This window comes from Alligator mississippiensis, chromosome 3 (genome assembly GCF_030867095.1).
Source record: "Alligator mississippiensis isolate rAllMis1 chromosome 3, rAllMis1, whole genome shotgun sequence".
Lineage (NCBI taxonomy): Eukaryota > Metazoa > Chordata > Crocodylia > Alligatoridae > Alligator > Alligator mississippiensis.
This window is the reverse complement of record NC_081826.1, coordinates 3,123,745-3,192,953: the sequence shown is the minus strand read 5'-3', so window position 1 is coordinate 3,192,953 and position 69,209 is coordinate 3,123,745. Positions and strand designations below refer to the sequence as shown.

The following is a 69,209-nucleotide window of genomic DNA, read 5'->3' as shown; positions in this document are numbered from 1 at the left end:
CCCTCCGTCTTCTCTCCTCCAGACCCAATCAGCCCAGGTCCCTCAGCCTCTCCTCACCAGTCCTGTCCCCAGCCCCACAACCATTTCATTGCCCTCCACTGGACTCTCTCCAATGTGTCCACATCCTTCTGTAGTGGGGGCCACAGCTGGACACAGGACTCCAGATGTGGCCTCCCCGGTGCTGAATAGAGGGGAAGAATTGCTGCCCTCGATCTGCTGGCAATGCTCCTACCAATGCAGCCCAGGATGCCGGTCACCTTCCTGGCACCAAGGGCGCACTGCTGGCTCCTGTCCAGCTTCTCGTCCCCTGTCCCCCCAGGTCCTTTTCTGCAGAGCTGCTGCCCGGGCCGTTGGCCCCAGCCCAGAGGGGTTTCTATGCAGACCTCCGGCTAAAAGCCAGATTAACCGATATAAAGGACTTTGTACAATCACGTAGCTCATGCACCCCCACTCCCCCAGCACATACCTTCATATATTGAAAGGTCAGTAGTGACCTATGTGATTATCCAGTCTACCTACCCCAGATCCTCCTGAATGAACTCCTATGTGAACCACAGCAGTGGCTTTCAAACTAAGGTGTGGATATCCCTGGGGGTACACAGAGATTCACCAAGGGGTATGTGCCTAAATTTGAATAATGGTGGCAGAGCTTCTGATGGGTCAACCTTGATTTTAAAATTGCCCTCGATACAGTTTCCACTCTTGCTCTGCACAAGTTCCTCCTAGGATCGGTCACTCTTGCTGTTTAGAAAATGTGCCGATTTTTTCTCCACTGAATTCGCCTGACTTCAGCTTCCAGCAACCAGTTTCTTGGTTGCGTCAGGTCATAACAGCAGGTTTTCCAGCCATTCTCAGTCCTCACTCGCTTCCCATCGTCCTCCCTGAATTGCGGGGAATGTGTCCATCCTCCCTACCCTGGCCACTTTCCTGCTTCCTACTCTTCCTCCTTCCCCTCCAGCTTTTTCCCCTTCCCTCCTTACATTCAGCTTTTTTGCACACTTACTGCCGCACTTTCAATGCCCCATCAGTGCCATTCCTCCAGTGGGAAACACAGGTACAGACCAGGGGATGCCTCAACCTCAGATTAGCTCTGGAGCCAAGGGTTTGAGGGGCTATATTACCCCTCAGAAGTCAGAGAGGTGCAGGCAACTAAAGATGCATCTACGCATGCACTTGAATGTGCATTGGCCTATTTTAATGTGCATTAAAAACCATGCACATTCACTAATGCACATTAAAATAGGCTAATGTGCACTAAAGCATCACTAAAAACCATGCACTTCTGCTAAGGTGCATTAAGACAGGCTAATGTGCATCTTTCTAGTACCTCACAATGGAGATACTGGATTTAACGTGCATTAACTAAAGCGCGTTAATGCATGTGTAGATGTGCCCTAAGAGTGGAAGAAGCCATGGATTGGGGAACCCGTCTTGACTCCCTGATAGATGAGAAGGAGAATACAAAATTGTATTTTGAAAGTGGAGGAGTTTGGTTGTTTTTGTCACTGCTTTAGCTGTTCTAGCTGCTTACCCAGGATGTTTAGTGATTATTGTGGCATTATACACTGAAAAGAGAACTGGAAACATCACACGCTCTGACGTGACTCAGGTGTGGGAGGGTGATGAGGGTTTTGTGCTGAAGTGAATAAGGTAGGCTTTCAAGTCTGTGAATTTAGGGGCAGTGTTTCCAAAGCGCCTAGGAGACCGATTATCAAATGTGACTTACACCCTTTGGGGAGACTGTCCCAGGTAGTTAGGCTCCTACAGAAAGGAAAAGAAAAGGAAGTGATGGTTCAAAGCTGCAGAGGTGCCATTGAAAGGCCCACTCATCTGGCTGCATAGCACTGCTTTGTGAGTGGATTAATTATTTTATTTCACCATTGAGTCTCTATATGGGATGGGTGTGTGGCTTTTTTTCCTGACCCATCACGGTCCAGATCGGAGGATATAAATAAAGCTGGCCAAAGTCCCTAAGGAGAGTATCACATAGCTGTTTCTTGTGCTGCTGTCTCCGCTCGCGTTGCATAATGGCTCATCGCAGCAAAAAACTCTGGTGCTTGTTCTGTTTTGTTTTGTGCTCATTTCTGGACACTCTTGAGAGCACATCTTGGTGGTGATGTATTTAGGCCGCTTGCGATCTATACCAGGAAAGGGGAGAAACAGAAAAAATCATTGCTAGAAAGTATCCTTCAACACCGAGAACCATTCATATCAGAGACAGAATAGTACTAAAGAAGCCCAGAAAATACGACCAGCAAAGGCATCATTTCTTAATGACCAACTGGAGAGATGGTCATTACTTCAGCCAGTCTTTATTAACCAGAATATCTACAGACCATGGGCAGGTTAATACTTGAGGCGGTGCTCACTCTTGAGCACTAATATTTAAGGCCGCTAGATCATAGCTTCTAGCATGCCTCATTTCCTGAATGACCACTGGGACCAACTGGGACGACCAATCCAGGAAAAATGGGACGGCCACTGAAACATCAAGGGAGATTATATAGGAACCTAGAGAAATAGGACAAGCCCAAATAAAGTGAACCACAGACAATCCATCCCATATCCTACGTCAGATCCAACATGTGTGAGGATGTAGCTTTGAAACTGCAAAAGTTCCCTCGGGATAATACGAGTGAAAGCCATCTATTGAATTAATCTATCGAATTAATTGTGATATTGTGTCTTGAGGTTGCCCCGTGCTATGAGACAGCAGGGAAGCAGTACAGGCAGCAGGACTTCTCTCTGAGGGTGCCCTAGGGTCATCTTTCCAAAGGGACGGGGGGATCAAGCTGAACTTCAGCCAGAGTTAGAGGCTTGACAAGGGAGGAAGAAGCAATACGGTGCCCCAGACAGCATGGCGTGTGTTAAGCCACAAGTATTGCAAGTCAACTCGAGGATGGTCTTTCCTGGTTGTGTAAATTAGTTTTGCATGGGTCCCACTCCCTCGAGACAGCCTCCTGAGCAAATATCACCACTTGCTGTTGGGCAACTCACTACTCAGTCATCATTTCCTCAAGAAGAAGAGGAAAAAGCAATGATGGCTTGGGAGACTGGCCTAGGAGAAGACCCAGGTGACCTCCTGCATCATGCCACAATTTAGACCATGAACTCCTTGGGGCATGTTTCTAATTGCATGTGTGTCTGATCCCTGGCTGGTGCCCCCAGGTGCCAGAACAGTAAGAAACGGCAAGGAGAGATGATCCCCAAACTTACAAGTTCCTATGTTTTTACGGAGGATCACACAATATCTGTCATTGTCGTTGCATGTAGTGATAGTTGACAGGCAGTTCTTCCGGTACCTCTCGCTATCACATGTGTAACATATCAGAGAGGAAGCTGAAAAGGGAACAGAAAACAGGGTTTAGGAAGGGATAGAGAAAGCAGTCTTCACTCTCTGGGGATCCCGATGCCATGCATGTGACTTTCTCCTCGTGGTGGATTGATGTCTCTTCCAGTAACGACAGGGCTATCCATTGCTTTCCATGTGCTTTGCTGGCGGGACAGGAGTGCATTGCAGAGAGGAGAGGGTCTGGACTTTGCAACCGAGCAATTGCTCCCCAATCTGAATAGCTCTCTCACAGACAGTGCTTGCCCCATGGGTATATGCAGCCCACTTGGAAGCAATATGAGCTGACATGGGATCAGGATGTTTATGATGGCATACCTCTGTCTCATGCCACCTGGAGATTGCAATCAAATACCTTTCCCAGTGTCTGGGTGATGCTGGGCCCTGTCAGCGCTGAGAAAACGATGCTGAGTTGAGGAAATGAAGTAAAAAACTGATCAATCTTGTATCAGCTGTGTACAACCCACATTTGTGATCAAAGTCGGCCTCCTCCACTGTGGGCCAGATTCCCACCAGCTGCTAAATGATGGGACAGGACTCACGACCAAGATCTCTCTCTCTTTCATATGCTATGGGGCAGGAGGCTGGGAGCTTTTACTTCTTCCAGCTCTATTTTGGGCTACTAAAATGTGCTTTATGCAAAATTATACCTTCCATCTTTTCAGAAGCTGATGCCAAAGAGGACAGACTGCGAGGGGAACAGAGCATCTCCGCGTGCTCTAGAGTCATAGGAAATGAGGGTGTGAAAGGACCTCAGGAAGTCGCATCCACTGCAACCCCCTGCTCCAAGCAGGACCAGCCCCAACTCCATCATCCCAGCCAAGGCTGTGTCTACCTGAGTCTTAAAAACCTCCAAGGATGGAGATGGCACCACCTCTCTGGATAACTCATTCCAGTGCTTCACCACCCTCCTAGTGAGAAAGTTTTTCCTAATATCCAACCTCAACTTCCCTTGCTGCAGCTTGAGCCCATTGCTCCTTGTCCTGCCATCTGCCCCCACTGAGACCAGCCCAGCTCCATCCTCTTTGCAGCCCCCCTGCAGGGAGGTGAAGCTGCTATTCAATCCCCCTCGGTCTTCTCTTCTGCAGACTCAATCAGCCCATTTCCCTCAGCCTCTCCAACCCCTGAACTATTTTCATTGCCCTCCCGCTGGACTCTCTCCAATGTGTCCACATCCTTTCTGTAGTGGGGGCCCACAGCTGGACACAGGACTCCAGATGTGGCCTCCCCAGTGCTGAATAGAGGGGAAGAATCACTGCCCTCCATCTGCTGGTAATGCTCTCCCAGCTTTTCAGTTGCATTCTTGATGCAATTGAAGATATTGGCTTTGTTGCCAGCCTTGACCAGCCTCAGGTGATGTAGGTTGAGCTGCACAAAAAATGGCCAAACCCATCGGCCCTAAAGCCTTTCTTTAATTGCTGAGAACAAAACACTGGGAGGCATTACAACTGGCCTGGCCAGCAAAGTAAAGGGAGCACTTAACACATCCAGAGAAACTGTAGCATCTTCTTCCCTGGAGGTTTTCAAGACGAGGCTGGATAGTATCCGTCTAGGATGGTTTAAAAACAGCTTACTCTGCTTTCATGCAGGAAGTTGGAGTAAATGTCTCCTAAACTCAATGACGCACATAGAGAAGTAGGGCTGCAAGGGGCTTCCAGCGGTCATGTAGTCCAACCCCCAAGTCCCTTCCAAGGTCCAGCTAAATCAGCAGCGAGACCAAATGTAACCGAGAGAAACCTCTTGCAAGAAACATCATGCAGGGAGGCCAAACTTAATATATTCTACGTTAGCTTAAGGATGATAGCCGCAGGGACTGCGGGAACCACGTGCACCAGATGCCGTTGTGCTGCGATAGAGGGGTGGCTGTTAAGTTTTTTCAAGAGAGCTTGTAAAAACAAAACTAGCTTTTCCAGAGAAGACCATTAATTAAAATGCAAAGGAAACAGTGGGGGCACTTAGGAAACAGGGGAAGTGGCATTTTGAGAGGCAGAAAGCAGAGATAAGCCATGCATCCTTCCGAAAAAGCCTGTGGTCTTTACCAGGCCGCTGTTTTCAGCTAATGGACACCTCCCAGGGCCACGCAACACCTGTTCAGTCTCATCCTCAGAAAGACACTTGAATAAGCAAATGGAGGAGGTGTGTTAGAGTGAATCATGCATTTAAAAACCAGGAGATGGACCTCAAGGGGAAATAGGAGACCGCCGTGGATTTACAAACATCCATCGGTTTGTGACCCATCCTCCTCCAGCCCCTTGGGTCTCTCCAGGCAATATAGGGGAGACCCGATACTGCCCTGTCAGGCAGAGGGATGCTCAGATAAGTGTGTACGTCTGTGTGTTTGGGGTGTAGATGATAAAACGTTGTCATTGTATCTGGAGCTGACTTTCCAATGCACCGGGGATCCAGGTCCCAGCCTGGACCAGTGGAGCCTCATGCGGTCTGCCATCTTCCTACTGCAAAGACCACCTCTCTCTCCACTTTGCCGTCAAGCTGGATGACGTTAGTATAAGAAGAGGAAGGGGGCTGTGATCCTAGTGCTCTGCATGGGGTCCCCTTGGTCCTGGACTCATCTCCCCACCCCAGTCTGGGGTTGCCCAAAGCTGCTGCCCTGCAACAGGAGGTTGCAGAGCTCATTACCGAGAGCATTAGGAGTTTGAGGAATGAGTGCTTCATGGAGTCAGAGAGAATCAGTGCCCCCCCCCCCCCAATCTTAACAAACTTTCTGGCAAGGAAGAGGTGTAGGGAAGGCTGATGTTTTGAAGCCGGTTGCTGCATGTGAGTCAGAAAGCAGCAAAACATGCGTGTGAGTAAGAGAATGCAAATCTCCAGCACCTACAATCAACTCCACAGCTTTGTTCAGCGAGAAATACATTGGGAATCCAGCCAGCTGCCACTGGTGTGGTAAGAGGCATCTCAGACACTACATCAGACCCCGATCCAGTCTGCAGGACTGGGTAATTGCTCTCACGTGTTCCTACATTTCTGTTTCTCCCTCTCCAGGAATAGACCGGTACACAAATACCCAGAGCAAAGATGGTGAAACCTGAGGAGCGAGATCCATTTTCCTTCGACGATCTTGGATATCTGTACTCTGCATCTGTCAGATCTCCGAGCCCAAGGGAAAGCCAGTGTCCCATGCAATCCAGTACCATTCAAAGCCATTTAATGGAGCGGCTCCCCTTGAATAGGTTTGCACGCTCGGTGAAATGCTTTTATTTCAGCCACGGCTGAAAACTCAAAGGCAGCGAACGTGCCGTCTGCAACTAGATGCATGCAACACCCCACTTGTATCTTCACCTGGAAGTCAACAGCAACTCCCCGCCACCTGGCAGCCCATCCTGGGGCTTCCCATCATCTATATAATCTTGGTCTGACCGAGGAGAAGCGTTAGAGTCTCACCTCGCTCAACGCACAGGATGGCAGCCAACAAGACGACGAGAAATGTCTTCATCTTTCTCCAGAGCCTCTCGATCTGGGCAAATGCTCCAAGAGCAAATTATATATAATCATTGGAGGCAGCAGCATGACAGGTTTCAGGTGACACACGGGCAGATGCAGATCAAGGGAAGGGTGTGTAGCATGCACGTGGGAGGTTTCCAGGCATGAGTCCATTTGGTGTGTGCTTGCACCCATGTGGAGTCCTTCTGCAGCTCTGGGGTTTTCCCAGGTGCTGAGTAGAGAAGGCCTTGTTTTTCTTGGCAGGATTTCTCAGCAGAAGCAGCACTATTATTGGAAACCCAAGGTCCAAAACAACCCGGGCTTGTGTCCACCCACCTCTTTCTCCCATCTTAGCGTTAATGTCTGAGGTTCTCAGCTGGAGCACGCCGGCTTAGCCCCGTGGACGCCGATGGAAGTCAGGCTGGTTTCCACAGGGTCCTCTTCATAGGAGGTCTTCCTCATATTTCAGTAACTTTTTCCTCCTTTGACACCCACTTCCTGCTCAAACTGTGTGATCCTCTTCCTTGTAGGCCATTAGCTCTGTCCACACATGCATGACTTAATTGATCTGAAAAGCTGAGCCTGAGGTGCCAACTTTGCTTGCAAACAGCATGCATGTTTCCCCCCTAAACCATCCCCTGCAAGCTGGGGTCTGTGTGTTAAGTGAGGAAGTTGAGGTTTTTTGCCCAAATAGAAGAGAAGAGCATGCATTTGATAGCTGAAAAGATTTTTCAGATACATTTTTGAGCCAATAGTGTAGAAGACCAACAACACTCTGGGTTGAATGAACAGTATTGATGCTTGTAAATCAAGGGAAGTGATTCTTCCACTTGGTCCTGTGTCTACACCTCAAGAAGGATGTGGCTAGTGTGGCACGAGTCCAGCAGAGAGCAACAAAAGTTATGGTAGGCCTGGTTCGATCCTGCTTGGATCCTTGCCCCGCAATGCAGCAGCCCTGGTACTACTCTTGAGTCAGTTCCCCATTGATGAATCATTTAGTTAATGGCCCGTTGTTTTTCAATTCACAGGTGTTACAGACCATCTGTTCTTGAACTTCCACTAATGAGGCTAACCTTCCTTAGGGGAATTTTGCTCTGTGCCAGTAAGGGCTTCTGGTTTCTTCTCCTATTTCACAATGCTTTTCAAGGTCAGAGGTCCACCCATGGAGATCAGTCTTCAGCAGCAGCCGGGACTTTAGTTAAGCAGGAAACGGAGGGTGAATCAGCTAAAGATTAGGCTCTGTCCCTGATCTCTGCAGCCGTTATTCTGGGGGAAAAAAGTCCTCATCATACCTTTCAAATACAAGGTGCACGTTATGTTTGGATGCATGGTGTATATGAGCAAATACGGTATTAGATGCATTCATTTCTGTTGCCTTAATGATGCCTGATTTCCTGCCAGGTGGATGCACTGCAGGACCAGACCCTAGTTTATAGATCCCAAGCCCTCACACACTTAAATCTTACCTACTCCAGATGATCTCCTTCTCCGTGCAGTTTTCTAGCCCTCTTTTGGAGAGTCTTTGACTCTCTCTCACCCCAGACTGTATATCTGAATTTCTCCCCACACATCAGTTCTGCCAGCCCCACTATTCATGAGTGTCTTTCTCCACTCTGAACTCCTTCAGTCAAGCGGCATCACTCTGGCTAGGGACAGAAGTGACACATAATATAGTTTAAGTGATCAGAAACTGGTTAAAACCTGTAACAGAACAGAAGCTCAGTGCTTCTGCCCCCCCAGCAAACCCCAGCTGGGGTCTGGGGCTAGGGAGTGGGGTTAAACACCCCTTCCTTCACTCCTCAGGCTGGCTGCAGCTGTAGACTACAAATCCCAGAGGCACCTGGAAGAGGAAATGATAAGCAACCCTGCAGAGTCCTGCTGCTATGAGTCTGGACTGCAAATCCCAGAGACCTCAGGGGCAGCAGGAAGAGGAAGTGAACACAGCGCCAGAGAGCCCTGCTCTATCTCCCCCCACCAGCTTTTGGCCTGAGCCACTGAAGGCATGTGGCTGTATTTCCTGAATCAACATAAATGTCTGTTCACTTCTGTTTCAATTTAATCTCCGCATCTTAAACTAACCTGCAAAGACTGAATCAATTCAGCCTTGGGCTTTTTGACTGTACCTAGCCTCTATGGACCTTCCTGGAGGCAAACATATTAGGACCGACCGGCCTATGAAAAACACCATGTCAAATCTGGGCCATGATCCAGGATCAGGGAAGGGCACGAGAAAGCCTTTTCTGGGCAATTATGAAATTCCCTCCCTACTGCTAGCACTGGGTGGTTTGATTAATCCCTGAACATAAGGGGTTGTGTCCTTTTTATTGTGTTAAATATTACCTACTTCAGATGATCTCCTTCTCCATGCAGTTCTCTAGCCCTCTTCGAGTCCTTTTGGTGTTACCTGATTGCAAGTAGATACAGTAGGGAACATATCAGAAACCTTGGCATAAGTGGCTCCATCTTAAATACAGACTCTGTTACGCAAAGATTGGAATGAACTTAAGTAACCTTGAACAGGGAGCACGCCTAGATCCCACGCTTTTCCTGATGTAAACAGGAAAGCATGGACTAAAACCGATAACCATAAGCAAAAAGACTCATTGTCAAGTCCAACCCTACCCGATTGCCTCTGAAAGGCCATCCTAGTTATACAGATGTTGAGTGTTTATCACAAATTCTTCACTTAATTTGGGGGGAGGGAGCCTTTATGCTCAACCCCTTTCATTCACATATACCCAATCAGACTGTAGGTAGATGCATGTCATTAATGACTGTATATCTATGATTAGCAACCTGGGGAGGAATAGGGGAATAATGGACCTGAGTTTTTAGGGGAACTAAACAACTACCAAGAGCTCAGAGCTCCCGGGGTTCGGCCTATACCCAATTTTGCAGGTTTTGCATTTCCATTGTTTGATCCGAATGCTAGTTAGACTTGTGTTTAGCTTTCCAGTAAAGTGATTCACTTAAGAAGAGACAGGCACAAAATTAGCTCCCTTTCTCCTAATCTGAGGATAACAGGCTTCCCTGCAGATACGCTCTCACAAGATGCTGGAACAACCTGTGCAACTCACTGCCAGATGTTATCGCTGCAGGAAAGAGCTGTGATGATCAGCCACAGAATAAATCTCTCAACAAATTGCAGCGAGTTAACTGGAAGTGGAGATTTACCTCCGAGCAGTTGATGTGCAAGAACTGTCCATCTCCTGGCTCTTATCCCACGGTAGGTGAGAGAGAAACCATGCCAACGTAGTCTTATTTCACCGAGGGGCAAGCTACGGTGGTTGTTTTACTTACCGTGGGGTAAAAGCAGGAAGATGGACAGTTTATACTCCTAGTCTGGCCTCCTGTATCACACAGGCTGCAGGATTGCCCTTGACATATATTTAAATGCTCTGCCTTTCAGCATCCGTGGGTGTCGCTTTGTGCTTCTATTTTCTTCCTGATTTGCATTCTCTGCCTGATTCACACGTTTTGCAATTTTTGCCCTGGGCTCTCTCAGAAGCCCTTTGCCCACAAACTCCAAAAGCCAAAAGCATGAGCTGTATTTTGCAGAGGGCCTACGGGCACTTGAGAGTTTGAGAGGGGGATAATCACCAGGGGGTTTCACAGTTCATCCTCTCCTTGGACCAAGGCCTTGTCGGGGTGGAGAGGCGTGTGTGTCCCACCGATCCTCAGAGCTGTCGCCCAGAGTCTCACGCTCCTGGCAGGGTCTTCCACGGTGAACGGGGATGCAACCCCAAGTCTTCAATGGCAGAAGCTGATGGCAGGACCTCAAAAGCTGTAAAGACAGCAGAAGGCTGAAGCAAAAAGGAGGTTTCCTGTTGTCTTGGGTTCTCGCTCGCCCTTGGACCCAGATCTCCTCCTTGCAAAACTGTGTGACTCCCGTTTCCTCCTACCAGCTTCCTCCCATGAAACAAAGTAACGTGCAGGCTTCCACCACAGGAAACAACACGTTCCCCTCTACCACCCTGACAGTGCACACATCTGCAAGCAGAAAGGGGGAAAAAAATGAATAATGATTTAAATGGGCTGTTGACAGCACTCATCAACAGAGGTGGCTCTGCTGACCATGATGGAAAAGACATTTGCATCACCTTGGCTAAATTGTAGGATCTTATGGATTGTAGGACTGGAAGGGACCTCCGGTCACCGAGTCCAGCCTCCTGCTCAAGGCAGGGCCATCCCTGGCTAGACCATCCCAGCCAAGTGTCTGTCCAACCTGCTCTTGAAAACTGCCAAGGATGGAGATTGCACCACGTCTCTGGGCAGCCTGGTCCAAAGCTTGACCAGCTTCATGGTCAGAAAGTTCCTCCTAAATCTCCAACCTAAATTTCTTGCTGCAGCTTGCATTGCTCCTAGTCCCATCCCCCGTGGCCAAGGAGAAAAGCCTGTCTCCATCCTCTCTATAATTGCCCTTCATGTATTTAAGAAGACTGTTGTCAAATCCCCCCCTTCCCCCTCCAGTCTTCTTATATAGTCTTCTTAAATGGGTCTATTTAGTGTTCTGCAAACTAAATAACCCCAACTAAACTAAATAACCCCAACTCTTTCAGCCTTTCCTCAGCAGTCTCACCTCCCAGGCCTATCATCATTTTTGCTGCTCTGTGCTGGACTCTTTCCACGCTGTCCACATCCTTCTTGAGGTGTGGGCTTCAAGACTGGACACAGGACTCTAGGGAAGTCCTCACCGAGTGGAAGAATCACTTCCCTTCATTTGCAAGCATCCATTTGCAGGAGCTGGGCCCACAAACCCAAAGTCACACGGAGTAAAGAGCAGTGTTGTCATTCTGTAGAGTACACACTAGTAAGCTGTGCTAATGCATGACTCTGGAAGGATCATTTCTGCTTTCTCAATAGGTTCGGTTATGTAACTCAGAGGCAACGATTAAGCAACCACACTTGAGAGCAGGTGTGCCCCATCACACAGCCTGAGCTGCTAGCCGTGCTCTCCAGCAGACACTGCTCTTGGCTTGCAATCATCTCAAATGTCTTGGTTTTATTTGTCTACTGTAGGAGCAATTACTATTAATGTGTCCCTGCTGTTCTGCATCCTGCCTGGGGTAATGTTTTTGCTTATCGCAGTGCTCTGCTCCAGGCCGGCTCAGACCGTGGGGTCTGGGCATCGTCCGAGTTGGACCTGCAATGGTTTTAGTTGCTCTATCAAAAATACAGATGTGCCAACAGCTGCCTGGGGCTCTCCTTGAGGCCTTGAACTCTGCCATTCACCCAGCTGGGATTCTCCATCCTGGATGGGCAGGGAGAGGTGAGAACAACTCAGACAGGTACCAAGAGACTCAGGCACTGAGGTACCAAGTTGTCTTTCCTTGTGATGCTCACTAAATGAGTAGAGGGTGGCTTCCTAGCCTTGCTATGAGGAGAAGTGGGAGGCAGACAGCTTGGGGACAGGTATTTCAAGGGTGAACAAGCAGGAGGGGGCAGGAATGGCTGGAGAAGGAAAAGCACAAGAGGAACCAGGCCAGGAAGTCAGGTCCCTCTGCCGTTTCATCCATGTTGCTCTGTCTGCACCAAGCTCTAGGCTTCGAAAACAGCTTCTCTTTCCCCCAGAAGCAGCTCCCAGTAACAGGACATGCTCCAGACACATGGTGCTTCTCAAACAGGTCGCAACTTTTCCTTATCCTGGCCATAAAATCAAGACTGCCACCACCCAGTATGCATAAAGCACACAAATGGGGCTGGACCACAGGAAGCAGCTGGAGTGGGATCCCATGTGGTACCTCTGGTTTGAAGAATTTATGGGATTATAGAAAATGAGGGTTGAAGGGACCTCAGGGGGTTGCACTAGATGTCCAAGCAGGACCAGCCCCAACTCCATCATCCCAGACAAGGCTTTGTCTAGATGGGTCTTAAACACCTCCAAGGATGGAGAGGCCACCACCTCTATTCCATTCGGGGCAGTGCTGGTGATTCCCCAGCCCGGAGCCCCAAATCCCAGCATCGAACCAGTGGCTGGGATCCACAGGGCAGGGATGGCGGAGGGGCTGGTACGGTGCCCAGAATCACTTGGACCCCAGAGCAACTCCCACCCACCGTGACCTCCTTGGGAGATCCCATTGCAAGGACGTTGCATTCTTGACTCTGGCTGAGAGCAAAGACTCATGTCCAAGCATAGCTGCCTCTGAAATATGGCATGGGTGGTATTTTACACCCCAGCCTCTTGCCCTCGCACAGCCAGGAAACCACACCAGGGGTTTGGGTGGCGTTTGGCTTGGTCCACCTCTATGTTGCATCTTTCCCAGCTTGCACTGGACGCCTTCCCCCATCACCAAGCCGGCTGGGTACCATTTTGGAGGTAGTTTCCACAGGACACCCAACAGTTGCTCAGAGAAGCAACTGGCTATAGCTGGGAGCCCTTGCTTGCCAATCAAGGTCGGGGGCAGGAAATCTCTTTCATAATGGGCACAGGCAATGTTGAGGATGATCTTCCAACCAGCAAAGCCCAAGTGGGTCTTAGTGGCAGGATCTAGGCGGGGTAATTAGCACCCAGATGGCTCTGATTGACCTGAGTGGGCTTGCCTGCCAGGGACTAACTACCTGGCTTTTAGTTTCCCGAAGCCGACCCTCCAACTCCTTGCTTCTGACTGCAATTTGGGTCTCTCCTTCCTGACTATTTGCTCCTCACTTCTGAGTCCTTGCTCCTTGATTTCCATTTTTGGGCTGCCCCTGTTCCTTCAATGGGCCTCTTGTGACTCGGCCACCGGCTTTCACTCAAGGGTTGCACTAGTCGGTGGTTTCTCACTTGTGCTCTGCACGTGCTTTGCTTTTGGTTTTCAGCTGCACTTTGGCTGGTTTTTTTTCCCTGCTGCCCTTTGTGCTCGGTTGGTTTGTTTTATTGGCACGCAGGACCAGAGGTTTTGCAAGCAGCTGTTTGTCCAGGACAGAGGTTCTCCGCTTCTTCAGTGTCAGGGGCCCTTCAGAAAATGCCAGCTCTTCCCTTTCACTTGTATTTTAACTATGGAAAATGAGTACCACAGTTTTTGTGTTGCAAAGAACTTGGACCATGATGCACCAGAACGGTTTGGACACCGTGGATGCCTATTGGAAATCCCTGGGTTCATCTTGGGAACGATGAGCAGGTGCTTGCATGCCTAGCATGTGCAGCACCCTTAAAAGGATCCCCTGCTACAGGAGGATCCCTAGATGAGAATTGCTGGTCTAATTGGTCCCCCAGATTATTCACTCCAGCCCTTTTCAGGCACTACAGCCACAAAGGATGCTCTGGTAATGAATAAAACCCTGCAACAGCTAAACCCTGCCATATGCCAAACCCTGCACCAGTGAAACAGCTGCAGAGAGGAGACTGTCACCATCCTGATCATTGTACTGGTGGGGGATTTGTTACGCTAATACGTGATCCTAGGAAGGGGACCCTCACCCACAGTGGAGAGGAAGGTCAGCCTGCCCCAATGGTCCCTGCCAGTTTGACCTAAGAGAAAATTTATTTCTGGCTCCAAATCTGGGCATCACTTTGGAGTCCAAGCTCATGAGCAAGACCCTCCAGGCCAGCCCCTCAGAGGTTGCCTAACACTTGTCCCTAACCGTGGTGCCCCAAAATATCGACATGCCCCAGCCGAACTCCCATCTCTGGCTGTGGCTGAGGCCCAGGATTTCCAAGGGAGCTGGAAACCAAAGAAAGCAAAAGAAATAAAGCAGCCACAGAGGGAAAAAAATGTACTCGTCCTTACATAGGATATGCAAAAAGCCTTTTGAAGTAGGGGATAACGAGGCACCGCCTTCATTTATGTAAGTTTTTTCCTTGTTTTGGTTCATTCACCGTGCCCCTTTCTGCCTTTGTTGGAGACTTTGTTCCTTGCCGTGAAGAGCTGTTGCCAAGGTCTTCGTGTTTTCCACTCGGTAACATCCTGGTTCGAGTGTATTATTAGCTGCCTGCACTTAGCAACCAATGTAGGTGGATTTGCCATGGTACAGGGACACCAGAGAAGGGAGGTGCGTGAGATGAGGTGATGTTTACTATTGAACCAAATTCTCTGGTCGGGGAGGTGAGACGAGCTATGCAGCTTCAAGTGCCCTCGACTAGGTCTTGCCAAGCAATGGAACGGGTCAGGCCTGTGATAGGGTTAGGGAAAAATCAATGAAGCCCTAAGAAATGAGGTAGGATGCCTAAAAACCATTAAACATGCCCAGTGTGAGAGCTGGACAAAGCTTTGGCTGCAATGATGCAGTTGGCGCTGGTCCTGCTCGGAGCGGGGTTGGACTAGATGTGACCTCCTGAGCTCCCTTCAACCCTCATTGTCTATGAGTCAAAGATACCCAAGTCTCCTGGTATGCCTGCTATCAGCAAATACACATGAAAGTGTGCAATGTGGGTGTCTCATCTCCTGGCAGAGCTGTTCCATATGAAGAGTAACCATATGCCGATATAATGGTACTGGCATAGTCACGGTGATACAACTCCAAGGGTGGTTATTTCCATCCTTGAGTAAGTGTCCTTGTTTCCTGATGACCTCATGTCACTTGGAAAGGGTGCAAAATAACCTGAGAAAGGCTTCTTGTTCCCAGAGGAGAGTTTCCAGTAAGAGGTTGCACCCATAAACTATATAGTATTAGGGTTTTACTGGTATAATTGAGGCAACAGAACAGAATTATTCTAGAGTTGGCAGCAGAAGAAGACTGAGGCAGACATCCTTGCATTGGATTATGATCATGAGCTGAGTGTTTTCAAGGTTGTGTCCACAGCCATGAGGCCTAGAGGTTTCCTTTTACGTTCATCAAAGCCTAGGGTCTGCAAAGGATGGATCCCCGGGCCCCAGAAGATATGGGTGGTTTACAAGGCATCATGAAATGTTCCTGGCTGCTTCCCCATCAGGCCCGGGAAAATGCTGTTCTTCCCCTTCACAATGCTGTGTTCTTGCTCAAAAGCAGCTTCCATCCGAGGATCTTAGATCATGTCACATAGTGTGCATCTACACATGCATTTACATCGCATTAAATTTCCTGCATAATAACTTACTGCACTATTAGTGAGAATAGGTCGGTGTCTGTATGTGCAGGCTTTAAAACGCATTAACGCTGTGTGTGGTCTGGCTTGGGACTAAAGTTAGCCCCAAGTCAGTCCACACGCACAGTGTTACTGTGCAGTAAGGCATCTACACGTGTGTTACTGTGCAGTAACTAGTTGGGAGTAAATTAGTACCTACATAGTGCAGGTATCAAATTTCCACCCAAGTCGGCACAAGTCACCCTAGTTACTGCACAGTACGGGCATACGCGTGTAGATGCATGCCCATACTGTGCAGTAATTTAGGTTACAGTGCAGTAAACGTTCACGTGTAGATGTGCCCACAAAATGGTAAATCAGTTCAGGCCTTATTATTCCCCTCCACCCCCATCCTTAATTGCATTGTACAGATGGGGAAATTGGGGCACTGAGAGATGATGTGATTTTCCCAAGGTTGTGCGTGGAGTTTGTTGCATCCTCCATCGTCCTGAGCACTGCAGGGTCTGAGCTCTTTCTGGAGGCAGCAGGCTGTTGCTTAGCTTTCGTGAGCCATATAGATGGTTTTACCATATTTTCTGGCATACTATGCATCCCTGAATAAGATCCTCACTTTGTATTTGAAATGTAAAATGAAGAAAAAAAGTATCTTTCCTGAGTTTTCCCTCACTGCACCCCTGATATGTTTATAGACGGGGCACAGAAAGACGGAGGGAAATAAGTGACTTGCCCCAGGGCACAGAGGCAGTCTGTGGCAGAGCAGGAAGAACATAAATCTCTCAAGAGCGCTGTGTTGTTAATAGGAAAAGTAGACATAGCAACAGCTATAGATGAAGACATGCATGCCAACATTTGGCCATAATGTTAAATGTACAGGTCCCTACATGAAACACTTTATGCTGGGAGTTTTCTGCTCATAGTAATGGCTGATATTGATTTTTTTTCTAATTTATTTTTGCGTGCCCTATTTTTTTAAGGGTGATTTGACTTGTAATTGTCTAATTAGCACAGGTATCATCCATGTTCCTGGCATAGTAACCCTAGATCATTCCTGTTTAATGGACTGGTGCATCACTTAGTCGTGCCTCTCAGGGCTGGTAAACAGCAGTAAGCACGTGAATAGCAGCAGCTAGGGAACGGCATATTCATTGTGAAACACAAACAGGGTTACTTTTGCTTCCCCTGGCAGAGGCATATGCTACAAACACTGCTATTCCCGTACTTTCCTACTTATAACCCGATTTCCAGCAGTTTATTTGGGGAGGGGAAAAAGTATGTATTGTTTGCAAGACAATATGGTAACTTATAACCCTTCCTCCAATTGGCCAGGAAAAAATAGATGAGGCAAGTCCAATACACTGGGTTTTGTGTTCAGATACAAAGATACTTTGCTTACAAAGATACTGTGCTTATAAGATACTACCACAGCTGGTCTGACTTACGGGCTAAAGGAACCTGGGAGAAGTCCCTGTGACACTAATAAAAACTCAGTTTTATTATCACTTCCAACTCGGACCCCCCGTCCTCCAACTTCGACCCCCCCGTCCCGTGCTTCCCAAAGGCTGGGACAGATCTATCGGAGGCTTACACAAAAGAAAAATAATAAATCTTTATTGTGTCCAGCTTCTGTTCAGCACATGACACTCGGAGAAAACAAGGCAGGTGAGTGAAGGGGAAGGGGGCAACCACGTGGAGGTGAATGGGGTAAATACATTCATTTTGGCCTGAGGGCCAAGGTAGCCATGAGGATAAGCTTACAGGCAGAGGCTGGGGATTCACCCCCTGGAAACCTTTGCACGGAGGAGATGGGATGGAGATCCCTTTACACAGGATCCCCTTTATTCTGGACCTTCACAGCCCAGCTCTGAGGACATAGAGGAGACTGGCCAGGATGCCCGCGGCCATCACGGTGTAGCTGGTTTTCACGCTGCTGGCTCCACTGAGGTTGCACAAGAAGCTCTCGCAGCAGGAGGCAGAAAAGGAGGCGATGCCGATGTTCAGGTTTGTTTCGGGACACAAGGGAGAGCAATACTTGCTAATGCGGGGCTCTTTGTCCTTGCCTTAATTGGGAGAGAAAACCAGGGTGGACAATCAGTGCCTAGGACCCCCCACAGGACTTCTGACCCTCCCTTTTTTTGCTGTGGAGACAGTGGTATGACACAGGTTATCAAGCAATTACCAAGGGACAGACCCTTTCTCAGCAGCTGTTGTACTCAGCTTCTAACCCGTCGTGCCCTGATCTGTCCACTAAGGTCCAAGCAAGCCATCATAAGAGCATTACAGTCAGGCCACGGGATGCCGCAATCCTGCAGCAGCCCCAGCTGTTCCACATTGGTAGGTTGGGAGCATCCTTGGCAGAGACTGAACCAAAGCCAAAGGGGACACCAGCCCCTCCAGGGACCTTCCCAGGTTGCAGATGGGGCCTATTGCATGCTGGAGCAGGGATTAGGAGCTGGAGGGATGTTGTGTAGCTATCCTTGCAGTGGGGCTAGTTCGTGGTCATGTAGACCATGATTGAGAATGGCTTTGAAGGGCTTCTGGGGACCTGGGTCATCTCACAGCGCTAAATAAGCTACCTTCCAGCTGCTGGGCAAGTGTATGGCAGTGATCGGAGCTCAACGCAACCTTCCCGAGACATGACTGAGACTTACCGAGCCCCACGGTAGAGTGCGTTGTGACACAGTACTTGTCCTCCTTGTCACACGTCTGCGACTTGAGACAACTCCAGTTGGACTTCTCCTTATCACATACATAGCAAGTCAAGGAGTCAGCTGTTCAAAGAGCACAAACACACAGCTTAGACCTTTCCAGGAACATCTGCAAACTAGATATGCTAAACGTGAGCTCTTGCAAGAAAGGAAGGGCAGGAAAGAGACAAAGGAGGAGGGGCGGAAAAATAGAGCAAAGCCAACATTTTCCATCAGAAAACATAGAGGGGAAAATTGATTAGTTTGGCTGTGAATAAAAGGTCAGCTGAAATCATCCATATCAGCTCTTGACTCATGAACGCGATTCATTGCTCATCCCACGTGCTAGCCAGGACTTCAGCCTGATCTCCTTTCTCAACCGCATGGATCTCAGCTGCCAATCCCTGATGAGATGAAACTGGATCTGCAGGAAAGGTTTTAATAAAGGCTCTCCACTCCCAACCTGGTTCCACAAAGCTACTCATCCTCCTTCGTTGGAGGAGGCTCGTTAACAGCTAAGTACCTACACATTATATCTCGGGATAAATTATAGATTTCATAGACATCAGGGCTGGAAGGGACCTCCGAAGATCATCGAGTCCAGCCCCCCGCCCAAAGGGCAGGAAGTCAGCTGGGGTCATAGGATCGCAGCAAGATAAGCATCCAGTTTGCTCTTGAAGGTGTTCAATGTAGGTGCTTGAACCACCTCCAGTGGCAGGCTGTTCCAGACCTTGGGGGCTCGGACAGTAAAGAAATTCTTCCTTATGTCCAGCCTGAAACGGTCTTGTAGTAGTTTGTGACCATTCGACCTCGTCATCCCTTGGGGCGCTCTGGTGAACAAACGTTCCCCCAGATACTGGTGGTCACCCCCGATAAACTTGTAGGTGGCCATCAGATCACCCCTGAGCCTGCGCTTTTCCAGGCTAAAGAGCCCCAGGGCTCTCAGCCTGTCATCGTAGGGTCTGCTTCCCTGACCCCTGATCATGCGCGTGGCTCTTCTCTGGACTCTCTCAAGCTTCTCCACGTCCTTTTTGAATTGTGGAGCCCAAAACTGGATGCAGTACTCCAGCTGCGGCCTCACTAAGGCCGAGTACAAGGGGAGAATGATGTCCCGGGATTTGCTTGAGAAGCATCTATGGATGCAAGCCAGAGTTTTGGTCTCTTTACTAGCTGCAGCATCACACTGCAGGCTCATGTTCATCTTGTGGTCAATGATGACCCCCAAGTCTCTTTCTTCCACAGTGCTAGCCAACATAGCACTGCCGAGCCTATAAGGATGCTGTGGGTATTAGTAACGGGTTGCATTGCTTAACGATACCTTACAACATTTCAGTGAGCTAAATTAGCAAGCAAGAAGCCAAACTGGAGAGACTCCCATGAAAGAGGTTTCTCTCAATGAAAAGAGGAATCTGGTTATTGCTCCCTCGAGCCAACCAACCTGTGGTCCCCACATCCTCTCCAAAGAAGGGCTTGCAGCTGTTGAGAAGACCTACTACAATTCACACCTGACGTTGAACTCATTTCTAAGTGTGAGTAAGAATTGGTTTAGTCGTTGCAACTTTGAAGCTTGACTTTGCATCCTACCTAGCATGTGGACACAAATTTAAAGGTGTGGACACAGGGCACAATTATCTCGGAGTAATTTATTTAAGGCTTTACTCCCTACTAAGTTTAGCCCATAGAAGCAGACCCGTGGAAACTTTCCTCCTCTTTAATATGTAGCAACCTCAATTTACTAAATATGTCATGTGGTCTTAGTGGAAGTGACCCTAGTGGACGTAAAGACACGAGGGAGAAAATGCTTTCATCCAGTCTCAACTGGAGTAGGCCTGGGTGTTACCTAGCATGGCAGGTAAACACACTGAAGGCAATTTGGATTTATGAACCGTGTCCCTTCAAATGAGTCCTGAGCACTCGTTGACCAGTAGCCAGAGTTTTGCTTATGGGATACAAAGCACAAGCCTATCCAAGCGGGGTCCTTTCTCTCTGGAGGACTCCCAGGTCCCATCAGGCTCTGCTCTGTAAGCCTATCCACGAACAACATTGCCCCTATAAGCGGTCCTGATGACTTCCATGGGATTGCCCAGCTGTATGCAAACACGAATGGGATCGGGGGTGCGGGGTCAAGCCCAGATGAGATCGGGATGAACAGATGAATCCCTGCCCACTTGGTGGGACCCGATTGCTGGGATCCTGCATGTGGGTCATCATTAAATCCCCTCGTGAATCAACTCCATTGCGACAGAAACTTTGCCTTTCATCTTGGGCGAAGGCTCTGGGTGTGGACAGACCTCACATTAACGCCCCACCCAATTTAGAGCTGGTTACTAATAACTGCTTCATCTATGACTTGATCCCAGGGTAAATGGGAACCAAGACCCAATAACTGACTGCCTGTTTCATCCTTTGGGCTAAATTATTGCCCTCAGGGGTAGAAGCCAAGAGACAGTCCTTTGGATAAGCTGAGATCAGACCCCATTTGTAACAGCTTAATATTTACCTCGGTGTATTCCCATGCTTAAGCATAAACCTGCTTTTCAGCACTTTGCTGGACCCAAACCTGCTTAGGACCACCTCCATCCTCTCCTTCATCCCTCAGATGTCCTGCTGGGGAATGAACTCATTTCCCAGGTGCGTGGGATTGTGGTTTATCAAATGTCACTGCCTCCCACCCACAACCCCCTTCCAGTGGACGTCGTGGATTAAAACCAAGTGGGTGAGCTTGGTCTGAACTGTTTTTCTCTCCTGCACAAGCCAAAAGACCACAGACCGCCACTATCCACAATCCAGCAGCCCACAAATTGCAGCGTCCGTCAGTGCAAACAGCACTATAAAGGCTGCCAAACCCCCCTGCATCCCTGCCCTTCCCTCCCCTGCTCGGTCTCATCCGCATCGGCGTCTTACCTGGCTTTGCCCACAGGGCTGCGGCCACCAAAGCAACCAGCAAAAACTTCATCGCTGCTTTGTCTTCACCACCTGCACAGCCTTGGAGCAAGGCCTTGCCGGGGTGGAGAGGCGTGTGTGTCCCACCGATCCTCAGAGCTGTCGCCCAGAGTCTCACGCTCCTGGCAGGGTCTTCCACGGTGAACGGGGATGCAACCCCAAGTCTTCAATGGCAGAAGCTGATGGCAGGACCTCAAAAGCTGTAAAGACAGCAGAAGGCTGAAGCAAAAAGGAGGTTTCCTGTTGTCTTGGGTTCTCGCTCGCCCTTGGACCCAGATCTCCTCCTTGCAAAACTGTGTGACTTCCGTTTCCTCCTACCAGCTTCCTCCCATGAAACAAAGTAACGTGCAGGCTTCCACCACAGGAAACAACACGTTCCCCTCTACCACCCTGACAGTGCGCACATCTGCAAGCAGAAAGGGGGAAAAAAATGAATAACGATTTAAATGGGCTGTTGACAGCATGTGTCAACAGAAGTGGCTCTGCTGACCATGATGGAAAAGGCATTTGCATCACCTTGGCTAAATTGTAGGATCTTATGGATTGTAGGACTGGAAGGGACCTCCGGTCACCGAGTCCAGCCTCCTGCTCAAGGCAGGGCCATCCCTGGCTAGACCATCCCAGCCAAGTGTCTGTCCAACCTGCTCTTGAAAACTGCCAAGGATGGAGATTGCACCACGTCTCTGGGCAGCCTGGTCCAAAGCTTGACCAGCTTCATGGTCAGAAAGTTCCTCCTAAATCTCCAGCCTAAATTTCTTGCTGCAGCTTGCATTGCTCCTAGTCCCATCCCCCGTGGCCAAGGAGAAAAGCCTGTCTCCATCCTCTCTATAATTGCCCTTCATGTATTTAAGAAGACTGTTGTCAAATCCCCCCCTTCCCCCTCCAGTCTTCTTAAATAGTCTTCTTAAATAGGTCTATATAGTCTTCTGCACACTAAATAACCCCAACTCTTTCAGCCTTTCCTCAGCAGTCTCACCTCCCAGGCCTATCATCATTTTTGCTGCTCTGTGCTGGACTCTTTCCACGCTGTCCACATCCTTCTTGAGGTGTGGGCTTCAAGGCTGGACACAGGACTCTCAGGGAGGCCTCACCAAGTGGAAGAATTGCTTCCCTTGATTTGCAAGTGTTCATTCAATCCTGTTCATTCAGCCCAGTGTCATTGGCTTTCTGCAACAAGAGCACACTATCGGCTCAAAAATGTACCCTAAAACTTTTTCAGCTATCAGATGCTTCTCTCTTCATTGCCAAGCCTACAGTCATCTCTGCTTCCTTCCCCTGCACCTCTCCACTTTGGTGATTGCTTATTAGAGGTGGGGTGCAAGTCCCGGGAGCTCCTGAGAGGCAACAGCTGTGAGAGCACCCAGGCTATAGCGGTCTCTTTAGTCTCTGCAGGTATGGTATTATGAGTGCAGGGAAATGCAATTGCATGGGAGCCCTGCAAAGCAAAGGCAGACTCGATGCAGGAGCTGGGCCCACAAACCCAAAGTCACACGGAGTAAAGAGCAGTGTTGTCATTCTGTAGAGTACGCACAAGTAAGCTGTGCTAATGCATGACTCTGGAAGGATCATTTCTGCTTTCTCAATAGGTTCGGTTATGTAACTCAGAGGCAACGTTTAAGCAACCAGGCTTGAGAGCAGGTGTGCCCCATCACACAGCCTGAGCTGCTAGCCGTGCTTTCCAGCAGACACTGCTCTTGGCTTGCAGTCATCTCAAATGTCTTGGTTTTATTTGTCTACTGTAGATGTTGCAGACCCTCAGAGCAATTACTATTAATGTGTCCCTGTTGTTCTGCGTCCTGCCTGGGGTAACGTTTTTGCTTATCACAGTGCTCTGCTCCAGGCCGGCTCAGACTGTGAGGCCTGGGCATCCTCCGAGTTGGACCTGCAATGGTTTTAGTTACTCTATCAAAAATACAGATGTGCCAACAGCTGCCTGGGGCTCTCCTTGAGGCCTTGAACTCTGCCATTCACCCAGCTGGGATTCTCCATCCTGGATGGGCAGGGAGAGGCGAGAACAACTCAGACAGGTACCAAGAGACTCAGGCACTGAGGTACCAAGTTGTCTTTCCTTTTGATGCTCACTAAACGAGGAGACGGTGGCTTCCTAGCCTTGCTATGAGGAGAAGAGGGAGGCAGACAGCTTGGGGATAGGTATTTCAAGGGTGAAGAAGCAGGAGGGGGCAGGAAAGGCTGGAGAAGGAAAAGCACAAGAGGAACCAGGCCAGGAAGTCAGGTCCCTCTGCCGTTTCATCCACATGACATTAATAAAACCTCAGTTTTATTATAACCTCCAGCTCGGACCCCCTGTCCTCCAACTCGGACCCCCCGTCCCATGCTTCCCAACCTGGCAAAGGCTGGGGCAGATCTATTCGAGGTTTACACAAAAGAAAAATAATAAATCTTTATTGTGTCCAGCTTCTGTTCAGCACATGACACTCGGAGAAAACAAGGCAGGTGAGTGAAGGGGAAGGGGGCAACCATGTGGAGGTGAATAGGGGTGAATACATTCATTTTGGCCTGAGGGCCAAGGTAGCCATGAGGATAAGCTTACAGGCAGAGGCTGGGGATTCACCCCCTGGAAACCTTTGCACGGAGGAGATGGGATGGAGATCCCTTTACACAGGATCCCCTTTATTCTGGACCTTCACAGCCCAGCTCTGAGGACATAGAGGAGACTGGCCAGGATGCCCGCGGCCATCACGGTGTAGCTGGTTTTCACGCTGCTGGCTCCACTGAGGTTGCACAAGAAGCTGTCGCAGCAGGAGGCAGAAAAGGAGGCGATGCCGATGTTCAGGTTTGTTTCGGGACACAAGGGAGAGCAATACTTGCTAATGTGGGGCTCTTTGTCCTTGCCTTAATTAGGAGAGAAAACCAGAGTGGACAGTCAGTGCCTAGGACCCCCCACAGGACTTCTGACCCTCCCTTTTTTTGCTGTGGAGACAGTGGTATGACACAGGTTATCAAGCAATTACCAAGGGACAGACCCTTTCTCAGCAGCTGTTGTACTCAGCTTCTAACCCGTCGTGCCCTGATCTGTCCACTAAGGTCCAAGGAAGCCATCATAAGAGCATTACAGTCAGGCCACGGGATGCCGCAATCCTGCAGCAGCCCCAGCTGTTCCACATTGGTAGGTTGGGAGCATCCTTGGCAGAGACTGAACCAAAGCCAAAAGGGACACCAGCCCCTCCAGGGACCTTCCCAGGTTGCAGATGGGGCCTATTGCATGCTGGAGCAGGGATTAGGAGCTGGAGGGATGTTGTGTAGCTATCCTTGCAGCGGGGCTAGTTCGTGGTCATGTAGACCATGATTGAGAATGGCTTTGAAGGGCTTCTGGGGACCTGGGTCATCTCACAGCACCAAATAAGCTACCTTCCAGCTGCTGGGCAAGTGTACGGCAGTGATCGGAGCTCAACGCAACCTTCCCGAGACGTGACTGAGACTTACCGAGCCCCACGGTGGAGTGCGTTGTGACACAGTACTTGTCCTCCTTGGCACACGTCTTCATGTTGAGACAACTCCAGTTGGACTTCTCCTTATCGCATACATAGCAAGTCAAGGAGTCAGCTGTTCAAAGAGCACAAACACACAGCTTAGACCTTTCCAGGAACATCTGCAAACTAGATATGCTAAACGTGAGCTCTTGCAAGAAAGGAAGGGCAGGAAAGAGACAAAGGAGGAGGGGCGGAAAAATAGAGCAAAGCCAACATTTTCCATCAGAAAACATAGAGGGGAAAATTGATTAGTTTGGCTGTGAATAAAAGGTCAGCTGAAATCATCCAGATCAGCTCTTGACTCATGAATGCGATTCATTGCTCATCCCACGTGCTAGCCAGGACTTCAGCCTGATCTCCTTTCTCAACCGCATGGATCTCAGCTGCCAATCCCTGATGAGATGAAACTGGATCTGCAGGAAAGGTTTTAATAAAGGCTCTCCACTCCCAACCTGGTTCCACAAAGCTACTCATTCTCCTTCGTTGGAGGAGGCTCGTTAACAGCTAAGTACCTACACATTATATCTTGGCATAAGTTAGTAACATGTTGCATTGCTTAATGGTACCTTACAACATTTCAGTGAGCTAAATTAGCAAGCAAGAAGCCAAACTGGAGAGACTCCCATGAAAGAGGTTTCTCTCAATGAAAAGAGGAATCTGGTTATTGCTCCCTGGAGCCAACCAACCTGTGGTCCCCACATCCTCTCCAAAGAAGGGCTTGCAGCTGTTGAGAAGACCTACTACAATTCGCACCTGACGTTGAACTCATTTTCACAAGCCAGAGAAACACACTTTGAAAAACACGTTGAACTCCAGCACAAGCCAGAGACCACAGACCGCCACTATCCACAATCCAGCAGCCCGCAAATTGCAGCGTCCGTCCGTGCAAACAGCACTGTAAAGGCTGCCAAACCTCCCTGCATCCCTGCCCTTCCCTCCCCTGCTCGGTCTCATCCTCATCGGTGTCTTACCTGGCTTTGCCCACAGGGCTGCGGCCACCAAAGCCACCAGGAGAAGCTTCATCGCTGCTTTGTCTTCACCACCTGCACGGCTGCCTTGCAGGCTGCTTTTATACCTGAGCTGTGTTTGCTTTGGGTTGTCATGGAATAATTTGGGGTGTCACTTGAAGTGACACATGCTGGATGGATGAGTATCCACCTGGGTGTGGGAGTAACCTCTGCTGGCAGTCCCAGAGGAAGTCTCCTTGTTTGTCCTCCTGCTAGTCTTCCTCTAGAGACATCTCCCAGGAGCAAACACTGGTCCATCCAGCCCCCATCTCCAGCATAAGCCAGGACTTTACTGCTTCTGAAGATGGTACGAGAAATCCCATCGTCGACAAAAATGGCCTTCCTCCCTGGAAAGTGTCTTCTCCTGCCTCTGCAAGGGGGCTGGACGCGATGACTTCCTTCCAGCCCTACTTCTTTATGAGTTTGTGATCCTTTCTGCCTTGTGTTGAGTTTAGCTTCTGTCCTGTATCCAGAAAGCTTTTCATGTTAAAATATTTAGCATCATTGAGACATATTTTCCCTTTTTTTTTTTTTTTTGCATTATTTTGGAAAGTACCTTAGGGGCGCTGGGGGTGAATTTTCTTCAAAAGTTTCTCCTGACAGCATAAATCCAGCCAGGAAGAGAAGGATACAGAGGAGTGGAGAAATTTGTGTTTAATTAGCCTTAAAACACAGAGCCAAAAAAAAAAAAAAAAAAAGCTATCGAAACTTTGACCGATTGGAAAGCATTTCTTGTCCGACTGGATTTCCCCATGACCTCACATCTGTATTTTCTCAGAGTCTTTATCAACAGACAGTTTTACAAACCCAGGTGTTTCTATTTAGTAAGCCACATGAACTTAGAAAATGAATCTCTTCAAGATGTCCAGAATGATCAACAGATTGAATAGTTTGAAAAAGAAAATTGAGGTTACATATGAAAATGTGGGAAATGAGGAGCAGCCAGACCATAGGTCCACCCACTGAAATATCTGGTGATCTGTTTGCATTTTGGCATTTGAAAAAAAAGGTCTTCAGCAGCTGTAAGTGTCTGTAAAAATAAATAGTAGGTTATTCAAGCACTTCTGTAAGGTGCTCTACATTTGGTGCACATCTCCTGTCCCACCCCACCCTGACACCTTTGCAAAGTGAGGCTTGCTCCAGGCTTCCAGCTTTTTTTTGCAGCTGATTCCTGCTCCCCTTCCCTTGCTCCTCTCTATCCTTACAGATGGAAGCATACAATCATAGACAACGAGGGTTGAAGGGACCTCAGGGGGTCACATCTAGTCCAACCCCTGCTCCAAGCAGGACCAGCCCCAAGTACATCATCCCAGCCAAGGCTTTGTCTACCCGGGTCTTCAAAACCTCCAAGGATGGAGATGCCAACACCACTCTGGGGAGCCCATTGCAGTGTTTTACTGCCCTCCTCACAAGACAGTTCTTTTTCATATCTAACTTAAACTTCCCTTGCTGCAGCTTGAGCCCATTGCTCCTTGTCCTGCCATCTGCCCCCACTGAGAACAGCCCAGCTCCATCCTCTTTGCAGCCCCCCTGCAGGGAGGTGAAGGCTGCTATTCAATCCCCCTCCATCTTCTCTTCTCCAGACTCAATCAGCCCAGTTCCCTCAGCCTCTCCTCACCAATCCTGTCCCCCAGCCCCACAACCATTTCCATGGTCATCATGGGAGCCATGGTCCCCATAGTAGCTCAAAATGGCTTGAGCAGTTTATCATGCCATATTGCTTTGCAAATTATAGCTGGACCTGCTGCTGGCCATCCCCCTAGTCTCTTCTCCATCTCCCTTTCTTTCCAACTTTTGGTTTCCTGCTGATATCCAGGTTTCCAGTTTCTCTCCCCTCCTAGAGCCAATAACTCACATAAAAATATGCATGTCATTAGGTGTGTGTGTCACTTTTTCCAGCACCTGCTCTTCTTGGATGCGCAAATGGAGGTGCTTCTATAGCCTGTGATGCAAACTGGTAATTTGGTGTTCCCCAATGGGCACGGCAGTGAAACTTGGAGCAAGCAGAGGTACCAATTAAATGATGAGAGGCAAAAGGGTGTGTCAGGATGGGATCTCGGTGCCATCAAAGTGGTGCTGGGCATGAGGCGGACAGTTGCCGTCATCTGTTCTGGCTTGAGCCATCTCAGCTTGTCTCCCTGGATTATCTCCCAGCCCCTGGTCACAAGGGGAGGAAATAGTCATCAAATGAGTACTTTCTGCATGGGCTCAGAACAAGTTAGGTTCTCAAGACCTCTAGTTTTAGGCCAAACTAAACCACATTCAATCATTTCTGGTCAGCTTCTTGAGGTCCTCAAGCTTCTCCCTCTTTCGGTAGGGCTATCTCATTGATGCTCGTGGTCCAGCACAGCGCTCTGGCAGGGCTTTCCATGGCTATCAGAGCATCCCTGCATGGCTTGTTTAGTTTTGTCTTTCCAGAGTGGAGATTCAGATGGGATCTTACTTGCTGTTGGTGTCCTCTTGGGACCTCTTGCATGTATATTGACTGCATTTTATAGAGGCAGGATATTGGTCCCCCTCGCTTTACCTGTGGCAGGTCAGGGTATTAGGTCTATGTGGTGTCAGGGTTGAGGGTCGTCTTATGTAAAGTCTAGATTATTGGTAAATGGGATGGTTTGGATAGGGATGATCCTGCCTCAGACCTGGGGTTGGACTACACGTCCTCTGGAGGTCCCTCCCAGCCCTACTTCCCTATGACTCGAACTTGGAGAGGGGAGGACTTGCACCAAAAGAAGAGTCGAACTATTAAGTCCATCCAAGTTATTCACACATAAATGACTCCAGCCACAGGTTGCCAATGACATGGTGAAGTCCCCATCCTTGGAGGTTTTTAAGACATGGCTAGACAAAACCTTGGTTGGGATGATGTAGCTGGGGCTGGTCCTGCTTGGAGCAGGGAGCTGGACTGGATGTGACCTCCTGAGGTCCCTCCCAACCTCGTTTTCTGTGATTCTGAGTCTATAATTCTAATTATAGAAACCAGCACGGGTTCGTAGCAGGCAGATTGTGCCTGACTAACCTAGTCTCTTTCTATGACCAGGTTACGAAAGGCCTGGACACAGGAGGAGGGGTGGATGTCGTATACTTAGACTTCAGGAAGGCCTTCGATACGGTATCCCACCCCATACTGGTGAACAAGTTAAGAGGCTGTGATGTGGATGACTGCACAGTCCGGTGGGTGGCGAATTGGCTGGAGGGCCGCACCCAGAGAGTTGTGGTGGATGGGTCGGTCTCGACCTGGAAGGGTGTGGGCAGTGGGGTCCCGCAGGGCTCGGTCCTTGGACCGATACTCTTTAATGTCTTCATCAGCGACTTGGACGAGGGAGTGAAGTGTACTCTGTCCAAGTTTGCAGATGACACAAAGCTATGGGGAGAAGTGGACACGCCGGAGGGCAGGGAACAGCTGCAAGCAGACCTGGATAGTTTGGACAAGTGGGCAGAAAACAACAGGATGCAGTTCAACAAGGAGAAATGCAAAGTGCTGCACCCAGGGAGGAAAAATGTCCAGCACACCTACAGCCTAGGGAATGACCTGCTGGGTGGCACAGAGGTGGAAAGGGATCTGGGAGTCTAAGTGGACTCCAAGATGAACATGAGCCGGCAGTGTGACGAAGCCATCAGAAAAGCCAACGGCACTTTATCGTGCATCAGCAGATGCATGACGAATAGGTCCAGGGAGGTGATACTTCCCCTCTATCGGGCGCTGGTCAGACCGCAGTTGGAGTACTGCGTGCAATTCTGGGCGCCGCGCTTCAAGAGGGATGCGGATAACCTGGAGAGGGTCCAGAGAAGGGCCACTCGTATGGTCAAGGGCCTGCAGACCAAGCCCTACGAGGAGAGACTGGGGCACCTGGACCTCTTCAGCCTCCGCAAGAGAAGGTTGAGAGGCGACCTTGTGGCTGCCTATAAGTTCATCACGGGGGCACAGAAGGGAATTGGTGAGGATTTATTCACCAAGGCGCCCCCGGGGGCTACAAGAAACAATGGCCACAAGCTAGCAGAGAGCAGATTTAGATTGGACATTAGGAAGAACTTCTTCACAGTTCGAGTGGCCAAGGTCTGGAACGGGCTCCCAAGGGAGGTGGTGCTCTCCCCTCCCCTGGGGGTCTTCAAGAGGAGGTTAGATGAGTATCTAGCTGGGCTCATCTAGACTCAGCACTCTTTCCTGCTTATGCAGGGGGTCGGACTCGATGATCTATTGAGGTCCCTTCCGACCCTAACATCTATGAATCTATGAATTTTTATTTATTTTTGGTTGAATCTTAAACTGAATGATACAGGTGGTGCAGTCTCCATCTTTGGAGGCGTTTAAGACCTGGGTGGACAAAGCCTTGTCTGGGATGATGTAGTTGTGGCTGGTCCTGCTTGGAGCAGGGGGTTGCACTAGATGTGACCTCTGGAGATCCCATCAAGCCTCCTTTTCTAGGATTTGGTGATTCTAAGTATGGGAAAGAGCGCTCCCAGGCCGGCAGGCTCGGACTATATTGTAAACATAAAATAAAACTATACCGTCATTAGCATTAGCACATTCAACAGAAAAATAACTTAAAATTTGCACGTGCAAAGTCAACACATTCACACACCTCTCATAAACCTTGTGACTATCTGAGGTGCTGGGCATGGTGAGGGCTATAGGTAACCAGTGACCCATCAGTGCAAACCTGCCATCCCCCCCTGGGGTGTGATAGGGTATCCCAAGGGAAACTGCTGGTACCTGCACAAATAAAGCAAGCAGATCTCTGCTCCTGTTGCCCCCGATGAAATGTATAGGATAAAACAGACAAGTCCAACTACCGCACAGCGCAGTTCAATCACTCACACCCTGCCCCACCAGCTAGTGCGTATGGTCAAGGCAAATGCATTTGTGTGGACAGGGTGGAAAAGGTGATGGCCAACAAAGAGTGGAAGCAAACCTGAGAGTTATGGGGGATCATATCATTTAGGGAGGAAGACAACTTGAAACAGGGTAAAAGGACCGATGAAGGATTCATATCAGTGTGTTCAGTCCTTGAGTGAACAGGTTGGGGAGACCTCCTGCTTCCCACCTCCTTGACATTGGAGCTGGTTGATGTGTCTCAAATGCAAAAAAAATCTGTTCCTGAAAGCAGAGCCTGCTTCAGTAAAGCCCCTGGCCTGTGTTTTAGGTGAGGGATGTATGAGCACCTTACTACAGGGCAAAAGGCACAGACCCAAACCACCGTCTTTGATGTTCCCAACCTGGCCGGGCTGCTTTCTCCAGCAAAGCCCAAAGCTGATGTGTCTGACTTCTGCACAACACAAAAATAAGACAGCCCCACTCAGACAAATTTTATTAGGAAGAGCTTCTCCAGAGAGAAATCACCCAAAAGTCACATGGCAGAAGTCACATGCAAGCTTTCGGGCACAAACATGGGGTGGGAGGTAGGTGCCGGTGTGCCAACTGGAGAGTTGGTGACTGATGTCCACCAAGCCAAGGTTAGAGGCATGCTTCAGGCACAAGAGGTGCAGGGAAGGTGGCTCTTGAGATGTCGGTGGGCATGTTGTAGGAAGAGATCGAGAGGAGATTGTTGCTCAGGAGTGAGGTGGGGCATTAGAAAGGGCTCAACATCCCAGGTCCCCAACACTAGCATGCAATGAAAGATGTAGAGACCTCTCTTAGCTACTTCCCCAGTCCCCCGATCCCACACCACAGCACAAGCTACTCTTTCAGGTACTTATCCTCCCCACAAAGGAAGGGCAACACGGTGACCCACATCTCACAAATCATGTCTCTAGCAGAAAAGACCGCAGTACATAGAGTGAGTGAGAAACAGCCTGGGATCTGCAATGGTGCTTGGAAGAACTGGGGCCCTATTGATCTCGATGGAAAGTTTTGCACCTGACAGCGTCTTGGCGTCCCCCGGGAAAAGCCCATGCAAGTTCTAGAGGAAGCCAAATCCTTTTTCTTGCCACACTCCATCACAGCCCAACTCGAAGGACACAGAGGAAGCTGGCCAAGACCCCAAATGCCATCACCGCAAAGCTGGTTTTCACGCTGCTAGCTCCGCTGACGTTGCACAGCCAAGTATCGCAGCAGTTGGTTGAAATGGCTGAGAGGCCAAGGTTCACATTTGATTTAGAGCAATCTTCAGAACATTTCTTGGAGATGCGGAAATCTTTTTCATTCCCTTCATTGGCAGAGAAAAGCAAGAGGGAGAATCATCATTTCACATCCTTCCCAGACCCCCCCAAAACTCTGCCTAAGAAAACCATGGTACGGATGGCAAAGAGAGACCCTGATAGGGACGGCATTAATGCATAATCACAGTTTTTGCCTCCAAAGCTAACCCATTCTTTCTTGACCTGCTTTCTCATGCCCAAGCAAGGGACATGTTGGGGAGACCTCCTGCTTCCCACATAAATCATACCCATAGCTTAGGCAACACAGGGTATGTCTACACATTCAGTTACTGTGCTTTAGGTAATGCACATTAAGTCTAGTACCTCCATAGGCACATTAGCCTATTTTAATGCTCATTAGCTAAAGAGCATTTTTTGTGACACTTTAATGCGCATTAAAATAGGCGAATGCGCATTGAAGTGCATGTGTAGACGCGCCCACAGAGAACAAAACCTGGTGGATATATTGCTCATACTCACTGAGTCCTCCAGAGACAAAGGTGGTCATACAGTATTTTTCATGCGATGCGCACTTCTTTGAGGCCAGACAATTCAAGTTGGAGGGCTCTTCGCTGCAGACATAGCAGTGTAAGGAGTAACCTGCAAAAGGCGGGGGCAATACCATTTAGACTCTTCCAGGAAGAAATGGACCCAAAGGAACCCTTCTTAAAGAAGGAAGGCAGCAGAAATATTAACCAATTGAGGGGAATCATCAAAAGGATACAAAATATTTCACTTGCAGCATGGTCATGAGTCTGTTGAGATGCATCCTGGCAGGTGCCTAACGAGCCACCTGTTTCTCTGCAGGTGCATTCAGATGGGAGGGGACCTCTTTGGCTGCCTTCTTGGAGGACCCCAAGGGATCAGCACCGCTCCTCATACCAGAAGCTCCAGTGATTGCAAGATACCTGGGTAATTCTTAGTGGCAGCTAGTTTTCTCCCAACATCTGGTGGGAGGATCAGTGGATTGGTTTTGGTGGGCAGGGAGCATTTCTAATGTGTTTGAGCAGAGCAAGGACAGTAGTGATGCATAGGATCTTAGAAAATGAGGTTGGAAGAGACCTCAGGAGGTCACATCCAGTCCAACCCCCTGCTCCAAGCAGGACCAGCCCCAACTACAGTATCCCAGCCAAGGCTTTGTCTACCTGGGTCTTCAAAACCTCGAAGGATGGAGACTCCACAACTGTATGACGCTGAGAAATCAAAGCTTTGTCTTAAAAACCTCCAAGGCTGCACAACTGTGTGACTCGGAGAAATGGGCAATCATCTGTGCAGCCAACACAATTGATGCCAGCTTCTTAGTGAAGTAGTTCAAAGGAAGCTATTCACATGAGACGTAGCAGCTCACGGACACGAGCAAGCTAGCCCACTCTTAATTGGTTTTTAAACCTCCCAGCTAAAATCAGCTGCAAAAGGCTGTGCAGGGATTGGAATATCAAGCAGTTTATTTCAGGTTCCCCTAAGCCTATTCCTATGCAGTTTGATCTACATGGAAATAAATAAGCCATTCTTTTGCCCAAAAATGTGAGCTCATGCAGGGGTTTGCCACAATCTAAACAAAGCTGGATTGAATCCCAGCCTTAAGCTATATCAAAGCAGCATTCATGTTTGGGCAGACACTGAGCCAATTAAAAAAAAAAAATCAAAAAACAATTGCAAGTCATTTCGGGAGGTGGGTCACCTCCTGACACGAAGCCAGGCTGCTGGTCTGTCACATGCAGTGCAAAATAGCAGGCGAGGAAAGCTGGCTGCTTCTAGCAAGGTGAAAGTGAAAACAGCCCGAATAGGGAGAAATACCTGCGTGCAAGCTGGTGCCCAGCCCTGGAACAGCTGCAGTCACTAGGCACCTCCTCGTTGCACTTGGGAGCTCCCCAGATGCTGAGATGCCAACTTCAAGGCATGCACAGAATTGGCCTCTTAAGCAGCGAGGCACCCAGCTCTTGCCTAAGCATCCCAAAAGGCACTTAGGCAAGGTCTGGGTGGTCCAGCAGGTGTACTCCAGCAGGCGCTGGCAGGATCAGGCCCCTCCCAAAAGGCTGCTGCAGCCTCCCTTTCTCACCCGTGGCTAGCAGAGGAGGAGGGTGCGGTGCTACGGGCAGTAGAGCTCATTGAGGAACATTTAAGCAGGTCTCCTGAATTTGCCTCCTCTTTCTCTGCCCTTCCTCTGCTCTGTCTACATATCATTCGTAACATGGATCTGCTCTTCGTAGATCTGGAAGTCAGGAGACACTGCTGTGATTCCTTCTGCGTAGGACAGGTCAAGGGAAATCCCCAATGTCATGATGATTTGACCCAGAGGGGATCTTTCAGGCTTAGAAACACTCCATCTTGCCTTAAAATTTGCCAGGGGTGACAAATCTGCCCCAGGCAGCGGCTCATATGAACTTGCCTCCCTTCGGTTTCTAGCCAGGGGATCTAGCTTTAAGCTGCCTAACTGGAGGAGCCCTATCATACCAATTCTGGTTTCCCTGTACAGGTATTTGGTCACCAAAATCAAGCCACCTCTTAAGCCTCTCTCTGATGAGCTAGAGTGAGTAGTCCCTGCAGCCTTTCACTCGGAGGTTTGAGTAGACCCAGGTTACCAGGAGACCCAGATTGCTCCATGGAAATGCCTTGTCCTCTCCCAGCTTTTATACCATCTGCAAACTTTATCAGCACCGATGTGTATTTTCTCCCAAGTCACTAATAAAAAGGTTAAACAGAAAAGAGACCTGACTCCATCCTGGCAGAATCCCTCTACAACCAGGATAAACCCCTCTCAGCACTTACATGTCCCAACCTGTTACCCAATTTCAGGTCTCTATATAGCCTGTGTCATGATTTTACAAGCGGGGGCGCTTGTACACATGATGGGGGTTTAATCCTCACTAAATTAAACCGGTTTATTAAACAGGTGTCATGTGAGATGAAGCCAAATGCCTTAGTAGAGGTCTGAGAGCACTATTCCTATTATTAAGCAAACCTGTAGTCTCCATTAGACAAGACATCCAATTAGCTCCACTTTCCATAAACCCCTCTTGATTCATTCTCTTACTCCATTATACTTCATTTGCTCGTGTGCATTTCCCAACCTCCAAGTGTGAAAGTCGTTGCACCCTGCGGGGTTCATGGCTCTGAGCATAAGGAAAGGAAACGGACTGGCTGAATCGGTCTTGCAGACAATTTTCACCCGATCTGGCCACAGAAAGCAGTTTAGATCTGCGAGCAAACACGAGCGCACGGCTGCAGACAGCTTCAAAACTGGCTGATCGGGTGAAAATCTGAGCCCTCCTTGCATGAGGTATCAGATAAAGACGTTTCAAAATGTAGTCTTGTGTAACTTGTGTCTGCGAAGCTCCCGGCCTGTTGCTGTTTTCACAATGGGAGGGGGGAAAGGGAGTGGAGGGAGTTCGATCTGGAGGTTTTTCAATCCCCCCTGCAGGGTTGGGGGGTATATTGGAGCCCTCCAAGGTAAGGGGGCTTCAATTCATCCACCCCACCTTTCAGCACCAGCTGGGAAGCCCCCAAAAGGAGCTCCCTCTGCTGCCTTTCTCCCCTCCCATTCTGAAAACAGCAGAGAGCCCTGGCCATTGCTAGGGGAGCCTGCAGGCTCCCAGCCCACAGCTATATTCCCCCTGCCCCCTGGATCCAACAGGGACCTTCTGTTTGGTCTGGGGTAATGTTGTAACTCTGAAAGCTTTGCAAAAATCTCTGCACCCAATTTCCGTCATAAGCGGGTCTTAAGACTTTGCTGCATGCTACAGAGCGACGGACTGTAGATCGAGGTGGCAGCAGGGATGCGAGTCCCACCGTTGGCAAATATCTCTAACACTCAATTTAGTTTCCGCAGCAGATGACAGCTTCTCTACCACACATCCCTTCAAGCCCTTCCTGCTTCCTTGCTATTTCTACGCTGGGTCTCTGATTCACCCCTACCTCCTTGGAAGCTGATGCATAGAAATCATATAGGCTTACCTAGATCCACACACAGGACTGCAGCCAGCAGGGCAAGAAGGGAAGCCTTCATTGTTGTTATGTCTTTGCAGCCTACAAGAAAGCAGCTGTGTCCAAGGCAGATTTTATATACCTCTGCTGCACATGACCTGATTACAGTAATTTCAGGATTTGGGCGTCACTGGGCACAGCACGAGGTTCACTGCTGGGGAGAGGTGTAAGTGGTTGCCTTGTAACACCATATAGAGATCTCGTCCAACTTTGGAGTGTTTTTCCTTTAGCTGTTATGCAAGAAAACACCAAACCCTGCCAGAATGAATCAGAGCCAGCAGCATCCTGGAAAAAGAGTTTGTTTGCTGGCGTGGCCGGTACCAGCTGCTTCTGCAACGACAGTGCAAGGAACTTTGCTGCATGACATTTCTCCAGACCCTCTCGAGCAGTGAAAGTTGTGTCGATCTCTGATGCACAAGCACCGGGATCTGCTAGCAGGGAATGGCCATGCTAGATGTGTTTTCCTGCCATTTAAAGCAAGGAAGAGAGATGAGGCTGAAGTTGGACCCTTACTCCCCGTTCCTTATTCCTGGTTCCCTTTGCAAATGAATCATTTGCACAATGAAAAGTAGTCAGCCGTGAATGAGACAAGCTAAAGGGTTTGAATTGCATCGAAAATGTATATTGATGAATAAAAATGTAAAATAACAGAATCCCAGCTTGATCTCAGCTCTTTATTCTGGGTTATATACTTGATGCACAATATTATTTGATATTATTATTAGTCAATATACATTTTTTGATGAAATTTGAACTCTTTAGCATGCCTCATTTATTGCTGACAACCTTGCATTGTGTAAAGATTAGCTTTGAAAAAGGAACTAGGAGCTGGGAATAAGGAACCAACTTCAGCTTCATAGGGCGGGGGTACACGGTGCCCTACGGTGATGTAGCGATGCACTACATCACCGTACAGCGTGCTACGGGGACATAACAAACACACAATCTCCAGCTATACCATAGGGATGCTCTCCACAGTTACAGCATGCCTCTATGGCGATATAGCGGGCAAATGTAGGTATGCACCGCCAATATGGCACAGCACAGGCAGTTACTGTGCCATGTTTTAATATCTCCAAAAGGAAGTACTAAACCACGGTGCAGTAACAGTGTTGCTGCATTTCCACGCGTAGGCACGTCCATGAAGCAGGTGAGGGTTAGATTGGGGCTCAGTGGAAGTGCGGGTTATACAAACACTTGTCTGGGTTAGATGGGATGCTTCTGCCTTGAGCAGGAGGTTAGGTGAGATGTGACCTCCCAAGGGCCCTGCAGCTCTTTTCCAGTAAGCAAAGATCTTTTCTTTCTTTAAGAAATTTTGTTCCATGTGAATGTGTTTATTTGCTTTGGATTGGCCTGCTCCTGCCTCAGGCAGGGGTTGGGCTAGATGTGACCTCTGGAGCTCCCCGCCAGCCCCACTTCTCTATTCCGTGGTTCATAGATTCATAGATTCATAGATGTTAGGGTCGGAAGGGACCTCAATAGATCATCGAGTCTGACCCCCTGCATAGGCAGGAAAGAGTGCTGGGTCTAGATGACCCCAGCTAGATACTCATCTAACCTCCTCTTGAAGACCCCCAGGGTAGGGGAGAGCACCACCTCCCTTGGGAGCCCGTTCCAGACCTTGGCCACTCGAACTGGGAAGAAGTTCTTCCTAATGTCCAATCTAAATCTGCTCTCTGCTAGCTTGTGGCCATTATTTCTTGTAACCCCCGGGGGCGCCTTGGTGAATAAATCCTCACCAATTCCCTTCTGTGCCCCCGTGATGAACTTATAGGCAGCCACAAGGTATTTTCCCACAGTTTTTATGACAGCCTGGGGGGCGTTTAGCCTTTTTTAATCCAAAAAAACCACCTTTTTAAGAATTCGAACTTCAAAACTCAAAGGTTTTCATTTTGGAATTATCTGCTTTTGTGTGTGTATCTTTCTCTCTATGTGTGTGTGTGTGTGTGTACACACACACACACACACACACACACACACACACACACTGGGAAAGTGCCCATCAAGAATGATGGGCGGGCTGTGGGGACAGAGCGCCACTACCCATCGCCCCACGCTGCCACCGCTCCGAGTCTAGCCACGCACAACCTCCCTCCCCCCAACTCTGTGTCCAGCCCCGTGCACCCCCCACACCTTAGACACACCACACACACACAGCCACACACCCACCCAACCACACACACACAGAGCCAAGTGCCACACACCACACCACACACACACACACACCCAGCCAAACACATCCACCCACCTAGCCACACACCACACACACCCAGCCACACACACCCAGCCACACACCCACCCAACCACACACCACACACACACACATACACACAGCCAAACACATCCACTCACCTAGCCACACACCACACGCACCCAGCCAGACACACCCAGCCACACACCCACCCAACCACACACCACACACACACAGAGCCAAGTTCCACACACCCCACACACATACACAACTGGATACCACACCCACCCACCCAGCCACAAATTACACACACACCCAGCCACACACACACACCCAGCCACACATACATACATACCCACCTGCCACACACACCCCTCACCCCCACTCCACACAGCGTTGTGGAGCACACCTTGGTCCCCACCGCCCCACTAGATATAGATATAGATAAACTAAGCAGAGAAAGCTGAAAGAAATAAGGAAATGACTCTTTGGATCATGAGGAGGAGAGAGTTGCCTTTTGTTAACATAAAAGAATGGAAATATCATATAAAAAATAGCAAAAACATGCCAGACTTGGACTCAATTAATTTTTGATGGGAAAATATCAGCAAGGGGCAGGTAGAAGCACCGAAGTACCTGCTGATTCTCACGTGCACCATTCTCACAGCCGCTCTTTTCAACACAGGGCAATCATCAATGGATCCAAATGATCCTCTCACCCTTTCCCAAGCCATCATAAGCAGGGTCTTCCTGCGTCATTTCATCTAGCCCGTCCCTGGCCGCTGCCTGGCATCAGCTATTATTAGTTTAGGAACATCAGGCAATCCAGCTTTCTTCTATTACCTCTAACAACTTCCCTTGTCTGCTCAAACACCCCTTCTGAGTCCACGATCTTCTTTCTTGAGATGTAGCCCTGGTCTGGTGTGTTAACGGAGCTGGCTCAATTCTCACTTCACCAGATCCAGTTGCACACGAAAACTGAAATTGCACGTGCTTTTCCATACGCCACACTTCATTGCAAATGGCTTCCTACTATGCTGCCCTCCATGGCTGCTGGGTACCTGGGATTTCCAGATTTTTGCCTCCCACTGGAGGTTTGAGTTATGTATCTCCATGGAGCCATTTGCTTACATGGAAAGCAGGCCTGTAATTTGGGGGTGATGTAACTTCTTCCAGCACTTGCTCTTCTTGCACAGGTAAATATAGCTAATTTCCAGGCCTGTGTGACTCAGGCCTGGAAGTCTCTGTTTTCCCAAGAGGTACAGTGGCGAAACTCAGAGCAAACAGAAGCAACAGAGGTGAACAATTAAGCAGAACATCTAAGTGAATAATTAAGTAGAACAATAATTAAGCAGAACAACAATTAAGCAGAACATCTCCAGAGGGTGGGGCAACATGGGATCCAACCCAGGCTTCGCAGTCACACCAAGGGCAAGGCAGAGAGTTGATGTTCTCCATCCTAATGTGAGATTTCCCACCCTGCCTTACTGCCACTAGAAAACAACCCCAGCTCACTAATAGCAGGGAAAGGAACCACAAGGCCCATGGGCATTAGTGAGGACTGTCCTACAATTCAGAAACCTCGTGTGACGCCAAGGAAGAGAGTCATAGACTGAAACCAATTTAGATTAAATTGAGGCAATGAAAATTGAGGTTTGTATATTTGCCTTCCAGGACCCACGGGACTGTTGTACTCGAAGAGAGGCATCAACAGGCCATTGTGCTAGGAGCTGTACAAATATACAGCCAGTCCTGTACAGACATGTAGACAGTCCCTGTCATCCAGCTGGTTGAAAAATAACTACAAGAGAGTCATGGATGTAAACAGGTTCAGACAAGACTTGTTAGCTGAAGGTGAATGGATAGGAAATATGCTGCAGAAGACATGGTGGAGGGTAGGGCTAGGATTCAAAGAGAAGTCAACAAACTGGAGGGTTGGGCCAAAAGAAATCTCAGGAGGTTCAACAGGGACAAGTGCAAAGTCCTGCACTCAGGAGGGAACAATCCCCTGCACCGGTGCAGGCTGGGGGTGACGGGCTGGGCAGCAGCTCTGCAGAAAAGGCCCTGGGGGGACAGGAGACAAGAAGCTGGACAGGAGCCAGCAGTGTGCCCTTGTGCCAAGAAGGTGACCGGCATCCTGGGCTGCATTGGGAGGAGCGTTGCCGGAGGATCAAGGGCAGTGATTCTTCCCCTCTATTCAGCACTGGGGAGGCCACATCTGGAGTCCGGTGTCCAGCTGTGGGCCCCACTACAGAAAGGATGTGGACACATTGGAGAGAGTCCAGTGGAGGGGAAAGGAAATGGTTGTGGGGCTGGGGGACAGGACTGGTGAGGAGAGGCTGAGGGACCTGGGCTGATTGAGTCTGCAGAAGAGAAGACCGAGGGGGATTGAATAGCAGCCTTTGCCTCCCTGCAGGGGGGCTGCAAAGAGGATGGAGCTGGGCTGTTCTCAGTGGGGGCAGATGCAGGACAAGGAGCAATGGGCTCAAGCTGCAGCAAGGGAAGTTGAGGTTGGATATTAGGAAAATCCCTCTCACAAGGAGGGTAGTAAAGCCCTGGAACAGGTGACCCAGAGAGGTGGTGGACTTTCCATCCTTGGAGGTTTTTAAGACCCAGCTTGACAAAGCCATGGCTGGGACGATGTAGTTGGGGCTGGTCTTGCTTTGAGTAAGGGGTTGGACTAGATGTGACCTCCTGAGGTCCCTTCAACCCTCCTTGTCTGTGATTCTATGACAATCTGATATTCTCAGGGTCCCTCGTCTCATTGGAGAAGCATTGATTAATCTCCATGCAGTGGTATTTACAGCTCTGACCGACCCAGGACTCTGGTAGGTCTCAGGTGACACTGCAAGCCTCCCCTTGTTTCCTGCATGCCTTCATTGGCTGGGTCAATGGAAATGCAAGATCATGGTCAGAAGGAAACTAGCAAGAAGAGAGATCCCAACTGCACAATGACCTGCGGTTGAGAGGGGCAGCACACATTGAGACATCCCAGCCAGTGAGGAGAAGATAGCAGGAACTGATCTGCGGCTTCTCCCATTGCACAATTTGGTGGTTTGCTCTCTGCTGTTACCACACCAATGGCTCTTGGCCCGGAGATGAATGGAGGTTGGGATCCCAATGTCCCAGCCACTGTTTCTCCGGGGGCAAAGCTGTTCACAATCTCCAAGGGGTTAATCTTGCTTCACTTTCTGAGTTACCTGCAGGGATACGGGATGACAGGTCACCCTTCCAGGCACAGCATTGTCCAGCTCGGGGTCTAAAGGAAAGGCTGAGCCTCATGCCAGTGACTTGTAGGGGCCTGGAGGAAGAGCAACTCATAGACTCACAGACAATGAGGGTGGGAAGGGACCTCAGGAGGTCACATCTAGTCCAACCCCCTGCTCCAAGCAGGACCAGCCCCAACTCCATCATCCCAACCAAGGCTTTGTCCAGCCAGGTTTTAAAAACTGCCAAGGATGGAGAGTCCACCATGCTGAGTATGATTGGAGATTGGGAGGTTTAAACCCCTGGCATCTGGCCGCATCCCCACCCCCTCTGCTTGGCAGGCACCAGCTGGAGCCCCAGGCAGGAGGAGGGGGCTTAAAGCCCCTTCTCCCCCACTGTCTCATTTTGCCTGGCTGGCCCCAGGGCCGGGCCACCCCCTTCCTCCGCTCCAGGGGCGATTGGGGGAAAGCCTGGCAGGGGCTGCTCCACCCCTGGGAGGCAGACCCAGCTGCAGTCTGGCGCTGGGATTCCCACCCCCATCTCAGCCAGGGACCAGAGGGTCAGGGCCAGCCCTGCTTTCTAGAGCTGACAGCACAACCCAGCCCAAGCCTGCAAAGCATGCTGGGATGCTGGGGGACTGTGATTTAACTCATAGATTCATAGATGTCAGGGGCTGGAAGGGACCTTGCAGATCATCGGGTCCAGCCCTGCCGCTCTAGGCAGGAAGACAACTGGGGTTAGGTGACCCCAGCGAGGTGACCGTCCGGTCTCCTCTTGAAAACCTCCGGGGTAGGTGACTGCACCACCGCTGCAGGGAGTTGATCCCACAGATGGGACACCCTGACTGTGAAGGAGTTTTTCCTGGTATTAAGCCTCAAGCGGTCTTCCAGGAGTTTGTACCCATTGCTCCTGGTCTTCCCTGGGGGTGTCCTAGCGAACAGCTGTTCACCGAGCTCCTAATGCACTCCTCTGATATAGCGGTAAGCCACTACCCAGTCCCCGCTCAGCCTGCTCTTCTGTAAGCTGAAGAGGCCCAGGTCCCTCTGCCTCTCCTTGTAGGGCTTGTCTTGCAAGTCCCTGATCATCCGGGTGGCTCTTCTCTGGACCCTCACAAGTTTTCCCACATCCTTGTCGAAATACAGTGCCCAGAACTGGATGCAGTACTGCAGCTGCCGTCTCACCAGTGTGGAGGACAGTGGGAGTATCACCGCCTCAGTTTTACACGCGATGCATTGGTAGATGCATGCCAGGGTGTTGTTTGCCCTGCTGACCACTGCATCGCGCTGCTGGCTCATGTTCATGCAATGGTCAATCATTAACTAAGGGTGAGGAGGACAGGGGTAGAGTGCTTCTGGAAGGGCTAGATGTGTCCAAATCAGCAGATCCAGATGCTCTCCACCCCAGGGTGTTGAGGGAGCTAGCAGGGGTTATTGCAAGGCCCTCGGCACGGCTTTACAAGTGTTCATGGTGCTCGGGCCAGGTGCCAGATGACTGGAAGATAGCCAGTGTGGTCCCCATCTTTAAAAAAGGGAGGAGGGAGGACCCGGGCAACTATAGGACATCAGTCTTACCTCAATCCTGGGGAAACTCTTTGAGAAGATCATCAAGGAGCACATCTGTGATGGGCTGGCGTCGGGGACGATGCTCAAGGGCAACCAGCACGGTTTCATTAGGGGCAGGTCCTGCCAGACCAACCTGATTGCCTTTTATGATCAGGTCACAAAAGCACTGGATGCAGGTGTTGCCGTGGATGTAGTCTTTCTGGACTTCAGCAAGGCCTTTGACGCTGTCGACCACCCCATCCTCGTTAAAAACTAGGCGACTGTGGCATCGATGCCTACAGGGTCAGATGCATTGCAAATTGGCTGAAGGGTCGTACTCAGAGGGTGGTGGTGGACGGGTCATATTCGATCTGGGGGGAAGTGGGCAGCAGAGTACCCCAGGGCTCGGTCCTTGGGCCCGCACTGTTCAATTTATCAGCGATTTGGACGACGGGGTGAAAAGCAACCTGTTCAAATTTGCTGACGATACCAAAATGTGGGGTGAGGTGGGCACACTAGTAGGGAGGGAAAGACTGCAGCAAGACCTGGATAGGTTGCAGGGGTGGGCTAACAAAAACAAGATGAGTTTCAATACAGACAAGTGCAGGGTGCTGCACGTGGGCAGTAGTAACCAGCAGCACACTTGTAAGATGGGAAACTCCCTTCTTGAGAGCACGGAGGCAGAAAGGGATCTTGGAGTCATCATTGACAAGAGAAGGCTGAGGGGGGACCTGGTGACCATCTATAAACTCACTAGGGGGAACCAAAAGGGTTTGGGGGAGACCTTGTTTCCCCCAGCACCCCCCAGGATAACAAGGAATAACAGCCACAAGTTGTTGGAGAGCAGGTTTAAATTAGACATCCATAGGAACTACTTCACAGTCAGGGCGGCTAGGATCTGGAGCCAACTTCCAAGGGAAGCGGTGCTGGCTCCTACCCTGGGGGTCTTTAAGACGCGACTCGATGCCTACCTGGCTGGGGTCACTTGAGCCCAGTTTTCTTCCTGCCCAGGCAGGGGGTTGGACCTGAAGATCTACAAGGTCCCTTCCGACCAGACTTCTATGATTACTCCGAGGTCCCTTTCGGCCATGGCACAAGTCAAGCTGTCACTGCCCAGCCTGTATGTATGTTGAGGGTTATTTGCCCCCCAGATGGAGCACCTTGCACTTGGAAGTGGTGAACTTCATCTGGTTCCCGTCTGCCCAACTCTCCAGCCTCTTCAGGTCCGCCTGTATTGGCAACCCATCTTCTGGCATGGCCACGCTCCCCCATAACTTGGTGTCATCCGTGAACTTGGCCGGCGAGCTTTTCAGTCCCCCATCCCAGTCACTGATAAAGATGTTGAAAAGCACCGGTCCAAGCAGAGACCCCTGAGGGACGCCACAGCCCACTTCACGCCAGGATGACATGGATCCGTTCATGAGAGCTCCCTGGGTCCTGCCATGCAGCCACTTTCCCACCCACTGAACTGTCAAGGAGCTGAATTCACAATCTTCCAGTTTTCCCACAAGGATATCATGGGATACTAGATCAAAAGCCTTTTGGAAGTCTAGGTAGATAACGTCTACCTCGTCTCCTGTGTCCAGGTAGGGAGACACCTGGTCGTAGAAGGAGATGAGATTGGTAAGACAAGACCTGCCCGCGATGAAGCCGTGCTGGCTGTCATTCAGGATCTTACCTTCCACGAGCGTGTCGCACGTGCACAATACCTTCCTTAAACCAGGAAGGGAGCTGGGACAGACATTGCATAAATCAGTTAAGTCTTAGCACACACCAGCTGCTGCAGCTTCCTTAGCCTGACCAAGGGTTTTTGAACCCGAAAGCTTGCTTAATAACTCTTCTCCAACCATTTGGGTTGGTCTAATAAAAGATATCAAATTCACCCAAGGAACCTTGTCTGCCTTAAGTCTTCTACTACATTCAACCAGGTTTATTTTAAACCAGTTTGGGTCATTTTGAAAGTGGTTTATGTGCACTGAATTTCTGTTCTGTTACAGGCTTAAAACAGTTTCTGATGATTTAAACCTGTTTATGTGTATCTTCTGTCCCTAACCCTAGCGAGAAGGGTTTTTCCTAATATCCAACCTCAACTTTTCTTGCTGCAGCTGCAGCTGGAGCCCATTGCCCCTTGTCCTGTCATCTGCCCCCACTGAGACCAGTCTCCGTATCTTTGCTCCTGTTCCTCCAGCGATCTGCTGCTGGTCTCTCTCAACCGTGACCTTCCCTGCCATCATTACAACCTCCAAACCCTCCTTTCCGTGGGTCTGTCTCAGGCCCAGAGCCCTCTGGTTTCATCCCTTCCCCTCCCTCGCTCCACACACGCCGTCAGGGTCGAGTGCTCTGCTGAGATCAAACCCGGAAAATGAAACATCGTCCGCAGCATGTCAGAGAGCCAGAAATGAAACTTAACCTCCACTCCAAATTGCAAAAGAAAACCTAGCCAGGAGTGGAGGATCCACCAAAACACGCAGCCTAGCCAGGGTCAAGGAGGAAGACGTGGGAGAGGAGAAAAGAAACGGTGTTTTTCTTCCTCCCTTTGATCCCTAGGAGGGAGGGATTTTGTTTTAAGCTTGAGGTAGAGGAAACACTGCTCTATAAAACCTGCAGTAGCAATGACAAAAAAGATTGATGGGCACCGAAATGCAAGAACAGAGACCAAGTATGGGTGAAGAAAAATGGTTAAAAATCCTCCAAGCCTCAAAGCAGCTTCTCCCTTCTGGGAACTGGGAAGAAAACAAGGAAATAACAAGGCCAAGGGAAAATTAAATGGGACTTGCTGAGCGAGCAGCACTGACCCACAAGTCGAAAAGTGGACAGGAGGGAGGTACAGGACCCTGCAGCCCTGTCCCTCCTGTCCTCGGCCCCGTGAGAAGGGGCTGTGAATGCAGCAGTCTCCGCAGGCGTGTTTTGTAGCTATTAATCCCCATCCCCAAAATGATCAACAGGCTACAGCCATGTCATACTGCGCTGCCGGAGTCTCTTCTGCCTCGTGGGCACAGCTCAAAGAAGTAGATGCATTGCAGTGAACAGTGTCCATGTGCGGCACGATCCTGCCAAGCAGTCCCGATGGCAATAGGAGCCCGCTGGGCTATTAAGATGTGCTCTTTGCATTGCAGTCACGAGGAGAGGCCTCGACAGGGAGCGGGGCTTCCTCCCCGCAGTGCCAAGGGGGGTGAGCTTAGCGCAGAAGCGTTCAAGTTTCGGGGCAATAAAAGGACGGGGAAAGTGAGATCAGGAGGTGGCAGCGAGGGGTAGGGGAAGAAAGGAAGGGGGCAGCGATAGGGAAGGAGCAGATGGTCTCAGCAGAGCTTGGTGTTAACTATAGAGAGCTCAAATGATGGAAGTGAGCACTGTTGTGTTAGTCATGCTGGATCATGTGGGCCTGGGTTTGCATAACCCTGCCTGGCAAATGCCACAACCCGTGGGAGCTGTGGGGTGCTGACCTTTCCTTCATTTTTGTTTTCGAGGGCAAAAGCATGCTTAGTCCCAAGCAAATAGACAGGAAAGCCTCTGCCCAGACAGGGCAGCATAAGGGCTAAGATGCACAAAGGCAAGGGGATGCAACGAGGCACAGAATATTTGGGAAAGGAATAGGTGGGCAGCTGGAGGGGCAAGATAAGGGTTGGGTAAAAAATCCCGTTTCAGAGGAAGGATGTGGGCGAGTTGCTTATTGTGTCAAGCAGCCCTTTGTGGGAGGAAGGAATGAGCTGGTCTTCGAAGGGGTGGATGAGAGGCCCTTTCCTGCTCAGGGGCGCTGCGGCACCTCCTTCGCTGGAGCTTTGCAAGAAGAGGCTGGAGCAGTGTCTGCTTGGGGTGGGGTATCCCAGATAACCCTGATGACTGCTTGCAGTTCTGTGGCAAACTAGAAACCCAGATGCAGGAACGGAGATAAGACTGCAAGGGTGGGGGAGACACTGCTGTTGCTGCTGTTTGCTGCCCTGAGCAGATGCCCTGGGCTGACAAGTCCTCCAAAACTGCCACTCCCTTGGGCTGCTGCTGTCCCTAATCCAGGACAGCTTTGGGGGTATCTGGTCAAGTCACTTTACTGGTCTGTCTGAGGCTGGGCAGAGCTAGATATGGCATGCTGTTTTGTCCTGCTGATGTGAAGCAAGACAGTTGCTAGCAGGGGCTTTATGTTAGGGAGGCCAGCCAGAGAGGTAATTGTCTTGTGGTGGGTTGCATTGTATTGCATTGCATTTAATTGCATTGCAATGTTTCGCAGGGGGGAACTGGAGAGACCAGCACGGTATTGCTCAGCAGCTAGAAAGGAAGAGGGTGTAGACAGGACAAAGCAAAATCAGCCCCATCGGTTGCTGTCCTTCCCTGGATCAAAGAAATGCATCTTTGGGAATCGGCGTGAGCGATGTACACATCTCTCCCTCCCACTCGAACACATGTGTGCTCACACATGGTCTATCCATCATGATGGGCCCTGCAAGGGCCAGGTGCTGCCCGGGTGCCCACAAGGCATCTGCTGCTCCTAGGATGAAAGGCTGCATTTCATGCAGTCGGACGAGATCGCTGCCAGGCTCTCCAGCATCTCCAGCTGAGAGCTGGCCAGTAAAGCCTTCTCCCTCTCCTGCTGAAGAAGAGAGGTGTGATGAACCCAGATTCAGAAGCTGTAGCAGAAGAAGGAGCTCAGCCCTTCAACCCAGCCTATTACAGGGAGCTGAGATCTATTATCTGCTGATATCCCTTTCCGGTGCATGGGATTGCTCCCTCCTGAGTGCAGGACTTTGCACTTGTCCCTGTTGAACCTCCTGAGATTTCTTTTGGCCCAACCCTCCAGTTTGTTGACTTCTCTTTGAATCCCAGCCCTACCCTCCACCATGTCTTCTGCAGCATATTTCCTATCCATTCACCTTCAGCTAACAAGTCCTGTCTGAACCTGTCTATGTCCATGGTTCCCTCGTATTTATTTTTCAACCAACTGGATGACAGGGACTGTCTACATGTCTGTACAGGACTGGCTGTATATTTGTACAGCTCCTAGCACACTGTCTCGTTGATGCCTCTCTTCAAGAACAACAGTCGCTTGGGTCCTGGAAGGCAGGCGTTTGAGATTCTGGGCCGCCTTGCTAGAAATGCGGTGTGGCCAACGCCCTTGACTTCACCATCCATCGTGCAATGGTGAGCGGTCTTCTTCAAGCCCCAGCTGCCAGAGTCAGGTGACGGTGGGGTTCAGAAATCACTGAGAGCCAAGCACCGGCGCTTGATGAGTCTGGGTTTTAAGATCAGCTTTGTGCAATATGAGCTTCAACACACCGCGTCGGCTCTATTGCATTCTTGGGAGTCTGGAGAAGTCCTCCACGACTTCCTCTCCCAGCCAAACATCTTGCTAACAACTGGCCATCGACACAAAGTGAACACTGTCTAGAAACCAACAGGGTTCAATTAGCCCCTGAATTGCCCCACAATCTTGTCCAGATTGATGAGTCCCCTCTGATATATCAGCACCAGCATCATTAGGCGGTAACAAGGCCGTTCGTTCTGGTGATAGCACGTCCTGGGACTCAGCCCTCCTGCCCTGCCATCGCTGGTGCCTGTAGGTGAGGTTTTTGGGGCAAAACAACCCATTCTGTCTCTCTTATCTTCTTCCCTCCTGGTCTTTTGGAGGAGGTCTTGTCCTCCATAATCTCTAGGGATGCATGCCATGTGTCCAAGCTGCTTATGATACCACTGCTGTTTGCAGCCATTGCTTCCCATGGGAGATCGACACCGAATCAGGATGGTTTACATAGGGATGCTCCTGTCTTGAGCAGGTGATTGGACTAAATGTGACCCCCTGCGGTCCCTGCCAGCCCTGTTCTTCTGTGATTTTATCATCATTTTCACGAAGGAATGACAGCTTCTGGACCCCAAGCCATATCATATGCAGTGTTGCATTTTGCCTTGTCTTTCTCCATATATATCTACCAATCTGCAGTGATTTTAACATTGCTGTGTAACACAGCCGTGATGATGAGACAATTTTTGCTTTAAAAAAAACACATGAATTTTCTAGCATTAAAATATCACAGAAAAGCTGAAAAAAGTGACCTTGAAGTCTTAAACAGAATACAAAGGAAACATTTAACCTCTCTTATTTTGAAATCTTGTGCTTTTTGAAGTCAGTCCATGACATTTTGTTTGGATGCTTGGCTTCTGTAGTATGAATGGGGTTGGATACATGGAAAACTTTCCTTGGAGAAGAAACGGGGTAGGTGAAATGCTGGGTGAAGGGGAAGAGTTAGGTTTATCCTGGGAAGCCTGATATAATCTTTCAATAGGCTATGATGAGTTTCATCCCAAACCTCTTCCGCCTTCACCATTGCAATGTTTGCCCTAATTTTTGAGCACGAGCTGGCCTAATGATTGCCCTCTACTTAGCTGTATTTCCATGTGCCGTGCTAAGACTGGAAAAACTAAACTTGATGCTTGCGTGGGGAAATGGATATTTTTCCTAACAGGGGCTGGGTGTTTCCCACCCCCCACCTCCACCCCTGCCTTATATAAATATCTGGATCCACTGTTGAAAACCTTGTTTCAGATGGGAGAGGGAGGCTCTCATGGTCCCTTGGAGCAGCAATGTTGACATCCAGAAACTTGTCACACCTAGTATAATAGATATGTTGAGCGCGGAGCAACAGCATGAGCAAAGAGCTCTGGAGGATAGGGTGGGGACAAAACAAATGCACATAAAAAGTGGATGTCAGCTTGACTTGGTTACCAAGGACTCTGTTAATAGCTAATGTGCAAGCCCCCTGGGCATTAAGGTGGTGCTGGGATGGAAACATCCCAGCCTTCTCAAACAATCCCAGATGGGTGTTTTCAGCAAGCAGGAGGCATTAAGGAAGATGGGACTGATGGGATTTGGCATTGCACAGTGGTTATTGTCTGGGACCGGCCATAAGAAGGTGCCCAGGAAATGCAAGGCTCTATTTCAGGTATCCCCAGCTGGTCTTTAAAGGAGCCCACCCACGACGAAAGGACCTGCAATCCTTTTATTTGCTTTCTGCTATTGCTCATGGATGTGCATTTTGTTTCCCAAAACCTGAAGCCTGCAGCACGTATTTATGCAACGAGCTGAATGAATATAGCCTATTTATGCTATATGCTGAATTTTACAGCTTGAAGCCAACAGTGCGAGGAACGGACCTGGGGTTGAAATATAGCCCTGCAAATTTGCTGTGCCAGTGCCAGCAACTGAATGAATGCTACAGCTTCTCTGCTCCTGTCTCTGAACTCATCAGTGATGACTTATAGCCTCCTGGCCTACATCTGACTTCAGAAATATTTAGGCCTAGGTCCAGGTCAAGGTTTGACCCTTTCTGAAGCCCAACAAGACTGAAGCAAGGTTGAGCCATGTTGGAGATGACCATGTCTTCAACGGGGTCCCAATGGGAGCTGGTCCGTGAAGGCTTGAAGTGAAAGGGGATCCTTCACAACTACATGGACATTGAAGGGAGTGTGTCTAAGCAATGGGAGGCCCTGAAATTTATTCCAGGTCTAAGGCAGCCGGACTGTGGTGTCCCATCGCTCGCCACAGTTGTATGTGCAGTGCAGATAGATCTGTCGTAGGTTATTTGCAGATGGGTTTCATTAGTTCATTATCAGGAGGTGGAGAGAGTCCCCTCTTCAATGGTTAGAGCAGCCCACAAGGTTGTCCATCCTTTCCTAGGATTAAGCCCGAGGGAAAAGTTCTCCCTTTCCTTGGTATAAAGAAGACACTTAGCACAATAATTTCTCAGGTGAGCCCTTTCTTTCTGTTCCATTTCTAATGTTGTGACCTTCCACTGCTGTTCCAGTCGCTTATACCTTCCTAGTTTGGGTCCACATTGGGGCAGCAAAAAGGGGTTAACTCATAGACCTCAGCCTGCTGTACTCCCGAGAGCCCTGAGGGTGACCACCCATTTCTAACTGGGCAGGATGGTCCTGAATGGGAACATCAAGTCCCGGTCCAGCAGTCCCAGCTGTACGACTCCAGGACAGCATTTATCCCAGCTTCGCAGCGACGTTCAGGGATCGGGAAATGGTGGATTTCCCCGTACAGATGGGCAGTGCTTCAGCCTGCAAGGGGCTGCTTGGGGCTGTCAGGAGTGGGGCACAAAGGGTGCCACATGCATGTGCGTGCCTCCACATATGCACATGGCTGGAAATACAGCCAGGCAGTGTGGAGAGCAGCTCCCTGCAGGTAAGTCTATGCAGGGGAAGGGGGACAGATCAAGGACCCCGAGGTGAGGGAGGGAGTGGGGCAGGGGTTGAGGGTGCTGCCCAGCCTGGTTGGTGCATGGGGCCAGGGCGTGGAGTGGGACAAAACCACAGGTTGCTGGTCCAGGAGGTGCAGGGCATGGGGGCAGCTCCCCACCACAGCGTGCACTGCTGGAGATGGCATGAGGGGCACATGCCCCCCCAGATTTGTGCACAGTCACGCTAAGAGCCACTGAGCACAGTGTTGGCCAGCTGGAAAGCCTCATGGCTCTCCCACTGATCCCTCCTGAACACCCACATTGCTTGGAGGCATAACATACTCTTGATGACAACCAGGTTACCCATATGTTGACCACCATAGCCTCTTCTACTCCCCTTTCCACCTGCAGTCTCTTGTGGTTGACAGCTCTTGGCAACAGAGACTTTCTTTCTGTTGGGTTTGGCCAGCACCTAGCGCTGCAATGTTTTCATCCTTAGCCATGTTCATAGAAACTCCAACAATGCAAACAAGTGATAACTTAGGAGACACCTTTCCATGTCTTTCAGCCCTCATATATCTGCATGATAGCAAGGCACAGCCCTTGCCCCAATGCCAGGAGGACAAGTGTATTATAAGGGGGGAGTTGAAGGAAGGAAAGTGTAGTTACTGGGACCCCAGGATGTTTCTAAGTGCAGTGTAGACCCTGCCTGGTCTCTGGGCCAGGTGTGGGCTGGATCAGCAGAGCTTGATGGTTTGCAGCCATTGCTTCCCATGGTAGATCTACACTGAATCAGGATGGTTTACATAGGGATGCTTCTGTCTTGAGCAGGGGGTTGGACCAGATGTGACCTCCTCGAGTCCCTGCCCACCTCTTGCTGAGCCAAGGTTTGGCCATTGCAGTTTGTGTTTCTACAAGCTGGGGGTAGGTGAGGGATCTGGAGGGCTGCCGGCTGCTGCACGGGCTCGCCGCACGCTCTGCTGTGCCTTCTTTGCAGGGCCTGGCCCATGGCCAGAATCCCCCATGGTGGCTGTAGGATCTTCCAGGATGCTTGGCACATTGTCAGCCCGTTCAACCCAAAGCCAATCTTGCCCTTGCTGCGAAATGGCACCAAACGGCAGCAGGAGGTTGCTATGCCCACTGGGCTTTGGGTAATGTCTTCTCCTAATCCACCCAGCCAAGTGTGGTCTCTCCTGGCCCTTCTACACATGCACTTCAATGCACATTAGCCTATTTTAATGCACATTAAAGCTATTCAGTTAATGTGCTTTTCAGTTAATGTGCACTAAAATAGGCTAATGCACTTTAAGCATCACTTCAAAACTGTGCTCTTTAGTTAATTCGCATTGACAGGCTAATGCACATTTATTTTCCTAGTTCCTCACAGTGGAGGTACTAGATTTAATGTGCATTAGCTAAAGCATGTTAATGCATGTGTAGATGCTTTCTCTATGTCAACACTTCCTGGCTAGCGCAGTATCATGAGTAGATGTCCGTCAGGAAGGCGTTTTCAAGGAGGGGAAGGTGCTTGTTCTTCAGCAGAAGCACAAATGGATCTAACAGCCCCTTTGGGGCTTCCTGCGGTGCTCTGCTGACTTCAGGCTTACGTGGGAAAGCTTGTGCCCCTCCCTAAGTTTGGAAGCCATTTCCCTGCACGCGTCACTCTGGATGCTTTCTGCAAACTGGCCCGTTTCATCCATTAATGCAACGATCCTTAACCAGGGCACCATGGCACCCTGGGGTGCCTTGAGATCCTGTCAAGGATGCCACACAATGCTAGCAGCGTTAAGGGTACACCCACGATTCACGTGATAAACCCAGAGATTTCAAACAGTACATTGCATTAAAAAAACAGTGTGACTTATGGCAGTCTTCCTGAGTTCTTTGCAATGGAAAAATCGCTCTTCTGTTTTTCTGTTTCCCACTGCCTGGGAACACGTCACCTCCAGCTACACTTTATTCTGAGCCAAAAAAACCCCCAAAAAAGCCAAATGAAGCTTCTGGAATGAGTCAGACGTTTCCTTTGTGATCATTTTGGAGCAGAAAAGCCATGATTCACTTTCAAAAGGCTTTTCCTTCTGTCATTTTGGGGTGTTTTCATGCAAAACTGATCTTTCTACAAAGCTGAAATTGAAATGCAACCTGTGGGTTGGATGAAGGCGAATATTGTGATCGGCCTCAGAGAAAGTTTGAAACAGGGGGAAATCAAGTTGCAGCTGGGATGGTGATTTCAGGGTTTCCTGTGGATTCGGAAAGGATTTCCTTTTCAATGTTGAAAATTCCCCAAAGGGGAAAAAAAAGCTGTTTCCCAGCCAGATCTACAGTGCTTCACTGCTTCCTCCCTCCTGTGTCCCCATCTCCCATTCCCGAACACTGAAAGCGGGGAGGGCTGCTCAGCCTTCGAGTCATGCTCCAGCAGGTTGCTGCCACAATGGCAATCGGCAATTGGCTTTATTGATCGCTGCCAGGTCACCTCGCCTCGTCCTCTTTCCTGAGACCAGTCACACCAAGTCTGTCCCTGACCCGGCCCTTCTGGTTTGCAGCCTTGTAGAAGGCAAGGTAGATTTGCACCTTGGAGACTAACCAAAGTGTGTGTGTGAGCGTGTGAGTGTGACACAAGCTTTTGTGAGCTGCAGCTCATTTCACTGGATGCTGCAGGTCTACATACATAGGTATATGTGTGTGTGTATGTGTGTGTGTATATATATATATATATATATATATATATATATATATATATATATGTGTGTGTGTGTGTGTGTGTATATGTATGTATATATGTGAAGCCTTTAAAATGTATGTATGTATGTGTGCTTATATATGTATGTATGTATATGTGTATATATGTATGTATATGTGTGTATGCTTGTGTGTATGTGTACATATGTGTGTATGTGTATATACATATATATGTGAAGCCTTTAAAATGTATGTATATGTGTGTATATATGTATGTATGTATACATGTGTATATATGTATGTATATATGTGTGTGTATGCGTGTGTGTACGTGTACATGTGTGTATGTGTATGCAAGTATATATGTGAAGCCTTTAAAATGTATGTATAGATGTGTGTGTATATGTGTACGTGTACATGTGTGTATGTGTATGCACGTATATATGTGAAGCCTTTAAAATGTATGTATATATGTGTGTGTATACATATGTATGTATGTATATACGTGTGTATGCGTGTGTGTATGTGTACATATGTGTGTATGTGTATGTACGTATATATGTGAAGCCTTTAAAATGTATGTATATATGTGTGTGTATGCGTGTGTGTATGTGTACATATTGTGTATGTGTATGTACGTATATATGTGAAGCCTTTAAAATGTATGTATATATGTGTGTGTATGTATATGTATGTATGTGTGTGTGTACATGTGTGTGTGCAAACATGTATGTATAAGGCATGCATGCACGCACATGCACACACACATGCATCTCTCTGCAGTCTTGCCCAGGCCTGGTCCCACTGTTTGTGGACAGTCTGTTGGCCCACGCAGGGTCCATCCTATGCCTACACAGACTCCCAAACGGGCTGTGGCCTGTGCAGCACCTTGCACCTCTTCTCCAAAACCCGAGATGAGCCATGGCCAAGATGCAAGCTCGGGGATGCTCAGATTCAAGCTCCATGCTAGGCTTAGCCAACACAAGCCCAAAGTAACCACCCCAGCTGCAGGCTATGGATCTCCCCTCATTGCTGTGCCTGATCTTCAGCGATGCGGAGCAGTTGCTGTTCCCATGGAAAGCCAGGAAAACATCTGGGCAACCCCCATTTTTGAAACAGTGGCTAAAGTAGAAAGGAGTTTCTCCGCCCTGCCTCACCCATCCACAGCGCACACAGCCTGGGCAAGATGACCACAAATCTGCAGCATGACCTTCCCCCCGACGGGAGCAGGGGGAGACTCTGGGGCACCTCCTTGCCAGCTTGCATTGGGAAGAGGTAGCGGGCAGGGGGAAGCAGTGCAATGTGTTTGTTCCTCACAGGACAGTCACGACCTTCATGATTTATACTGTGATCTGCAGTTTGAACCCGCTGCAGTCAACCAGAAGACCGCTCTTCCTGCCAGATGCGGTGTCAGCGAGGCGCTAGGGTAATTCCCAGACCAGCGGTCTCTTTCCCATCCTGGCGATCCACTTGCTGCGAGTTCCCAGAGGTCAGATCTTACTCAAGAACAGCCGCAGTGGAAGCCACAAGGCTTTGAATTACACCCAGAGAGTAAAATCCACCCCTCCCACGTGCAAATCCATCTGCACTCGGGTGTGCCTGTGAGTAGAGTAAAGGAAAGCAAAATGCAAACTACGGTTTTAATAGTCTCTCACAATCTCTTCTTCCATCCTGTGGGTACCAGCTTTTCACCCGATGGAAGTAGCCAAGCACCCTGCATGCCTCGAAACGAATGCACCCACGTGCAGAAACCCAGCAAGAGGTAGATGCGACTCCCCAGCCTCACCGAAATGCAGCATGGATGGGGAACCGGCAACCGAGATGTGCCCGAGAGCACAGCCACACTCAGCCCAGCTCTCCTGGGACCTAGGCTTGAATCCTCTTTCATGCCAGTTGAAACACAGACCTTATGGGCTTCTCTATGGCCATCGCCACTCGACACAGACAGCACGTGTGGATGTCCTGAAGCTGGTTACAGGTCTTTGATGTCATGAGCTCAGCTCTGGCCCCTTGTGTGAAGTAGAGCAGCCTAGAGACTGCTCTGATTTATGGCTTGCTATGGCCTGTCTGAGATCCATCCCCGTAGGGTGAGGAGCTACAGCTGCCTTTTCTTGACCCAGCACATCCCCTCTGCTACATAGAGAGAGGCAGTTAGTGGAAGTGGTCCCTATGCTGGCTTTGCATCCGCTGTGCTCTCCCTAGGCTGGCTAGTTACTGCCTGGTTGTGGAGCTGGCATTTTTACATCGGATTAAAACATTTGCTCTATATGATGCTGATGATGGAATAAAAGAAACCTCTCTGCAGCAATGAAGCAGACCCGGTGTGCCCATACCACTGTGCAGAGCTGGACACGACTGATAGATCAGCCCCATCGGCTCTGGGATACGTGCAGTGCAGCATCATTTACTATCTGTCATACAAGTGAGAGTCCACAGGATTTTTCACAGAGATGAACAGCACTAGGGTGCAAGTGGCCATGTCTGTACTGATATTTAGGAGCCACCTAAGGGGCATCCTCACCCTGAGTGGCATCTCTCTTACTATCAGCCTGTCCTCTCCTTGTCTCTCCCGCTGTGCTTATTTTTGCTTGTGGGCAGTAGGGACAGAAAATCGGGTCCAGAAGGGCCTAAAAGCAGGAACAAGACGTTGTCGAAGGACTGCTAGCAGCTCAAACTCAGGCGTTGCGCTTCAACAGGGCATCCAGGGCCAGGGTGGACTGTTGCTAGAAATCAAGCTTATACTAGAGATCAAGCTTTCCAGTATAAACAGCAGATTTGGATTCGAGAGCAGTCCTAATATCCATCCCTGACATGCATTCAGTGTGCAAACACTGGGTAGTGAACAAATTAAAGCAGGAGGCATTACCCATCTCAGGTGAGACAAATGCCTGCTTAGACAAGCGTGTGTTTTAAGGAGCACATAAAGCAAGGTTGTTCTGCATGGCAGGAGCTGCAGAGAAAAAGTTTCTCATGCCAAGAACAGCACAACTGAGAGAAAGGACAGAGCAAGGGAAGGGGAAAGAGCAGAGGGGGGAGCAGGCTGATGACAGAGGGAGCAAATCTCTGAAGATTTCTGTGCTACAGATGCAAAACCCATCTTTGGGAGAAGGCAAAGAAACCAGCTATAACCCAACGTCCAAAGAAACAGGATGCACACAACTCTGGTCCCTTCCTGGTTTCTCTTGTTTACCAGGGACCTCCTCTCCTGGGCCAGCTCCCTACCCAGAGACATCCAGCGCCTGCCTAGCACATTGCAGCTCAACCCAGGCCAGAGGGATTTACAGGCAAGGTGGCAATTTTCTGAACAAGGTCCCCCATGAATGAGGCCTGGACGGGCTTGTTCAAGAAGGAAAATAACATGCTCCCCTGATGGGAGAAGCCAGCACCGGGTACAGGCTGGAGATCAGACAGCGTGCATTTTTGGGGAGGCCGTGGAGAGACGAGATGGGAATTGCTAAGTCAGGGGCTCTCAACCAGGGTGCTGGGGTACCCGGGGGTGCCCTGAGATCCTTTGAAGACAGCTGCAGAGAAATGAGTGAAAAACTCCTATATTTTGGGGGAGGGACAACCACAGTCTACTAATAAAAAATAGCATTTTCAGTGAAGCCCAAATGAAAGCAAAACCCCTCCCAAGAATGTCATTTGAGTTAAAAAAAACAAGTTTGACCAGCACCTGCTTCATTTTCTGTCCCCCCACCCCCATCTTAAAACTTGTTAGCATTAAATTAAATTCTGATTGGTTCCAGCCTCACCCCAAAACTGTCATTTGCAAGATGGAAATGTTTAACAAAATGTTTCTTCTCGGAAAATGCTGACATGATTCTGACATTTCCCCAAATTCCTATCCTCCCACACCTTTTTTTTTAACCTGAAATGAGTCCTTGATTCAACTTGAATTTGCAAATAGTTTTGTTCAAGCTGAAGCCACATTTTCGTTTTCTTTCTTTTTTTTTCTGATTCCTAAAGTGATAATTGGAAACATTTTCTCTGGCTGCCTATATGGAGACATGCAGCTTGGGAAACATGAGGCAGGGTCAAGATGGCAAGCAACAGAGGGAAACGAGCAGTGCAGATCAAAGAGGCAGGGAGCCACGGTAGCGCTGTGCTCAGGGAAAGCAGGGCTGTCCTCTAAGGGCATGTCTACACGTGAGTTTTAATGCACATTAGCCTATTATAATGTGCATTAAAGCATCACTAAAAACCAGGGGTGTTTATACATGTTGTCGGTGGGGGGAGGGGCACTTTAATTAGAGCTGCTCCGAAAGCCATTCTAATTAAAGCGCCTGGAGCGTCACATGTATCAGCATCCCTGCAGCAAAAAATGGCAGCAGGGGCATTTTAACTAAAGCTTGTCAAATGAGCTTTATTTAAAGTCCCCCACCAGCATTTTTCAGAGCGGGGGTGCTGATACACGTGACGCTGGAGTTTGCTGGAGTGTGGTAATTATCACTTTCCCACAGACTCGAATAATCATGTCTACTCTGACGTGCTCCAATTACAGCATGCCAGAGCAGCCTCTCTGCATGTGTATAAGTGCTATTTAGTTAATGCACATTGAAATAGGCTAATGCAAATTAAGCATCACCTAAAATCTGTGCCATTTAGCTAATGCACATTAAGACAGGCTAATGCACATTTTCCCAGTATAGTAAAATCCAGGATTTTACTAACCAGAATACTCTATTAGCTGGAATTTCAGTGGCAGGACACACATGGCACCGCGCCCCACCACTTTGCTACCTGCTATGGCGCTTTCTTCCCTGGCTGCATGCGCAATCCTTCCCCCTGCTGCAGCAGCCTGTGGCTGGGCTGCCCTGGTGTTTGGAGGGTGGGGGTGATGCACAGCTGGACGTGGGGTGGGGGGACCCAACCCTGGCACCAGCACCTCCCGCCCTGCCCCTGGCACCTCCCAAGCCACCTGGGGTCAGAGCTGGGAGCCCCATGCCCCCAGACAGTGGCTCCAGCCCCACGGGCCTGTGTGGAACAGCTGGGGCAGTGCCCACTGCAGGGAGCAGGACCAGGCTTTCCCACCTGCTCCCCGCCAGCAGGGCTCATAGCTGCCAGGGTCCAGGGCAGGGCCGGAGGTGGAGCCACTGGAGTGCAGCTGGGACCTACCTTCCCCAGGAGCAATTTCCGTGGCCCCTCCTGCCCTGCCTGGGGTCAGAGCCCAGAGCCCCATTCCCCTGGGCAGCAGCTCCAGACACCACCGACCCGTGCACCCGCCACCACCTGCAGCCACCCCAATCCTTCCTCCCCTTCACCCCACTTCACGTCCAGTTGGAAACCCGGTCCCTCAGGTAACTGGTATTTTTAAATTTCCCACACCCCCCATTCCCCACTCATGCTAGATAACAGGGATTTTTCTGTACCTCACAATGGAGGTACTAGATTTAATGCACATTAACTAAAGCATGTAAATGCATGTGTAGACATGCCCTGAGATGTTTTACCTCTCAGAAACTGCATTGAAAGTGTGAAGCTGCCTGGTCCACCAAGCAGAAGTTGGGATGGAGCTGGACAATTCCCAGTGGTGGCAGATGACAGAACAAGGCATAATGGGCTCAAATTGTGGACTCTCTATCCTTGGAGGTTTTGAAGACCTGGGTAGACAAAGCCTTGGCTGGGATGATGTAGTTGGGGCTGGTCCTGCTTGGAGCAGAGGGTTGGAGTAGATGTGATGTCCAGAGGTCCCTTCTACTCTCATTTTCTATTATTTGATACAGAAAGGCTTTGAGAAGCACCATGATCTTAAGATACTTCATTATAGATAAAGCTAAGCATGAGGTTTGCTGCGAGGGAATAGGAGTTTGGCATGAAGAAGGGAGCATCTCTGGCAGTCTAGGCTGGATCTGCCCTTCCCCAGCAAAGGATTACAAAGGGCCAGGGAGAACCTTGTGGTTTTATCTATGAATTTTGCTCTCTCTAGATCACTCTCAATCTCAGGAACCCACTGGATATAGAAACCCACGTCAAAACAGTCTCCACCCCGGCCACACCAGGATGGAAAGCGCTTTTCCTTGGAAAGGGGAGATGTGAGGATTGTGTGTCTTAGGTGGAATTGGAAAGACCTGAGAGTGTCTGATGGGTGTGTATGGTTGTGAGGACATCCTGAGCATCTTCTTATCCTCCTGAAGGGCAGCTCCCTTTCTAGCATGACACTGGGAAGAGGTGTTTCCAGGAACTGACTAGCCATTTAGGCTTCAACATCCCCTGGTGAGCATACTCCCTAATATTGCAATAGTCCCTAAGGACTCCCATGAGAGGGTGCAGGATGGAGCCATGCTCTGCATAACACCAGCTAGAGGATGTCCTCTTGCTTTGCTGGGCTGCAAGGGGCAGGAGCTTTCAAGAGAGGCAAGACATTGCATCCACCCGGGGATGCACCTGATGACCGCACCCAAGTATGAAAAGAAGAGAAGAGATGTGTCTTCAGAGGCCCTGAAGCAAGAGCAGAGTGACACAGTGCATCCTTAATCCCAGGGCGTGGAGGACGTCGAGCTCTTCCTGGGGAAATCAGAGCAGGGTTTTGAGAGTTACCCCTGTCCTTTTCCTGCTGTGACGCCATCTGTCTCTGAGCCCAGCCCTCCTCCTGCCTCACTGCGGAGGTGATTTCGATGTCGGGATGGCAAAGAGGTTGCAGAGGGAAGACTTGCAGCAAGAAGTGGAGTAAGAGGCTATGCCCATGTGCACATTGGAGTCTGGGCAGTGAGGGGAGCATTTCTTGTTGATCTTCTTCCCCAGTTTCCAGCCAACTTAACCATGGGAGAGAGAAGAAAGAATGGTTATTTAGGGGTAAATCCCCATGCCCTCAGGTCCTGAATGGTCAAGGGGAGTCTCCAGTGGCACCAGCAGGTTCTGCAATGGGATAGAGACTTTGGAGATATTGGCCCATGGCACAAATACCAGTAGCCCCCTGTGAGGCGTTGCTGATGCTGGGTCCTGCTGGGCCCAGAGACTCTCGTGGCAGGTAGTCAATGTATCCCAGGATTGGGCCCTAATCGATTTTCTGAGGGCTATCTTGGGTGAGATGCTGCTCAGGTGACAGCAGTCACACCTGGATGGAGATCTCATCTCCAGGCTTCTCTGGGGGACAGTCGTAAGCCTTTGGGACCTGCCCCTGAATTTCAAGCCTTGCCAAGCTCGGGGTCTCGTCAACTGCTTCAGATCATCTCCGCCTTCCCAACAGGCTGTTCTCTGTGCCTGCCACTTCTCCTAACCCTTATAAAACCCCCTAAAGCCTGCACTGGGGACCCCGACACGTACCAACGTCTATAGCAGCTATGCTCGTCACACAGAAGGAGTCCTCATCCGTGCATTTTGTCAAGTTCAGACATTTCCAGTTGCTGGATTCCCATTCACAGGTGAAGCAATAGAGAGCATGAGCTAGGGAGTGAAGCAGGGTAGATGAATGTATGTAATGATTTAGTTCCTCTTACTGGTTCTCCACTGGGTTGGCCTCTTGCATAGCTGGAGTGGGACCCCCGAAGCCAGGGGAGTGTGCAGGTGCCGGACCGGTGCAAGGTAGAGGGGGGTGATGGTCTTACACCTGAACTCCCTCTTGCCTGAACAACCCACACATCACAACACTGCTCCTGTCTAAAACTGCCCACTGATGCTGCATAAGAGGTGGGGAAACTGTTCAAGTTAGCAAAATCAAATGAGAAAAGATGGTCCTGTGGTCCAGGACTGGCAAAGGAGACAGGAGGTGGACTGCAACGGTTGGAGAAAATCAACCCTTTGGGCGGGGGGCTGGACTCGATGATCTTCCAAGGTCCCTTCCAGCCCTAATGTCTATGAAATCTATGAAATCTATGAAACACCCCCTTTCTTTCACAGGTGGGGGGTAAAGATATTGTCCACACTCACTATTTACCAAATTAGCTGTTCCACAATCATTAGCAATAATTTATGCTTTTATGATGCTAGACAAGTCTCTAGGGGCCATTGTCCAAGCCCAGGGAAGTCAATGACGGTCTTTCTTTTGACTTCCATTGGCTTTGGGAACACATATAATCTCTCATCGTTGCTAAAGGAAAGGGTGCTTTGATCTCAGGCTAAACCACCAGTGAAGGCATCTTGGCTCTGAATCTGGGTTAGCAGCTTGAGTTTAAACTCAAGTACCCCAATTAGCTCAAACTTGATCTCTTAATCCGGGTTAAAAGCCAAGTCACCTTGCTTTCGGCGCTCTCGTACCCTGAGGTAGCTGACTTGAAGCAGCCAACCTGAGTCAAGAACAAGCCTTTCTCACCAGCGAAGACATTCCCTCTGTCTTCTCTTGGAAATTTACCCAGGTTACCAAGTCCAGGAGATAATATTTGGGGAAATGCATTCAGCTCAACCAAAAAAAAAAAACCCAACAAAAAAGACCCATTTATTCTACTGTTCACACCAGGATCCTTCACTGAAAGAACTAGCCTGTCCTTGAAAGTTTTCAAGAGCAGGTTGGACAGACACTAGGCTGGGAGGGTTTAATGAGGGATAATGCTGCTTTGAGCAAATTGCCGGATTAGATGACCTTGAGGGGCCTCTTCCAGCCCTACTTCCTTAAGATCCTCAAAGAAACCGAAAATGGGGTCAAACTGGCAGCTTCATTCCCTCTGGTATCTCCACTGCTATTGCTGTGATGGCCCCATCTGTTCCAGCTGTTACCCACCTGACTAGGCTGCCTTCCACATCTGGATTCCCTCTGCCCAAAGGATGACTCACCTTGCCCCATACACAGGGCAGCGGCCAGCAGTACCACCAGGATAGTCCTCATCCTCCCAGGTTGCTCTCAGCCGCCCAAAATGAGATCCTTCCCCTGGGTGATGGGTGATTTTATACGTCCCCTTGTATTTTGTTTTGGTGACTATGGAGACAGCAATGTGGAAGGCGGGGTCCTACTGGGGCTGAGGCACCGCATTTTTCTGGAGGTGTGCAATCTGTGTGGGAGGGGAGTTATCATCACAGCCTGTGTTGCCCTCGGGGGGATAGGATGGGTGCAATGCGGAGTGAAAGCTCCCAGCAGTTCCTTACAGCTGGTGCTTTGACACAGAATCGCAGAGAAGGATCGTCCCTATCCAAACCATTCCATACGACCATCCTCCAAACTCTACGTAAGACGACCCTCAACCCTGGTACAACAGAGACCAAAGCAGAGGAACCACTCCTGCTTCTCTACTACGTTGTCCACATACATGCAAGAGGTCCTGAGTACAGGGCCATGCCCCCAGGTACAGAGAAAAGCAAAAACAACCCCATAGTCCATACCAATTTGAGCATGGTATTCCTGACCACAAATATGGTGATCAGTCTGACTTTGAGTGGAGGGGCAAGACCCTCCATAACCTCCCAAGTCTTGCACCTCGTGCTTATATTGATGATGGCCAACACTGGATTGGCCTTTTGTGCAGCTGCATCACATTGCAGATTCATGTTGACTTTATGGGCTACCAAAACGTCCAAGTCCTTTTCCATAGAAGGACAAAAATACAAAATAAGGACACCAGGCAGGTGTCCTTATTTTGTTTTGTTTTTTATTATTATTATTCTTGCTAAGGTGTAGCAATTTGCATTTGTCCACATTGAACTTCATCCTGTTACCTCCTGCCCAACTTTCCAAGTTGTCAAGATCCTTCTGAATCGCTATCGTGTCCTCCTATGTGTGCACAGTCCTTCCTAGTTTTGTGTCATCCATGAACTTGTTCAAGAAGCTTTCTATGCCAGCATCCAAATCATTAATAAGTATGTTGAGCAGCTCCAGGCCCAGGACAGAGCTCTCTGGGACTTCACGCGAAACCTCATGCCATGCTGACATGGACTTGTTCATAATTTCCTTTTGCTTATGGCTATTGAGCCAGTTATCTATCCACTTTGTACTAGTTTTATCCAGCCCACATTTCTCCAATTTGTTTATGAGAAGGTCATTTGGGATGTTGTCAAAAGCCTTGCTGAAATCCAGATACACACTCTACACAGCATTTCCTTCCTCCACCCAAGTAGGTGCTTTGTCAAAGCTTTTACTTAGGTAACGTCTCTGGGATCAGGCCAGTCGCTTGATCCAGGCCTGCTTGGCCAGGCATGTATCTGCAGTCATTGAACCACAGACTCGTGGAGAAGTGGTGCTGGAGGGGACCTCCAGAGTTCACATCTAGTCCAATCCCTGCCTGAGGCAGCATCATCCCTCTCCAAACCATCCCAGACAAATCCATAATCTAACTTCTTGGCAAAACTATATAGTTAACTCTGACACAACACAAGATATCACACCCAAACCTGCAACCGGTAGAGCTGGGAACCATGGCAGTCAATGTCTTGCTTCTGCAAAAGGTTGTTAATATGCACTCAAGAGATCCCAGATGGTGGCTTTGCCTCCACTACACAGGAAGGCAACCCCCCATCTGCCCCCCCACAGTTGTACCAATCTGGCCAGGGAAAAAAAATTCCTTCCTGACCCCAAGTCTGGCATCAGTCTGACCCTGGGTGGAGGGGCAAGACCCTCTAGCTAGGAACCTCCAGCTTTAAGTCCCAGCAGGAGCATCATGGCCAGGGGGGATGCACCAGAAAGCTTCCTGGGTTGTGATCTTGTTCCAAGTCCGACGGCTTGGTCCTCCTTTAGAGATTCATGCCGATGTCTCCCTCAGAAACTCATGCAAATGGTCCAGATAGCATGCAGCAAACAGCGAACCCTGACTTTACTTGCTTAGGCTATTTCCTTTAGTGACATCAACATTATCAATACTAGCCAAGCTTGTTATCTAATATTTTGGCTCATAGGTCCTAAAAATACAACAGCACATCCTTGCACCTTGAGAAGATTTTCCTGTTATTTTCCCACCCCCAAAGTAATTACTGCCGAAAATGATCACATTATTATTTTATTGTCTGTTATTATGGTCTATTGTTCCACTGTTTTAAATGCGCCATGTTCCCTGGCATTTTACTGGGGTTAACTTTAGGCCACAATCACTGCCAATTTTGAGTCATCTCAAAAAGACTTCTGGGAGTTTGGTCAGCTTGACATGACCAGATACGATTTTTCTTGCAACACAGATAAAAATCAAGCATGAGAAAAATCACTGCCAGTGGTCCACTGAATCACTGCCTTCTAGAGAGGACTACAGCAGTGCCCTCTATACAAGCCAGATTTTGGCATGCCCCTATTGATCTACAGAGCCCTAAATGGTTGTGTCCTGTTGGCCTTACAGATTCATAGTGGCCGTCCTCAAGGAAGACAACCTCATTGCTAAGGCTTGGGTTTAGACAAGTGCTTCTAGGTGCTGCGGTAATAAAAATACCAGTAATAAATGAAGACAACTTCCACTAACTTCCTAGTGACTTGGAATAACCTTAACCCTTTTCCTAATCCTAATCCTCAGCCTTCAAGCTCTTCCAAGCAGGTAGCACCACTCTTGGGAGCATCTACACATGCACATTTATTGCACAGCAACCAAAATTACTGCGCAATACAGGTACATGTCTACATGCTCATACCCATATTGCACAGTAAATATGCTGACTTCTGCCAACTCGAGCGTAAATTTGATACTGGCATTATGCAGGTATCAAATTTACACCCGATTAGTTACTGCACAGTAACGCATGTGTAGACGTCTTACTGCGCAGTAACACTGTGCATGTGAACTGACTTGGGACTAACTTTAGTCCCAAGTCAGTTCACACTCAGTGTTAATGCACTTTAATGCCTGCATGTGTATACACTGGCCTATTCCTGCTTACTGTGCAGTAACACTGCGCAGTAACACTGCGTGTGAACTGACTTGGGATTAACTTTAGTCCCAAATCAGTCCACACTCAGTGTTAATGTGCTTTAATGCCTGCATGTGTATACACTGGCCTGTTCCTGCTTACTGTGCAGTAACACTGTGCATGTAAACTGATTTGGGATTAACTTTAGTCCCAAGTCAGTTCACACTCAGTGTTAGTGCACTTTAATGCCTGCATGTGTATACACTGGCCTATTCCTGCTTACTGCACAGTAACACTGAGTGTGAACTGACTTGGGATTAACTTTAGTCCCAAATCAGTCCACATTCAGTGTTAATGCGCTTTAATGCCTGCACTTGTAGACGCCAGCCTAGTCCCACTTACTGCACAGTGATTTACTGTGCAGTAAATTTAAGCCAGTGTAAGTGCATGTCTAGACACTCCCACTGAGTATTCAAACAGCTTCTAACACATGCGGGACCCCGAGCTCAGGTGAGCACTCTTGATTACACCATGATACAAAGAAATAACCACAGTCACAGATCTTTGCCTGCTGGAGGGAGCGAGTTCTCCGGAGAAGCCCCTTGACTCTGGTTTTTTCAACCCATCCATAGACTTGGTTACAACTCAGCCTCTCCAACCTCTTGCCTAAGGTCCACGTGAATCTTGAGGTGGAAGGAAAAGGCAGGGCAGGATGCTGATTTCGATACCAATGGAATTTCTTTTATTCCCTTGGGTGTGCATGCGCATGTACATGTGTATGTGTGGGTGCCGCTATCATGCCTCTGTAAAGAATAATATGCCCCTCCCTTGGGCACATTTTCAAAGTCTAAAAATATTCCTTGAATGATAAATTGTCCTAGATTTTGGGAAATGCAACTGGGGGTGGGAAACACAGTCACCAGCTCTTGTGATTTCCTGCAGTTCTTCTTATTCCTGGAATCATGTCATTGCCTGCAGGCTGAGCCTTGCATGAAGAGAAAGACCTTTTTCCACGGACCCCACTCATCTTTTCCCCAAACATTAGCTATGGAAAGTTGGGTCTTAGACAAGGAAACTGAACAATTTGATTAAAAGGAAAACTATCTTTTTAACTTCATTTTGCTTTCCCAAAACCAGGTGACTGTCTTATTGGAGGGTGCTATGTGAATAAATCTGGTAGTTATTGTCTCACCTTCGCATTGCAGAGAAAAGCCTGAGAACAGACTCCGAAATCAGCAGGCCAACGCAAAGAACCCAATGGCATCTTTTTTTTTTAATGATCTCATCATTTGGAGCCAATCGCATGTGCTTCGGGGTCTGACTCACGTCTTTCTTTATTTAAACCTTTAGGGCTGGTAGTTGTAAAATACCACCCATGCAATCTGCTCAGTATTTAAAGGCCACCCGTGTGTTTTTAATAGACCTGAGACACTTCTTGAGAAACAGCAGCTCTGTGTCTTCCACCAGCAGCGGTCGCCGCACATCTGGAGGACCCGCAGGGTGCACTCCAGTTGCTGGAGGGAAGCATTTGGAGGAGACCCCCTGCAATCAGTCTGGAACAATGAACTGAAGCACCTTCATGTCTAGCAGCTTTAAAACAGAGCCAAGAGAGTTTAACATGAATAAAGGACTCCCGTTATTAGCTGATGCATTATGCATCAAGCAGTTGCCCCCAGACATGACTCCTTTGATGTCAGAGGGGCAATAGGCAGGGTGATCCTGGTTTTTGTGGTTTCTTTGGGTGCCAGGTCTGATGCTGGTCTCTTGCTGAAGGCAGAAGGTCCACCCTATTGATGAGTTCAGGGGAAAGATAACCCTGCCCTCCCACCTCCTAGGAAGGGCAGCCAGTTGGGGTGTTTGTAGGTTTTGGCCTGAGTTTTTCCCCCTGGGAGGAGCCAATATTGTTTTCATAGGAAGGGACGAAGCAGACATGCCACCAGTTCAGGGAGGTTGCAAGCCCTTCTTGCCCTGCCCTCCTTAGGTGCTTTCTGCCCGGCTTCTCCTCTCCATTGCTGCAAGACCCGGTCTGGAGAAGGGAAGGGGGGGATGCTGCTACCACTGCTCACCCCAAGATAGGGGTGATGAACCCTGGCATGCAGGAGATGGAGGTGGGAGATACGCCAGCAACACTCACCGCAACAGGGGGAGAGCAAAACAGATGTGGGGCAGGGTAGATCTGGAGAAGGAGGCCTGGATAGATGGGAGGGCAGAGGAATGGGTACAAGTGGGGGGGGGGGGTGTTCTTGTGGAGGGATTGTACTCAATACATCAGGAGATACCAAGCCCCCCTCAAGCACGCAGTGGGGGAAAGGAGCTAGGTCTTCCCATAGCAAAAGATGGACCCAAACCACCCACACCGCATGTTTCGGGGGCCCATCTCGTGATAGCACAGATGCATCTGATTTGTAACCTCTAAGACTTCAGAGCTGGCAGGGCAACAAGCAGTGAAGCAACTCAACGGTGATTCAGGCCCTGTTCATGCCACCCTTTTCCAGGGAGCATGCACCGCGGAGGTGTGTCAGGGCGTGCTAACTCCTCGGCTTTCCCACCAGATGACGTTATGTAAGACTCCCTTGGGCTCCATTCCTTTAAAGGGCTTGACCCACCCAAGAAATGGGGGTGACCCAACCAGACGCATGATATCTTTGTCCACCTGCCATTACGCAGTTTGCAGGCGGCACCCAGACGTCGCCCGGTGTGCGCACAGCTGGAATATTGCTACACACAGCCCTTTGGGAAACAGCTGCTTTACCGCAGAGCCAGGGTAGCTCAGCAGCAATGCTCTCACCCTCAGGCTTAGCAGAGGAAAACAGGAGGAATTTGCAAGGCTATTCGGTATTAAGCTGCTCGTTCCTATTGCAATAACACCCACAGGCCCAGTGTGGATGAGGACTCATTGGGCTGCATCTGAGCATCGGCAGGCATAGCCCATGTGCAATCACGGTCGAAGGCAGTGATTTGCAACCGGGGTGCCTCCAGATCCTTTGAAGGGTGCAGAAGAAGATAAGCAGATGAACTAGGTAGATAAACACAGGCTCAGGCTTGTCCTTGCCTGAATTATCTCACGCAGGTGGTAGACTCTCCATCCTTGGAGGTTTGCAAGACCCAGGTAGACACAGCCTTGGGTGGGATGATGTAGTTGGGGCTGGTCCTGCTTGGAGCAGGGGGTTGGACTAGATGTGACCTCCTGAGCTCCCTTCATACCCTCATTGTCTATCATTCTGCAAAGGGATAATCATTGTAATATAAAAAATAATTTTTGAAATGGGGTGCCACTCAATTCACAAAAGTAATGGAGGGGGTTCCTCAAGTCCAGAAGTGGTTTGAGTCCAAAAAGTTTGAGACCCACTGATCTAAGGAGACAGGGAAAGAAGACCGCAAGAGTCAGACACAACAGACAAGTCAAGCCAAGCCGTTTGGGTGCTGGCAAGCATAATGCTCATTCAGGACCAGGAAAAGAAAGATTATGGCTTGTACACCCCAAACCAGAGGTGCCAAGTATGTGGGGGCCTGAGGGCCTGGCCATCCTCAGGAAGAAGGCTGTGGCTTGAAATGCATAAAACTTTCCACATATCCATCATTATAGCCCACCCCAGCAAAAATAAGTCAGTGCCAATGTCCCAAGCAATTATTTTTCATGTGTCGGTTTAATTTACCATATTGTGTTGCATACAACACACACCTCTTCCCCCCAAAAACAACCTCTGGAAATTGGGGA

At 49.3% G+C, this 69,209-nt stretch overlaps 5 protein-coding genes and 1 pseudogene across 5 annotated transcripts; 1 reads left to right on the top strand and 5 right to left on the bottom strand.

Annotated features, from left to right (window-relative positions):
* Window positions 1-1,835: 1,835 nt before the first annotated feature.
* Window positions 1,836-6,872, bottom strand: LOC106737552 (lymphocyte antigen 6E). Its single transcript, XM_014611475.3, has 3 exons — window positions 6,749-6,872; window positions 3,217-3,339; window positions 1,836-2,138 (listed from the first exon to the last, which is right to left on the bottom strand). Exons 1-3 carry the CDS (start codon window positions 6,798-6,800, stop codon window positions 1,927-1,929), a joined length of 387 nt encoding a protein of 128 aa, XP_014466961.1. The 5' UTR covers window positions 6,801-6,872; the 3' UTR covers window positions 1,836-1,926.
* A 10,490-nt stretch (window positions 6,873-17,362) lies between these two features.
* LOC132243182 (lymphocyte antigen 6E-like) lies at window positions 17,363-21,680 on the bottom strand. Its single transcript, XM_059723695.1, has 3 exons — window positions 21,359-21,680; window positions 18,419-18,538; window positions 17,363-17,827 (listed from the first exon to the last, which is right to left on the bottom strand). Exons 1-3 carry the CDS (start codon window positions 21,408-21,410, stop codon window positions 17,619-17,621), a joined length of 381 nt encoding a protein of 126 aa, XP_059579678.1. The 5' UTR covers window positions 21,411-21,680; the 3' UTR covers window positions 17,363-17,618.
* Window positions 21,681-23,784: 2,104 nt separating this feature from the next.
* LOC102572016 (lymphocyte antigen 6E) lies at window positions 23,785-26,211 on the bottom strand. Its single transcript, XM_059723694.1, has 3 exons — window positions 25,860-26,211; window positions 24,842-24,961; window positions 23,785-24,250 (listed from the first exon to the last, which is right to left on the bottom strand). Exons 1-3 carry the CDS (start codon window positions 25,909-25,911, stop codon window positions 24,042-24,044), a joined length of 381 nt encoding a protein of 126 aa, XP_059579677.1. The 5' UTR covers window positions 25,912-26,211; the 3' UTR covers window positions 23,785-24,041.
* A 4,978-nt stretch (window positions 26,212-31,189) lies between these two features.
* Window positions 31,190-36,185, bottom strand: LOC102572475 (lymphocyte antigen 6E). Its single transcript, XM_006264932.4, has 3 exons — window positions 35,988-36,185; window positions 32,514-32,633; window positions 31,190-32,041 (listed from the first exon to the last, which is right to left on the bottom strand). The coding sequence occupies exons 1-3, from the start codon at window positions 36,037-36,039 to the stop codon at window positions 31,833-31,835; spliced, it is 381 nt and encodes a 126-aa protein (XP_006264994.2). The 5' UTR covers window positions 36,040-36,185; the 3' UTR covers window positions 31,190-31,832.
* Window positions 36,186-47,964: 11,779 nt separating this feature from the next.
* On the top strand, window positions 47,965-56,114 carry LOC132249056 (NADH-ubiquinone oxidoreductase chain 5-like; annotated as a pseudogene).
* Window positions 56,115-59,159: 3,045 nt separating this feature from the next.
* Window positions 59,160-62,579, bottom strand: LOC106737464 (lymphocyte antigen 6 family member L). The gene is made up of 3 exons (XM_014600744.3): window positions 62,510-62,579; window positions 61,067-61,186; window positions 59,160-60,555 (listed from the first exon to the last, which is right to left on the bottom strand). Exons 1-3 carry the CDS (start codon window positions 62,559-62,561, stop codon window positions 60,398-60,400), a joined length of 330 nt encoding a protein of 109 aa, XP_014456230.1. The 5' UTR covers window positions 62,562-62,579; the 3' UTR covers window positions 59,160-60,397.
* Between the last annotated feature and the right edge of the window lie 6,630 nt (window positions 62,580-69,209).

Coding starts and splice junctions, on each gene's coding strand:
- LOC102572475 (XM_006264932.4), bottom strand. CDS start 36,039: ATGAAGGCTTCCCTTCTTGCCCTGCTGGCTGCAGTCCTGTGTGTGGAT. Junction 32,634..35,987: donor AGTCCTGTGTGTGGATCTAG/GTAAGCCTATAT, acceptor CGCCTTTTGCAG/GTTACTCCTTACACTGCTAT. Junction 32,042..32,513: donor CTTTGTCTCTGGAGGACTCA/GTGAGTATGAGC, acceptor CTGCCAATGAAG/GGAATGAAAAAGATTTCCGC.
- LOC106737552 (XM_014611475.3), bottom strand. CDS start 6,800: ATGAAGACATTTCTCGTCGTCTTGTTGGCTGCCATCCTGTGCGTTGAG. Junction 3,340..6,748: donor CATCCTGTGCGTTGAGCGAG/GTGAGACTCTAA, acceptor TTCCCTTTTCAG/CTTCCTCTCTGATATGTTAC. Junction 2,139..3,216: donor CCGTAAAAACATAGGAACTT/GTAAGTTTGGGG, acceptor TTCCTGGTATAG/ATCGCAAGCGGCCTAAATAC.
- LOC106737464 (XM_014600744.3), bottom strand. CDS start 62,561: ATGAGGACTATCCTGGTGGTACTGCTGGCCGCTGCCCTGTGTATGGGG. Junction 61,187..62,509: donor TGCCCTGTGTATGGGGCAAG/GTGAGTCATCCT, acceptor TTCACTCCCTAG/CTCATGCTCTCTATTGCTTC. Junction 60,556..61,066: donor CATAGCTGCTATAGACGTTG/GTACGTGTCGGG, acceptor CCCATGGTTAAG/TTGGCTGGAAACTGGGGAAG.
- LOC102572016 (XM_059723694.1), bottom strand. CDS start 25,911: ATGAAGCTTCTCCTGGTGGCTTTGGTGGCCGCAGCCCTGTGGGCAAAG. Junction 24,962..25,859: donor AGCCCTGTGGGCAAAGCCAG/GTAAGACACCGA, acceptor CTCTTTGAACAG/CTGACTCCTTGACTTGCTAT. Junction 24,251..24,841: donor GCACTCCACCGTGGGGCTCG/GTAAGTCTCAGT, acceptor CTCCTAATTAAG/GCAAGGACAAAGAGCCCCAC.
- LOC132243182 (XM_059723695.1), bottom strand. CDS start 21,410: ATGAAGTTTTTGCTGGTTGCTTTGGTGGCCGCAGCCCTGTGGGCAAAG. Junction 18,539..21,358: donor AGCCCTGTGGGCAAAGCCAG/GTAAGACGCCGA, acceptor CTCTTTGAACAG/CTGACTCCTTGACTTGCTAT. Junction 17,828..18,418: donor GCACTCTACCGTGGGGCTCG/GTAAGTCTCAGT, acceptor CTCCCAATTAAG/GCAAGGACAAAGAGCCCCGC.